Source organism: Carassius carassius, chromosome 43 (assembly GCF_963082965.1).
Source record: "Carassius carassius chromosome 43, fCarCar2.1, whole genome shotgun sequence".
Taxonomy (NCBI): Eukaryota; Metazoa; Chordata; class Actinopteri; order Cypriniformes; family Cyprinidae; genus Carassius; species Carassius carassius.
In genome coordinates, this window is record NC_081797.1 from 2,564,165 (window position 1) to 2,636,253 (window position 72,089).

The following is a 72,089-nucleotide window of genomic DNA, read 5'->3' on the forward strand; positions in this document are numbered from 1 at the left end:
ATTTATTCAAATTTACATAATTGATCATATAGTCATTTTGGTATAATTTTGGTAACTATTTTATCTAAAATAAATGTTTACAAACCTGTATATAATTTTTTTTCTACTCTTTTATACCATATGGGGCCAATGTGACTCTTGTGACAGCTCTAAATTCATAAACATAAAATGATAATATGATCATCAAATCATTATGAACATGAGCAGCAGGCAAGTGACAGTTCTGTCAACAAACTCTTTCACAGGCCATCAGGCTAAACCTACGGTTGAGCCCTGATGTATTTCATTGTTTTCTTCTGGTCTTTTCATGCCCCTGTCATCAGAACAGATGCTTGCTGGGTTTTATGTCTCATTGTGGGTTCGGAGAGCTCTGTGTGTGTGTGTGTGTGTGTGTGTGTGTGTGTGTGTGTGTGTGTGTGTGTGTGTGTGTGTGTGTGTGTGTGTGTGTGTGTGTGTGGCTTGATGTATCTGTCAGATGCTAACACAGCCTCTCGTTCACCACCGTCTGACAGATGTCGCTAATTTACTCATCCTGGATCAGATTAAGAGAAAATCATCACTCCAGGCCTCTATTCAGATGACGTCTCAGAAAACTGACCTGAAATCAGTTCCAAATCAGATACTTTACGATATTCAACCCAAGACATGGCCAATCTGGGCCTCAAATATTTCTTAAGCTAATGGCCCTTCTGGACTTTTAGAAAATAAACTTTGTTAAAACACACATTTCACACAAATAAAAGGCAGTTCTTTGAAAACAGGAATTTCTAAAAATGGATATGAATCATTGACAGAATTAAATAATACAATTGTTTATGTTTTTATGTCAATGTTGTTGTTTTTGTTTTGTTTTGTTTTTTTGCTTAGGCTATATTTTAATTGTAACGCTATTATATTATATCTTATAAAATGTAATGCCATGTATTCTACTTTATAATATCAGTAGTTTAGATTTTCATTTCAGTTTTCGTTTTTTTTTTAAATAATTTTTATGTTGATTTTATATTTCATATTAATCATATTTATATGACACATTTTATATTTCACATCTTCGAACATTGTTTTATTTTATATTTTAATATAGCTTATAACATATTTTGCTTTACATTTTATCAGTATTTTATCTTTTAATTCCAGTTTTAAAATAATAATTCCATGACGATTTTCATATTTAAAAGTCTGTTTTATTATTCACCTTAGTGCTTTATATTAGATCGTGTTGTATTTTATAAAATCAATAAACATTTATTATTTTTTTTTAATAGTATATAATGAATTTATATTTAAAAGTCACATTTCACATGTTTGTAAAAGCGAAATAATAATTTTAGCGCTCATTAATGTTAAAATGTTTGTGATGAACAATCAAATCAAAGAGGGCGGGGCTTTATTGGTCAAACAGAAGACGAACATGAAATTCCTGACCTACTACTTCTGGCGCGATTCTGAATTTTGCATCTGATGGAAACTTAAAGTTACTATTTTTACTATTTTAATGTTTGCAAAGTGATTACTAGAGTGTGTTTCATTCTGGACACTGACATAAAAAAAAAAAGAAAACCTTCTTGAAGAAACAAACTGTTCAGTTGCTTTTATAACATGGGCTGATGAAATGTGAAGATGTGGCGAGCCTCTGTTTCTGGCTAAAAATGTATTTTACAGCTGCTGCGGGGACCCAGTATGTGTCTTCCCCTAATCTATTCATCTATTCATGGATTTTATGACAATGAAACTCCATAAAGCACCGAAATATCGGGCTCTGAGTTTACTTTGGACCACGAAACAGAAATGATCATTATAATTAGACATTTGCTCTGTTTTTGAATCAGCATGTGGGCCAAATGACAGGACACATTAGATTCATGGACAAAGGTCATGATCTATTATTAGGCCTATAGTTTTATGAGCTTGCTTTACCTGCATTAACCAATGATCTTTTACGATAAGGTCTTCTTCTTTGATAAAACAAACCCCAAACACTAAGGCTTAAATGAAAATGTGCTGGAAATGAACTCAACTTCAGGCCATCCAGGATGTAGATGAGTTTGTTTCTTCATTAGATTTGAAGAAATGTAGCATTGCATCATTTGCTCTCCAATGGGTGTGAATGGGTGCCGTCAGAACAAAAGTCAAAACAGCTGATAAAAACATCACAGTAATCCACACCACTCCAGTCCATCAGTTAACATCTTTTTAAGTCAAAAGCTTCATCAAATCTAGGGATGTGACGGTGAGGATATTTTCCCACCGGTTAATCGATGTGTGACAACAACTGTAATACCAGGAGGTTTAGTTTGTTTGAGTTTTTGTCTTGCTTTCCTTTGTTTTTAAATAGCTAGCAAAAGCGCATTTTACTTTCACTTTCAAATTAGTGGCAGATCAGTGACGATTCAATTCAAGCAACAACGAAATACAATGTCAAACGCATAGAACTTTTATAACTAAACTAAACTAAAAATGCACCATGACCATGCTATAAAACTAATATGAATTAACAAATAACTTGCCCACAGTTTCAATAGATACAGGCAAGGCTAGCCTTACAACGTCAGACTTCGTACTTCCGCTCAATTTCATTTCGCTTCTGTACTCAATCTGAGATAGCGAACTATCTCCTAGTTTTCCTCCGGCCTCAAAACAGCCGGCCAATCAACGGACAGAGAGCGGGCTGAGAGCCGTGATGTAGACGCTTAGCGCCGAATTTAGGATTGTAGTTTAGGTTAGGGAAATCGAAAACGACAGCGGAAATGGAGACACGGGATGCTGTTCGCAGAGTGTTTGTTTTACCTTTTGAATGGAGGTGATGTTGTGGCCCTACTCACGACAGGTTTTGGGAAAAGTTTAATTTATCAACTGTTACCGATCGTCAGTGAGAAACTGGGGAGGCCAAAGTCCGGCAAGGTGATAATTGTGATTGTGTCCCCTTTGGTTACTTTCATGCAGGATCAGGTTAAAGAAGCAGTGAAACTCGCTCAATGTTTTTTTTTTCTCGCAGCATTCCTGTCTTTTCAGTGGAAGTTCAAAGCTGCTGAGCGGCGAATAACACACGTCATAACCAAACGTTATGTGATTGGCTTACGGGTAACCAATAATTGTAAACTTCAGACAAGCGCCAAACCTAAATGTAATGTATTTAAAAATCAGCAAACACTGTGGAACCAAATAAATGAGAAACGACTTAGCTGAAAAAAATAAATAAATAAAAACAAAATTTGTAATGGTTTTACTGGTTATAATGGGACTTGTATTGGTTTTAATGGAAACTACAATGGACCCCATTGGGTTTCTACTGATATTTGGTCACCTTCTATTGGTGGCTTGTTAAAACCAATAAAAATTAATGTTATATGTCCCAAAACACACTACAACATTTAAAAAAAGAATTGTTTTAATGGTTAAAAGTTGATGGTTTGTCATGTTTATAACAGTATTTGTAGTGGAAACCATTATAATTTTTTGTGATGGCTCTATTGATTTTTTTGTTTGTTTTTTCATGTTTAAAATAACTTCCAAAATCACCGTAGATGATCTGCAAAAGTCAAGAGGCTTCAAAATTCAAACTATTTTTTTTTTTTGCATTTTTATTTTAGCAAGCCAAAACAAATCCATCTTTAAGACATTTTTTACTTCAAACCTTAGTTTCCAGCTAAAATTAAATTGCTTTCTCCAGTGAAAAGGTCGTCTTGTCTGAATCAGGAGAGAAATCTGCTCTGATCAAGTACTGTTTACAAGCCAAAACACCTCTTAACAAATAAGCCAGTGGATTTTGATGTGAGAGGACATATTACACCGGAGATAGTGTTATTATAGATTATGGACTCGTGTTTTAGCCAGAAGTGGTGATTTGAAGTTAAAACCGCCTTATTATTGATTTTTGCTTACAAACACACAGCTTTTAGCTTCTCAAGATGTTAATTGCTGGACTGGAGTGCTGTGGATTACTTGTGGATTATTGTGATGTTTTTATCAGCTGTTTGGACTCTCATTCTGATGGCACCCACTCACATCCATTGGTGAGCAAGTGATGGAATGCTACATTTTTTCAAATCTGATGAAAAAACAAACTCATACTAATCTTGGATAAACTGCGATTTTAACCTGCTGGATTATAAAACAGGTGAAAAAAATCCCACACTGGAAGAGAAAAACATCCAGCCAACCCACGTGTCTCCATCTGTAACAAATCCACATTTAAATTCCTTACAAAATGACACTCCTTCCCATTTGCCAAAATGTTTCCTTTTTTTTCTCTCTCGCGTGCTGTGTGAGCTAACCAAGATGTTGAAAATGCAAATATTTTCCAAATGTCTGGGGATTTTGTCTATGAAGAATCGGGTTTTGTGGTCTCAGCTGCGCCGCACATTGATGCTTTATCAATGACATTGGGATCGTGGCATTCGGGGCCTGAATGAGTCGGGACGCACAGCCTCTGTGTGTTTCCAGCCTTAATGAGAAGATGTTTGGACATGACTATCTGTGTTTGAAGTCGGCTTATAATGGCGCCCTGTTGTTTGAGCAAACAAAGCGCCTGCAAGTCAAACAACACTCGGGAGTATTGCACTGTAAATTATTGCTTTGTAAACCCATGGTAACTATTTGTGTGCAAACAGCTTCACAAACATTACAAATCAGAAGCCGGTGGTCAGACTTAAAACAGATTTCTCTTCAAAGATGTGTTTGCGTGTGCAGTTAAAGCTGAGAAACATGAATATGAGTTACATGAGCAGATGCTGCACTCTTACAGCAAATTACCGTTATTTGTGAATGTGTCAGTTGTTTATTATACTGCCTACATAGACAACTGTCTTTTCGGTAAGGATGGGATTTGTAATGATCCTTTTAGTACTTGAACAAAACGAAAACCACTTAAAAAATGATTCAATCACAGAATGAGTCATTGGACTGGAAAAAGTTGATTCACAAATGAATTCAATACATTTTGGTGTTAGCATGTTACAATAGTAATACTGTAATACTCATAAGAATAACAACTGAAATTACTTTTATAAAGAATTGAAAGAAATGTATTTATATTTATAAATTACAGTTCACTTGATCTGTTCACTATCTTTCATCCATAAATCTAAACAAAAACACTTGTTTCATACTATTTTTAAAAACAAAATGAATATTTTTATGACAAAAATAATGTTTTTTATTTTATTTGCTGTACAATGTAAACTTTTCTCTGTGACAAACAAAAATAAAAAGTAGCCCTACTTAAATTAATACAAAAAATACATTAATAATAACTTAAATTAAATACATTTAAATGAGTATGTAAATTCAGAGGGAGATGTGTAATAAAAATAAAAACAGAAAGGTAGAAATAAATTTAGAAAATGCTACTTTAAATGCAGAAGAGGAAAAAAAAATACACACATTTTTAAACAGTATATATAACTACATTACATGCAAACACATCTATTCAGATTAATTAATTAATAAATTCAGAAAAATGGGAGATGGTAAAATTTCATTTCATATAATTAATTTTTTTTTAATTATACAAACAGATGTGGAAAAACAACAACAAACCAAAAAAATAAAAATAGATTTATAAATAAGAATATATTTAAATTCAGACGAAAAAGAGATAATGATGAAAATAAAAATAGAGAAAATATTTATATTTTGCAGTAATCAATGTGGAGGAAAAAAGACAATAAACAAAAACTTATATATATATATATATATATATATATATATATATATATATATATATATATATATATATATATATATATATATATATATATATATATATATATATATATATACCTAATAAATTACATTTTAAACTTTAAATAAATTAAATTAAAAACTTATTCTGGTAAATAAGTAAATTCATACAAAAAAGAGATGAAAATTATATGAATAAAAATTCTGGAAAAAAAAGAAAACACTAATCAGTTATTATGTAAGGTAAATGCTTGTGAAACGAACCTCATGATATTTTCTGATGGATCTGATGTGACCTGATGAAAGTGGTCACTGAGCATCATGTTGATCAGAAGCACGTCCAGCCCTCCCAGACGGCTGATGTTGTCGCTCGCGGTGTGAGGTTGGAGGGCGGTGCTGTTCACCCATTAACCCTACTCCAGTTTTACGAGCACCTCGGCCTCGTCCACGCCAACACAAATACACACGCCGGCCAAGCACAGGACAATTATTTAGTGCTCAGCGGCCTCATCTCTCCCCCTCCCAGAGCGCCCATCCACGGCCCTATCTGTTGATCTGACGTTATTTACGGTTTACTGTTATTGTCCAGAACAGAAACTTATTAAAGTGCAGTTATTAAACGTTCTCGCAGGGGCAAGATCTCCCATAAATCTAACGTTTCCCAGAGTCCATCGGACCCTAATGGATGGTTATGGTTATCTAGTTGAGTTGTTTGCACAAAAATGCTGTTCCCCACCAGAAAGAGACGATGTAATCGGATTTTATAAGAATTATTAAGCGTCTTTGACATGCGCTGCAGTAAAGATTATTTGGATTAAGGGGTTTTTATGTGATGAACTGTGTTTTTGCGGCCTCCCTTTCAACCACCTAGTCATCTCGTGTGTCTTAAAAGTGAAGTGACGTGTGGCCAAGTATGGTGTCCCATACTCTGAATTTGTGCTCTACATTTTACCCAATCAAGTGCACACACACACTGTGAACACACACCTAGAGCAGTGGGCAGCGAATGGAGCATTTGGGAGTTTGATGTCTCACCTCAGTCGTGGTTACAAGTCCAACACTCTTGATCTGAGACTCGAACCCACAACCTTTGGGTTACAAGTTCAACACTCTTGATCTGAGACTCGAACCCACAGCCTTCGGGTTACAAGTCAAAAACTCTTGATCTGAGACTCGAACCCACAACCTTCGGGTTACAAGTCCAACACTCTTGATCTGAGACTCGAACCCACATCCTTCAGGTTACAAGTCCAACACTCTTGATCTGAGACTCTTGTGGGATACTCGAACCCACAACCTTCAGGTTACAAGTCCAACACTCTTGATCTGAGACTCGAACCCACAACCTTCAGGTTACAAGTCCAACACTCTTGATCGGAGACTCGAACCCACAAACTTCGGTTTACAAGTCCAACACTCTTGATCTGAGACTCTTGTGGGATACTCGAACCCACAACCTTCAGGTTTCAAGTCCAACACTCTTGATCGGAGACTCGAACCCACAACCTTCAGGTTACAAGTCCAACACTCTTGATCGGAGACTCGAACCCACAAACTTCGGTTTACAAGTCCAACACTCTTGATCGGAGACTCGAACCCACAACCTTCAGGTTACAAGTCCAACACTCTTGATCGGAGACTCGAACCCACAACCTTCAGGTTTCAAGTCCAACACTCTTGATCGGAGACTCGAACCCACAACCTTCAGGTTACAAGTCCAACACTCTTGATCGGAGACTCGAACCCACAACCTTCAGATTACAAGTCCAACACTCTTGATCTGAGACTCGAACCCACAAACTTCGGTTTACAAGTCCAACACTCTTGATCGGAGACTCGAACCCACAACCTTCAGGTTACAAGTCCAACACTCTTGATCGGAGACTCGAACCCACAACCTTCAGGTTACAAGTCCAACACTCTTGATCGGAGACTCGAACCCACAACCTTCAGGTTACAAGTCCAACACTCTTGATCTGAGACTCGAACCCACAAACTTCGGTTTACAAATCCAACACTCTTAACCACTAGACCATGAACTGCCTAATTCTCAAGTTTAAGAGCATGGCAATCTTACTGTGCCCTCACACCGCCGCCATCGAGAGTGTCAAAAATCACTCTGGCCATGCTGCCAACAACGATGTAAAAAGATTCGAGGATGCTTTGAAGCTCTGACATAGATCGGATGCTAATCTTGTAGTTAAAGTAGCCACAAAGCAAACAAAATTGTTGTTCTTGTGTAGACTGACCACAGGGAGGGTAACGTTATAAGTTAACCATACTAAATATTGTTGTGGACGAAGTATTAAGATCCTTTACCTAATAATGTATAAAGCACTGTAAAAATACTCTGATACAACTAAAATTCCTGCATTGAAAATGTTACTTAAGTAAGTATAATCAGGTATAAACATTACTTAATGTAAGTATAATCAGGAAAATTTATTGAAAGGTTTAAAAGTGAACTGGGACTATTAAACTATTATTTATGATAACATTAGATTATTATTCCTATAATATCAATGCACGTCAGCAAGTGAACGCATGGTTAGGAACAGCACACTTAGTACAACTGTAATGCTTGTACTGTTTTAGTAGTTTGCAGTATATACACCATGCAGGTTTATATTAGTTTACTCTGTTACTTTCGAATAAATAAACGCCACAGTTTTTCCATATTCCACTATGTTCTTCCCTCAGTGTACCTCTCCCGTCTCGGTGCGTGCACTCAATCGCTGTAGCATGTGGCGCTACTACTGTATGTTAGCATTTAGCTTAGCACCATTCAGTCCTTAGTGTTTGGTGGCTTCTAAATTCAACCCTGTTTGTATCCTAAGGCGTTTTCCTTTAAACTTTAGTAGTAAAATAACTAATATATATATATATATATATATATATATATATATATATATATATATATATATATAAATATAGACATTTTCAAAAAGTAACAAAAATTACAAAATGTAAATAAAAAACATTAAATAATAAAATAAATGTAAAAAGATTAAAACAAAACCTTTTTCTTTCAGCTACGTACCAAAGCTCATTTTATCTTTTTGATTTATTTTAACTTAACGTTAAAGAAAAACTAAATTAAAATTACATTTTAAATAACCCAAATATTTATAAAAATGACAAAACACAAAAAATATAAAAAATTAATTAACAAAAAATAAAAGATTAAACTGTTTAGCTTTTAGCTTGTTGCCAAGGCCAAAAATTTAATTTTTATATAAAATAGCTAAAACTGATATAAAATTTATGAAAACTATAGACATTTTTTTAAGATAAATAAAAAAAATGACAACAAAAATTTATTAAAAATATTAATAATAATTAAAAACTAGTCTATATAGACATTTAAATAAAATAAAAAAACACAAAATTTGCCTAAAATTTTAAATATAAAGTAAATATAATTTTTTACAAATATTTTCAAAAACAAAGCAAAATTACTAAAACATTAACTACATTTAAAATGAAAAGGAAAATGTAGAAATAAAATGGAATTTAAAATATTAATAAAAAATCTATAATAGTCTCAGTCATACTAAAATAACACTGGTACTATGCACAGAATGTGTTTCAGAAAAAGAAAGGTTTTAGGTTCAGTAATGATGTAAAAACATCATAAATTCACTTGAAAAATTACATTCACAAATTCTGCATGATTTATGCTAACAAACACTTTTCCAAGGGGCTCATAAAAATAAACATAACAACAATTAATATCACATTTGCATCCAAAGTAAATCGATTTGTTTTAAAAGGATGTTTAGACGTGTACTGGAAAACAAGACAAAAATGCTGAGTCAGAAAATATTTTTTGCATTGCATTGCATCCAGCTTTTGTGAATGTAAAAACGCCCTGACTCTTCTTCAAGGGGGTTGGCATTCATCACTGTGCTGTTGTGTCGCTGCAGGACTTATGGCGGGATCCTCCTCCTCGGGACGTCCCGTACCCAGCAGCAGATGAGCTCAGCGGGGTCTGTTCCTTTGAATCCACCACGTGTTCCTCACCACTAATATCAACCAGATGACGGAGAACCTCGCAGTGATTGTCTCTCAATGAGACAAGTAGTCAAAATAACATGAAGGAGATGATGAGCTGCGGTTCTCAACAGACAAAGCGGCACATTTGTCTCCGGAGGCCTCGGAGAGCGAATCCGGCCGCTGACATCTGGAATACGTGGGTGAGCCGCTGCGTTATGTCATGAATTTCATATGAGAGCCTTTTGATCATTCAAATGGACAACATTGTGTTCATAAACAGAAACAGACTTTGCCCATAAACACTAAAATACCTCCTTTAAAAAAATTATATTTTTTAGCAATTTCAAGTGTAGTAAGTATCAGGTGAATAAAATATCAATACATTTTAAAGTAAAATCAATTTTTATTTAAATTTTAGTAATATTGATGTTTTTGTCATTTTTATTCATTTATTCTTGTCTATATATATATATATATATATATATATATATATATATATATATGTTTGGCCATTTATTATTATTAGTTTTTAATTATTATTATTAATTTTGTTTTTAGCTGTAGTTATTTTAGTTATGTTATTTTGGCATTAGCTGAAATAAAATTAGTTTAGTTAATAGAATTCGTTTTTAAATATTATTGCATAAAATAAACAACTTTTAAAAGAAATATAATAAATATAGGGGCATAATCTATAAAAACTCTGTTTTTATTTTGGACATGAATTTATATTTTAGCTTGGCTCTTATTTTGACACCAATTATTATTTATGATTTATTTAGTTATTTATTTTTAGTCACTGTTATTACTATCACTATCTGTTTAATTGTTTCATAAAAATTTGTAAAATTATTATTAAATTAAGTTGAATAATATTAATATTATTAATTATTATATTTTATAATAATAATAATAATAGTATTAAGGCTTGTGAAGTGATTTAATCCATTTCTGAAGAGAAAGGTGATGTAAGGTTAGAAGAGAAAGAGTTTTACTTCCTAAAATAAATTAATTATATTTTAATTGTATATATATAAGTATAAAACTTCTGCGGCTCAGTGACTTGGATCCAGATGCAGGAATATTGAATATCAATTAGTATGATGAAAAGTTTTAAACAGCTCAAATTCTCATTGTTTCGTAACAACTTCGACAAAATATTTCCAATCCGCCCATAATGTTGTGTGACATGAACAGTGAGACAAATATGAATGGCACTTTTCCCGGCATCTCATGCCAATATTAGTGAATAATAACTGCAACAAACATTATTCATCATGACACGATAAATCACTGTGCAGTCTGTAAATCTGTGAGCATGATCCCATCGCCACATAGAGATGCTCGGACGATGGTCTGAGTCAGATTCAGTCCTTGCAAACAGCTCACAGAATACATGTACAACAAAACATCACTTCATGGGAAGTAGGAATCTGTAAATTTACCCATAAAAAATTTTGCAATTAGTTTTATCTATTTGTTTTATAATTCACCAGATAAAACCATTAAAACAGTCAATTAACACAATTATAGGGCTTGAGTACTGAAATTTGATTTGCATTTACTATTTATCTAAATATGTATTTTTATGCATATATGCATGGATGTGATAGATCTGTATAATATATATATATATATATATATATATATATATATATATATATATATATATATATATAATATATAGGGGTGCACATAAGTGGTCCACAGGTCCTCATTCATGGCCAAAAAATTTTTTTATTTTGACATAGACACACAAAGAAAATGTGTAACTAAAAATATTTTATATTTATAAATTACTATTTTTATATTTATGTTTTATGAAACTTGTCAGTGTGATATTACTCTTCTCTGCTGGGAGTGGGCTCTTCTCAGGGTGGGGCGGTCCGCTATCTTTCACTCCCCTAGTATGAAAACAAGACTAACAGACATAAAACATTTCCGTGTTTTCACACTGAAGTCATGTTACGAGCTGCCAAAACGTTGATCAGATTCGGGATCATCGCTAACAGTAGTACATCAGTGTTTGACTTAATCGCCCGTCCACTGCACAACAACAAACACATTATCATTGCATTTGCATCCTTCTGCATTGCTGGGACGTCCTGCAAAACGTCGATGTGTGCAGCACAGCCGTTCTCTTCTATCTCCAACCGTTCGTTCTGGAAGATCTCAAACGTCAGCTGAAAGCATCTCGTTACTCTTTTTTTTCTTCACCCTCCACCCTTCCCCTCGTTTTCTGAAAGATAATTTATTCTTTACGACCGTCGTGTCTCTCCCACTCACAGCTGCACGCTATCCATAAGATCATCCCGCGCTAACAGATTGCTAGTCTGAGATTTGTGTCTCTACCCGGTTGGTCCCGTGAAATCACCCACAGTATTCAAAAACAGAAAACACTGTCGAGATTAAACAGCGGTGTACATTTATATGCATGTTCTCTGTCTGATGCTTTATGGGCAATGCTAGGATATAGTTCTCAATCTTTCTAGAGAGGTCACAACCCGCTAAAATAATTTCACAAGAGTCTCTTTAAATGGTGATCTATTTGAGCGAATTAACGCTGCCTCAACCAATGACATGATTTGGGGGCGTGGTTATTCAATGAGGCGAACAGTCATTGGGTTTCACTAACCATTTGTGTATAAAAATCTGCGTACACTGAGTAGGATTTACTTGGAAAACTTTTCGAACTTTTCTTAATTTCACAAAGAACTACTGAGGAATGGCAAAGAAACATTTAACATGAACATTTGAAGTATAAAGAATGAAATAGTTTTTCTTGTAAAACGTACACTAATAATTAATAAACACATTTTTCACGAACATATCCACTTCTAAAATCTATTCTCTATTCTCTATTTCACATGTATACTAAATTTGATGCATCTATATACCATCTTAAATGCATTTCACTAATGATTTACAATAAGGTCCATTACTTCACATTAAGTAACATTAATTAATAACAAGCAGTATTTTTATTACAGTATTTCTTTTTATCTTAGTTAATAATAGCTAAAAAAAAATACAACTGCTCGTTGTTAGTTCAGGTTTGTTCAGGTCATCTATATGATATTAACAGACTTTTGATTTATACAATTTATTAATAAACATTGAAATTAACTAAGATTAATAAAATCTCATTGTTAACATATTTAATTGTTTGTTCAATGTTATGCAAATGGTAACATCTTGTAAATTGTTACTATATTTCTTTAGCCTATAACAAATAACACCGTAAATATGTATATATATATATATATATATATATTTCAAATTTGAATAAAACATTATTGGAGTACATTTTCCAAAAGAATTGTGTAGATATATGTGTATTTAAGTAAGTTTTTTGTGCATTATAAAAAAAAATAGATTACAGTACATTTTGCAAGAAAATACTATTTCAGTCATTCTACTTCAAAATTTTACAAATAATTCAATGTTTTACTTGCTGTTTCTTTGCGATTATTGTGAAATTTACTAGCAATTTCTGAGTGAAAAATCAAAAATTGATTAGAAATCTGATTAGTATGCAATCGTATCACTAATATACGTTAAAGCTAAACTGTAATTTTTGCTATGCTTGATGTGCAGAGCAGGCGGTTTGGGAAACCTGTTTGGAAACAGTCATTATCCCATTCCAAATTTAGACACAAAAATCACATACTTAACCTTGAATACGACTTTAGAAAATGGGATTGATTCACACTGTTATCTGATATTAAAAGTCAGAAATTGCAATATGAACTCATCATTTCTCATCAAATGATCTGAACTGCTCTTTACTCAATTGACCATTTTTAATTCTCCTTCAGGAGAAACATTTCACACAGTTAAGACTTATTCCTAAGTGGGAACTCTATATAAAAGAGCAACATTTGCACAATGAAATTGCAGAACATTCTGTGTTTTATTAGTCGCTAAGCGTTTCTAAGCAGTTCTAAACGAACAGTGATCTATTAAAGCAGTCGCTCTCTCTCACCCGTGTGAGTTACTGATGCATTGCTGTGGGATCGAGCCGTTTCTGTGTGAATAAAACTGCCGGAGGGGAACTCGCGTTGAACAAACCATCTTGACACCAGAACAAAAGGTGCTTTAGAGGAGAGCACACACACCATGGACTCTGTTTTTCTCTCTCATATTTTTTAATGACAAAATGTTTGCCAGAAACAGGTGGATTTATTTTGGGCAATCCGGGGTATAGTGATGGAGCTTAGATGGTTCCGGGCCCCAGGGCTTCAGACAACTAACAAAACACATCTTACTTCTGCTTTGCTGCCTGTCTGTAATGCCTTTCAGCCGAGAGCATGATGCTTTCCCTCGACTGACACCCTTAAAATCCATGAATGGACTCCAAAATAATGCTGTACTCACAGCAGAAAGAGTTTCAGCTTGTGCATGTTATATAAATTAAAGTAATATTTCAGTTTAAGGCTAAATATACATTTGGATTTAAATGCACCATTATTTAGACACATCCAATACAACTTTCATTGGAAACTAGTTTGAATAGTGTGTAGATTTACCTAAAAAGTTACATGTTTTTTATTGTTTGATAATGAATTATGAGATATAATTAGATATAGTAATATATAGTAATAATGCCTGAAGTATCATTTGAGATCATTTGAGAAACATCTTAGCATTTTTTGTACATTCAGTTAAAGTCATTGGTGACTAAAACAGTCTTTTATTTTATTGTATTTTAAATATATAGAATTTCTGTTTAAACTGACTTAGTTTTCACGGCAAAAATATTCCAAATGTCAGTCAACTTAGATCCCAAAGTCTGCAATCAAAAATCAGAGATCTCAATCATTTCTCATCAAATCCATATTCATTTTACAGCTCTAAGCTCTATACTTGTTCATTATTTCTAAGGAACTTTAGGAGAAACATCTGAGACAAAGTCCCATGCACTGAAGCACTATGAAAAAGCATAATATCTACCACAGTACAAGAGCAAATCAACCTAAACCCTCTTGTTTTTTTCTCCTTAATTCCAAAGATAACTCCGCACATGCCACAATCAAGCGAACGGACCACAAGATATCATAAACATGTGTTTTCCTCACAAACGTAAAGAAAGGCTGGATGGGCGAGCTGCTTGCTTGATTTAACTATGATATCTAATGATGTATGTTTCCTCCTCATGCCCTATTAAGATTAAGAGTGACTGGAACTGCGCAATATGGGCACAATATCCGGCCTCAAATATGAGTCAGATCGAAATATCACTGCCTCATTTTAGGCAACTTTCCCAAATGGGCTTCGAAGACATGGAAGTGGAAATCTGTCCCTGACACGGCCAGGAAACAAGCATAAAAAGCCACCGGCGCAATTCATCTTGTCATTTATAATGGGGAAATGGCGACGAGTCTATTCTTTTCGGGTTTAACGATCATTATGTTGAGAGGTGATGTGTGTTTAATGGGTTTTCAGGCTTCTGAAATACAGGAAACTGGTGTTGGGATTCATATTGATGTCATGTGTGCTTGAAAACACCAATGTTTGGGATAAAACGTAGTTGAAACCTTTTGCATTAAAAACATCGATTAATTTAGAAAGCAATCAACCAGCAGGAACAAAACAATGCAATAGTAAATGCAAAAAAATAAAAAGCAATTAATCATATAACTGTGCATAATATTGACAGAAAAGTCAATAGATTTGTCAGCTTTTAAAATTGAGAAGAGAAACTACTTCCCAGATCTTTTCTATTTGAAATCCAAACTCTGTTATAGTAATGCAAATTGTTTGTTCACTTGTTGATACTAATATAAAATATTATACAATATTATGTATTTAATGTAATATTTATTATTTATAAAAGGTTACATATTATGAAATACTAATAACATATTATATACTGTATATATAAATATATCAATTAAAACAATATTGTATATAATATATAACATGTAATATACAGTCATATTTTTTTGCATATTAAATATTAATGTAAAACATCAAATATATTAAATGATATAGATAAAAATATATATTACATAATAAATACTGATATAAAATATTCTATCATATAAATCTAAAATATTACATATTGTCTAACATGTTATGTAAAATATTTTATATAGTATACAATATATTATATAACATGCGTTTCAGGACCCAGTTTCCCAAAGAGATATTTTCCCCTGCAAAAACATCCCAGATGTCAGTCAACTTGATATGTATTTTACTTTTAATTGCATCGTATCTGAATAGAAAAAATATCAGTGCGGCACTTTGTAACATATCCAGAAATATACTCGTTCCACATTTCATGAACTGAGGAAGGATCTTTGAATCGCAGAGACTGGTTTAGCAAAGTCGGAAAAAGAAAAGTGGCCCGAACGTCTATGGCATACCTTACTGAGAACTACGGCTAGATTACAGCAAAGATAAACCCATGCTAACATGCGTCAGCTGACCAAATAAATTTAAAAATGACAGTGGTTTCGTAAGTCAACACATCATTAGCCATCAAACGATCCTGTTGGAAAAAACAGGGCCTACCCTCTACAAGACGTTTTCAGTCACAAACTTCTACAAAGTCTTTCTCTCGGTTTACACTTAGTACAAAAGAACACATTTCTACCCGTTAGCGCTTCGGTTCCTTAGGAGACTATAACATATAATATAGAATAATTTATTTTCAGTGTTCAAACAGATAGATCCAGTGTGACTGGATAACTAACATACTCTACCAGGTTCCAGTTGGCATTTATACATCCTCGATTTGCACTGAGCTCCTTAAACACAACGCAATGAGTTCCTCCGTGGCGTTTTGAGACGATGCCGAGTCCCACACTATGAATCCCAGCATGCACGGCTGGCATCCTGCAGTCCTTTAGCGCGAGTCAGTGCACGTACCTCCGGACTCGTACCTACCGATAGAGTTTAGTATTTTAACTCTGTGTTAAAGCAAATATACATTCTGCTGTGCAAAACGAGCCGAGCGATTCATTTGCAGGTGAACACCTCCGTCCTCTCGCTACAGGTGTTGCATTTCACAAAACAGCACCACTGGAATTTACAGTTGCATTGCCACACTTTGGTGTACTGATGCGTGTTGTAGCCCCGCCCACAGCACATGAGGTCACAACTGTCCGTGTGAGGCGATGTCCGGTTGCACAGCCGCCCCTGCGTCCCCACGCTGCCTGTTTTGGCGTCCTCTTCGCAGTAGTTGGGCGAGCGCTCGATGTAGACCAAGTCTGTTTCTAAGGGCTTCTGGTAACCGTCCGCCTTCTTCACTTTGAGGAAGGTGGGCTGCCGCAGGCGCGAGGCGCGGACCACCTCGACATGCACCGCTTTGTTGTACTTGTCCTTCAGGACGTAGCCGATCTCGCGGAACTTGGGTAGTGTGGTCCAGCAGGTTTTGGTGGTGCAGGAGCCCGACACGCCGTGACACTTGCACTCCAGCTTCATCCGCTCCTCCAGAACCTGCAGGAAACAGGACGAGTCTCGGTTAGTGTGTCTTTTATCAATAGGGGTGTCCCCGACTAAGGATTTTCATAGACAAATCGGAATTTTCGAATCTTGCCGATAATCGAATCATATGTTTTGGGGGCAAAAAAAATTTACCAAGAGTCAAGTCAGACATTCGAGAGTCATGATTACGGATGTTAACACATAGAAAATTTACAAGATACAAAAGTGGTAAATAATGTTTTACGTTTTGATTACAAAATGTTTTACATTAAACGTCAGCGAAACGCTAAGAATTCACAAACTTTTTTTTACAATAGTGCTCTCTTTATAACGTTATGTACATTATGTATTTATGTTCTGCATTTTGCATTATGTTCTGCATTTTTGTTTTGAGCTGCGTGCTGAAGATGACCAGTAGAATGAAGTAGCGGGTTTTTAAACAATGGGATTTAACTCGTCATTTATCTCATATAAAATACTATTCGTTATTTATACAACATAACGTTAATGTTACGATTTATAGTCTATCTGCACAAAATGCCCGGAATGCATGAACATGTCAGAACGTGTCAGAAAAACGGCAACTAAACTCTGACAATTCACAGCAGCTAAAACGAAATAAACAATATAAACACAATATATATATATAAACTGGATGAAATGTTTTTAAATCATTTGTAGGCTACCTTACTTGATCGAAAAAATCCAGTGTTTCACCCGTGTCCATTTGTGTCTTGTTAAATTTATAAATCCCTGCCGCCAAGATGTTTCTATCGGTCGCAGACTATAGAAAGTGAAACTTACATCTATAGGGGTGGTTGGATTTAAAATATTTATTTGAAGCTTCTTTCTTTTCAGATTTTTATTTACAGTATTATCTTAATAGGCTGTATACTTACTGGGAAAAAAACCAGTAGTTCTATGTGAAATCAGACATTTGAGCACCCCCATATAGCCAAAATGGCATGATCATAACACCCTGCGCGAATATTTAACTGTGAGATTGGTATCGAATCAGGCTCCTCCGAATCGAAGCATCGAATCGCCAACCAACCAACGTCAAATTAACCAACGCTGTGTCAGAGAAACTATTTGTGACCCTAATTGAACTATGGGATAATCCTGGCTTAGTCTAAGCCTTGTCTGTGAAATCAGGCCAATATGTATTATTATATGATCACTGTTTTTAAGTTTTCTACAATTACAGTACTATCAATTATACAACTGGTGTGCTGTGTTGGTCACCATTTGATATCCAATATAAAATACTAGCTTACAGTTTATTGTATTCTTCCTAATGTTTTAAAAGTAGTACTGTAAATGAAACAGAATGCATAATGCAATGGTAAATGCAGTAGTTCACTGTTGTCATATCTCTATGCTGGTCACAGGACCTCATCACAGTGCAAGACGGGCACATATTTAAAAAAAAAATGTCTCTACAGTTAACAGACAAATAATGCAACGTCAAAAAGCACTGGTTAAATGATTATTAGTTACACATCACAATGGAAAAGGTCGATGATGGCCACATTGCTCTGTCAAGAGTGATGCACATTCAACATACTTCAGAAATAGTATGAGAGTAAGCTATTCTGAACACTTAAACACAACACACGGAAATCAGCCTTTTTATGGTTTGCACTGGGCTGTTTGGAAGACAAGCAATGTACATGCAGTGGAAAAACCATATGCTGGTGTAGCGACGATCTAATGTGCTACATTAATACTGCTGAGACTTCAGACGCTCGCTACTGATCCGCACCAGCAGCTCTCTGCCAGTTACCCATCAAACCTACTCTTTAATTCTCTCTACCTTCCTGCACACCACATCTATGAGCAGGAAAAATAAATATCAATCTCCTATAACCAAACACCATGATACTCCCGGTTAGAAGTGGATTATTGAGCTATTTAATGCTTTGCAGATCTTTCACAGCAGTGAAGCTACCGAACGTCACCAAATGGAAAGAAAGCGGAAGAAACCTGCATTACAGATGGAGAAAGGGTTCAAATCATCAAGCACACATGTACAGTGCACTGCAAAGAAATGGAGATGTTTTATTTTTAGATTAACATTAGATATCAATACTGTATGAAAAGCTGAAAGACTTTTTCCAGACCCTTTTCTCTGTCTGGCACGATTCCTCACCAAAAGCAATTATTATGTCCCTGGAAAACACATGTAAACTAATTGATCAATCCCACAAAACTGTCTTGACCCAAGCGAGGCCATTGACAGTTAAAGTTGGTTGGGAGATCTTGATTTAAACAGGGTCTGTTCAATAACAAAAGAGGTCAGAAGGATTGTTCTGGCAAGACATTTATACTACAGTGTCTACCGTGATGTTTTGTACTTCCTGGCCTTTTCCTATGACTCATATCAAGCCTGCCAGTTTTCCATTTTAATAATAAAAAAATGGTTCCTAATTGGTCTCTAATTGAATTATGCTAAAAATGAACAGAATAAATATATTATTGCATTATAATTTTACATTTAAAAATGTAATTGTTCTAAAACCTATTGAGCTGGCCAAATAAACCACACTGTATGATTGTAAGGCATCTCTCTCACACACACACACACACACACACACACACACACACACACACACAGACTGCATGCATTATAGGGCATAATATTTTTTTAAAGACAGCATTGAAAAGCATAAAGTCTATGAAAGTTTATGAAAAGTCTATGAAAACCATGCTTTTTTAAGTTGCATACATATAACTGATATTGTGTTTGTGTGCACGTGTGTGCGTGTGTGTGTGTGTGATATATATATATATATATATATATATATATATATGTTTTGTTATTATACAGTCGGTTTTATATTTTACAATATTACTTTAAAAAAGTAGCAATATAAAAGTAATAATATATAATATATATATATATATATATATATATATATATATATATATATATATATATATATATATATATATATATATATATATATACTGCTTTTTAATATTCCTTTATATATTTGATTTTTTATTATACTTTTAAAATTTATTTAAAACATGCATTGTCAAAATTACAAAATTAAAATTAACATTACATAGTATCTAAAGAAAAGCAGCTCACTAGGTTTTGAAACCATTAATTAAAAATAGACCTCTAACACTAGCTTTCTCTATTCTTTTTCTTTTTCGTCCATCTGTTTTTTTTAAATCTATTATATAATTAACAAAATTAAAAACCTTGCTACGTGTACTGCGTTAAGCTAACTGACTTGTCGTAGCTTTTGCTTATTATTGCTCTTTTGTTGATTCTGATTGACTCGGTTGGGCTAAAAGCGTCTGCTAAATGACTAAATGTTAATGTAATGTAAATGTAATAACAAGTAGAATGTCTTAATTCTGCCATGCAGTAATTATATTTCATAAAATGTAAACTGGATTTTTATCCATTACTTAACCAATTAACAAATTTTCCCTTGTAAAACACTGATTATTTGAACACCCGTACAATGTTGAAATCAGTTCCACATGGCTTCAATGCATCAATGTTGATTCTGCAGAGAAATATGTTCATGACTACCGTGGATTCAAGATACAACGAGCCAGCGTATGCCCTCAGGCAACAGCTTTTCGAAATGAACGATGTGTTACTTCACAAGCCGTCCGAAGGCCCGCGGCGCTGTTTACATTTGCCTGGATACACTTACATCCACAGCGCTAATATGGACCAGTTTTGGCCCTGGCTCGCTCCAACCACATACACGTATGATAGCAATTGAAATTCCAGAGAGGCAACTTCCATCTTCCCCCATCCAGAGTCATATGGTACGTCCCGTCCCCCATAACCTATGATGCTATGGCTCCACGATTGCCATTGTGGGTCCTCTATAAAAGATGAGAAAAAAGCCTGACTCAATGGAGCGAGGGCTGTGTTTTCAGTGCTGCAGAAAGACTCGCAATAATATCCTGTTACAGGCTTTAGACTCGATGATTCCATGCAGCGGCCCGCGATGGGATTGGCCAGGCTCCAGCTGGCAACCGCAATCCTGGGGCTCAGTCCCGGCTCGGCTCAGGCTCGCTCACACCATAAAGCCCTGTGTTATTAATTAGATCCATTTGTCACCAGAGTGCATGCGGTTCTGCTGTTTCAGTTCATGTTGTTTTGTGTTCTTGGATGACTAACAGCTATCAAACAAACAAACATGGCCAGAGCGGCGAGCGGCCAAACCGAGCTTGAACCGGGATCAAGGCGGGAACCAAGAAAACACGCAGTAATTGGCTGAAATGAAACAAGTTGCTGAAAATGGCTGACTGTTGGGGAGCGATCAAGCTTGCTTTGGGTTGCTCAGTGGGGGAATCATTTTAGATGCCACCTGAAACACCTGTTTTACATGGGAAGAATGAACTGCGCCACCCACAATACGGCGAACGGTTTTGGAGGACCGTCAAGACTAGCCACACCACACGTCTTTGCAGAGCCAAACTCTAAAACGCTCTTTAAGCTGAAAAAACTGACATCGAAGTCTAAATGCATTTGTCTTTTCAGCATGAATTAATGGATACATTTCTAAAGAATTCGTTATTTGTTTCTTCAACTAAACGGCGGCCAAAAGGCGCTTCCAAGCTTCAACGTTTTAAAGCTTCTGACATCTAAAACAGATTAAGTAGCACTGTCTGGAAGATTTTCCCAACCGTGCAGTCAAACAAAATGGATAACTGTTTGTGAAAGGCAACCATGACCAATGTTGGTAAACTGTCAAATTAAAATGCTCTAGAGAGATAACAAATGAATGCATAAGAACTTGTCCCTGAAGATTTTATTTGTTTCTTCAAGGCAAAAACTTCCAGGCTTTAAAGTTCTTCAAACAGCTTCTGAAGCCTAAACAGATTAAGAAGAATTGTCTGGATGCTTCTCCCAATCGTGCAGTCAAACAAAGCTTTTGGATGAATGGTCTGGCAGTCTTGCAGAAACAACGTTGCTAAATGTCAAATCGAAATCTTTAAGCTTGTGCAGAAAAAAGCCTCACCTTCCGGCCAGCTTCGTTGTTATGAAGGTTCATCAGCCGTCTGGCATTTTTTTTTATCTCCCGTGCATCCACGAACTTCCTGGAGAACTCAATGCCGTATTTGATGTCCGCGGAGCATCCACCCCATTTCCAGCCCTCCTCCTGATTGTAGTAGCCCTGTTTCTCCCTGTCGCAGCCGCAGTGGCTCATGTTACCCTGGCTGCATGCGGCTGTCACGGCGTGGGCGACCCCAGCGGCGGTGATGGCGTAGGTGAATGCCGCCTCCCTGCTGCCTGGGGGGAAGAGGGAACAGGCTGTGACATCTGCTCAACAGGACTCAATCACCAACAAATTTGCATGCACAAACTAGCAAAACCAACATTTTGTGGATGTGCTGGGTAGTAACTGATTACATGTAATCTGGATTACGTAATAAGAATTAAAGGGTTAATTCACCCAAAAATGAAAATTAGCTCATGTCTTACTTACCCTCAAAGCATCCTAGGTGTTATGTTATAAATTGTCCTGGCTCTTCTAAGAGTTACAATGGCAGTAGGCGAGTGTTTTTGTTCAACAGTCCAAAAGTAGTCTAATAAAGCATGTGCATCCGTTATGAAAAGTGCCTCACAAGGCATTAGGGGGTGAATAAAGGCCTCCTGTTGTCCGATGCATTTTTGTAAGAAAAATATCCATATTTAAAACATTAAAATCACTTTTTTCTCACCTCTGCTGAGTGTGATATGTGCAAGCCATTCTAGCGGATGATGTAGTCAGTATACAATACGTTGCGCATGCTCCAGTGAGAAGCACATTATTTAGAATTAGAAGCACAAAACGAGGATTTGTAAAGAAAAACATAGGAGGATTTCAATTTAAGTCAAGAATAGACTGGTTTGTCTTTGCTCAAGGAAGGAAACGTTGCTTCCTTTGCTCCTGTAAACAAACTTGCAAGACTAGCATATCTCACAGGCATGCACATGTTTATAATGTTTTAAATATAGATATTTTTCTTACAGAAATGCATTGATTATCTACAGGAGGCCTTTATTCATTCCCCGGAGCCATGTGAGGCACATTTTATTATGGATGCACTTTATTTGACTACTTTTGGACTGTTGAACAAAAACACAAAAAAGAAAGTCATATACATGTAGGATGCTTTGAGGGTAAGTAAAACATTGGCTAATTTTCATTTTTGGGTGAACTAATCCTTTAAGTACTTGTAATTAGATTATATTATGTTTTAAATGCTCATAATCAGATTACAGTTACTTGGATGGATTACACATTTACAGATTATTCCCACAATAGCAGTACATTATTAATTATTTATTGATTCTCCCTAATTCTTTTTCCCTTTTTAAATTTTTTGTTGATGCAGAGATTGCCAAACCTTTTTTTCTGTCAAACCACTTTAGTGGTATGGAATAATAATAGTAATAGTTTAGAGAAGCAATTTCAAGTGAGAATGTATGATTAGTACAAATTTCTGTGTAGCTTCCAAAGATGAAAATGTGTGATAATTTTGTATGATAATGTGTGGGTTTCATCCCAGCTGCCGAATAGTGTTTCTGTACACCTTTGGGGAAAAGGCTGCAGCTGTTAACCAGCGGCCGCAGATGTTACTCAGAGTGTGAGAAAGAAAAACCAAGGTGCTGTCCAAAGTGCTGAATTCTCCTGCCAAAGCACCTTACAAACCCACCACAAGAAACACAGTGAGGTACATTTGGCCCTCCGTTGCTGCTGCTGGGACAGCCGGCAGGTTCCACTCACACACATACATCTGGATCTTTATTTAACGTGAAACATCGAGCAAACATAACAGGACATTCACAGTAGGTCAGCTCAACAATCATGGGAACAGCAATCTCTGGTCATCTCAGCAGAGCCAAACTCTCTTATCAAAAGCTGTCTTTCTAAAGAGAGGTGTGCTGTTACTTTAAGTGATCACATGTATGATTTTTACATCCTGGATAGAAAAAAAATGGAAAGCAACAAAACAGACTGCATTTAAACAGACTGTTTGATAAAGTTGAGGTGCAAAATTTTGAGCGCATAAAGAATTTTAAAAGATTCATATTTTAAATATGTTTAAACATACAAATAAAAAATGTTGAAATGATGATGATATGAAACCAAACCAGTAGGTAGCAGTTTGAATGAGTGAGTCATTTAGTCCTTCATTCAACAGATTTGTTCAAACGACTGATTCATTCAGAAACGACGCAAGTGACTACTGTCTTTATGAATGAGTAACTGAATCATTGACTCACTCGATTCGTTAAAAAATTTGTATTCATTCCGTAACGATACACTGCCATGTGTTGCTGGGAGACACACAATGGTTCTGCTGTGGCTTTGATTGGAACTATTTTCATCAGCAAAAATAAGCAAAAACAGGCAATTTTGTGTCTAACTAACATAATTTTAACTTCTTGTTTATTGAACTACTATTGTATAAAATCACATTGCAATCGTGTTGAAACATTTTAGTCGTGCATTGTTGCATACCTAAATTATATAGTATTATTATTTAAAATGTTGTTACTCTGCAGAGTGCATCTATAACCTTCTGTGTGTGCTGTTGCACTCATTTGTTTTGATTTCTGCATTCTGTTGTTGTTCAGATGTTGTTAGTTTTGAAGTCTCTCTCCCAAACTCACTCAGGCTGCGCAGGCCTCATCTCGCACAACATAAATATATTATCAGTCTCTGTAAGTGTGACCGGTCCATGCCAGTCATGCAGAAAATCAACTAATTCCGGTGTCTGGCTGGTCGATCGGTGCATCACTAGGCAAAACCAATCTTAACACCATATCAACTCCCAAGAAACCAGCTACAATACCCTTGCAAGCACATTAATCATTACAGTTTTTATTTCTAATACATTTGCAAAGTTGTTACAAACCCGCTTTGTGCTTTGTCATTGTGTTGTATGGACTGTAGATTAATGTGTGGAATAAAAGTAATTTACATCAGTTTAAAATAAGGCTCCAACATAAAACGTGAAAAAAAACCCAAAGCGTTATGAATACTTTAATACATTTATTAAAGACTATGGCCCTAAGGTACTCTGCACAGCAACTTTTCAGCTTAAATCGGTTTTCTTATGGATTACCTAAAGACTCCTACGATTTTTGTCAAGATGCTGGTTTGCTGTATCCTGAACGATACATATATCGGAGCTCGAGGCAAAGCCTTATTGTCTCATTTTCTCCCAATATTGTTTATTTTGTCACTACATGCTGGAGTAAAATTAACTGTTTGCCTTCCACTGGCGTCGATCATAGAAATGTAATATCTGTCTCCTGCATGGAGAATTAATCACTGTTGTCTTATTCGCATAGACCAGTGCATGCTGCATTGTTTAATGCCTGCTCTATGAATATAAAGGCGCTGCTTTTAGCCAATCTCATCTCTGAAAAAACTTGGACTTCCTGTTTTTAACTGAATCGTGGCATAAAGGAGATGATTGACTACTGTTTAATCAGATTAGTCCTCCTGGATTTGGAACTATAAATATTCCGAGGTCATCTGGCAGAGGTGGTGGTATTATTGCTGTCTATAATCAGCAGTACTGTTACCATTCCTCAGTTTTCTACATTTGAGTGCTTGGTCTTAAGTGGCTTTGCCTCTACTTCTAAAATAATGGCTACTGTCTACAAACTACCTAAAATTAAGTCACATGCAGATTGTATGTCAGATTTTGCTGACTTTTTGACAATGCTGACTCTGAAGTTCCATAGAATCCTTATTGTGGGGGACTTCAATATTCATGTGGACCAAAGTGACTGTTATGGCAAAGGAATTACTATCATTAATGGACTGTTTTAATTTTCTGAAATTTCCAACGCATTGCAAAGGTCATATACTAGATCTTTTGCTTACAAATGTCACATTTGAATCTCAGCTATCATCTGTTGATATTGGTCTGTCGGACCACTCGGCTGTCCTCTTTGATTTGGAATAACATCGACCAAGTGTGCGTACCACTCGATCGGTAACATTCCGGAAGTGGAAATCTATTGATCAAACAGCTTTTTCAAATTATGCTGTTTCCATTTTAGGTGATTTGCATTTAACATCGTTGGACGAGAAAGTTTCACAGTTGAATAATAGTCTTATTGCTAACGTAGACACCTTTGCTCCTCTGAGGACACGTAAGGTTACGTTTGCTCATTTGCCCCATGGTGTAATGACAATCTGCACAGTAAGAAGACTGCCTGTAAAATGAAGCGTAAATGGCGTCTCATTGGCTTGAATGTATACTATCTAGCTTGGAAGGATCATCTGGGTGATTACAGAGCACTAATTAAGACTACAAGATCTGCTTATTTCTCTCAGACTATTGAAAACAACCAAGGAAACCCAAGACACTTGTTTCAAACTATTAATTGTCTGCTTCAAGTTAAAGCTGTTTCCACAATGCCTGTTTCTTTTTTTAAATTCTAAAGTTGATAATGTTGGTAAACAAATTTCCATTTTTACCTTTTTCTACTACCATGTCACTGTTCACCAGGGTTCACTGGTGTTCTTTTTACTAACTTTCCTCAACTGAGACTCTCAAACGGGAGGAATCTAGCATGAAATCTACCACTTCCTTGCTTGACCCTATTCCCACTAGCTAATTCAAATCTTGCTTTGATGCTTTGTGTCCTGCTGTTCTCAGAATTATAAATGACTCCTTACAGACTGGGCTTGTTCCAGCAGCATTAAAGATTGCTGCTGTAACCCCTATACCAAAAAAATTAACTGTTGCACTGGATGACTTCAATAACTTTCGTCCTATTTCAAATCTCCTGTTCTTGGCAAAATTACTTGCTTCTTATTTGTGTAACCATTTCACAGTTAATAATCTTTTTGAACCTTACAGTTGGGTTTTTGTAAATTTCACAGTACTGAGACGGTCTTGGTCAAAGTCACCAATGATTTGTTGATGCCTTCTGACTCTGATGCAACATCTATTCTTATTCTTCTTGATCTAAGAGCCGCGTTTGATACCGTGGATCACAGTCTATTACTTATTCGTCTTGAAAGAGTGTTTGGTGTGTCTGGGACTGCCTTAAGGTGGTTAAGGTCTTATTTTACTGACTTCTCCCAGTTTGTTTCTATGGATGGTTATAGGGCTGAGATTAGCTCTGTCTCAACTGGCGTCCCTCAGGGGTCTGTTTTAGGTCCTTTACTTTTTAACATTTATTTGTCACCTCTAGGCCACCTTTTGAGATTGCTCGGCCTTCATTACCATTTGTATGCATACGACACACAGATTTATATATATGCAAATCCTCATGAGTGCCTTGACATTGCTCATTTGTCTGACTGCATAACTGAGATTTAAATATGGGAGGATAATAAATTATTATGTATTAACAGTGGTAAAACTGAAGTTATGCTCATTGATTCCTGTTATCAAATTTCTAAAGCTGGTTGTCTGTTCCTGACTCTTGACTGCTCTGTATTGGAAATTCAGAGTCGAGTGAGGAACCTTGGAGTTATCTTTGATGCAACTATCTCTTTTGATTCTTGTGTCCAGAGCACTTATAAAACATATTTTTCCACCTCAGAAATATTGCAAGATTACGTCCTATGTTAAATTTTACAGTCGCGGAAATGCTGATAAATTCCTTTGTTGTCTCACGGTTAGACTATTGTAATGCTCTTTTAGCCGGAGCTTATAAATCTACACAATGCAATATGTACAAAGTTCAGATGCCAGGATCTTAACTGGGACTAGGATTGGCAGTCAAATTACTCCGGTGTAGAGGTCTTCACAGTGAACCCGAGACCCGTCGACCCGGGACCCATACGGGTTCGGGTCTATATTTTAAATGATCTGGTCCGGGTCGGGTTCGAGTCTATAACCTCGGGTCCCGGGTCTGTTTAACATTGTGTGTAATACCTGTGCGATCGGAGTCATCGGACTCGGAGAACACCCGGCCGTGATCAAACACTGCTTGTGTTTTTTGTAACTTGCAACTTGTAAAATTAGGAAAAGAAAAGAGAGAGCCAAAAAAAAAGCACTCTCTCTCTCTCTCTCTGCCCTTAGAATCAGAGTGCGCAGACTCAGAGTTAATGCAAGTGCACGCATGGTGATAATGCTTGCAGACTTGACACACTAATATTTAATATATTTCAAATCAGCAACACAATCTGAGGTGAAATGTCACATGAATGTTTTCTATGATGCTAAAATTGCGTTAAAGCATATTTTAGGTTGATACAGCTAGCTGCGTGTGTAGTCTCGATCGCGTTTCATGTTTCTATGGCAACCAGTGAGGGACACTTTGACCGCCAAACCACGCTTTACATTTTCTTCCATTTTTATAATAATATAAATGAACCGTTTAAACTTAAAGTTTTATTGGTCAGATTAAGACTCGACGCAGAGCAGAGAGCACAGAGATGTTAGCAAATAAATAACATCAGCGGCCATGGCATTGCACGAGCTACAGTATCGTTATTATAGTTCAAAAGGGCAAACAGTTGAGGTTATTATGCGAGTTAACTCGAGTCAGAATGTACGTGTGCACAGTTGCATCTGTCATCCATCACCGTGACATCAAGAGGACTTTTGAAGCTGAAATAATGAGTGGATTAAGCTTGGACTTGGAATAACGAGAGGAATAACATGGATAACTTTCTTGTCGGAGGATTGTAATGCATCACAGACAGTCAGGTAGAGAGACTACGGCTCCTTAAATTAGGTAAGACAAAAAGCTGTATTTTTCGCAACAGGTTTATTGACTTGTTATAGTAATTTAAGGTGGAATATATGACAATCGGGTCCAGTCGGGTCTGTGTCTTCCCGACGGGTTCGGGTCCAGCTTTCAAATAATAGACGGGTCTGGGTCGGGTCCGGGTAGGCATTTCTCGGATCTACACGGGTCCGGGTCCAGCTTTTGAAATATTAGACGGGTCCGGGTCGGTTCGGTGTAGTACATTACGAGTCTCTTTCGGGTTCGGGCATTAATTTTTGGACCCGAGAAGACCTCTACTCCAGTGTTAGAATATCTGCACCGGCTCCTGGTCAGGTTTATAGTGGATTTCAAAATTATGATGCTTACTTTTAAAGCATTACTAGATGGTCTGGCACCACATTACCCTACAGAATTGTTACAGCCATGCACTCCTAGTCGTAGATTGCGTTCATCTCAGTCAAACTTGTTGGTTGTTTCTCAAACATTTCTAAGATCTATGGGCTTTCTCTTTCTATGCTCCTGTCCTTCTTTGCCGCTTGAACTTAGGGAAGTTTAGTATTATGATGTTTTTAAAGTTCAACTTAAGAATTTTTTTTTTTTACTTGCATTTGCTTGTTGATTTTGTATTGTTTTTTTATTATATTGGTTATATTGTGTTCAGCACTTTAAGCACTTTTAAAGGCGCTTTATAAAATAACATTTATTATTATCACTTTCGCAAGACACTGTAATTGCTTATTTGTATCTATTAATGAAAATGTATGGCTTCATGAAATTTACATTTCAAAAATATTACAAGTAGAAATACTGAGACCATAATAATCAACCAGTCAGCTTGTGACAGCAGAGAAAACTTTCAATCCTCACACACTGGCATGTACAAGTCTTCGACTCAAACACACATACACACAGTGTAATGTAATCGCAAAAACAGGAAAAGAAGATTAGTGCAAATGTAATGGCAAAAGCACAGACTAGCGTTTGGCTCCCACATGCACACACACGAAGACTTTAGAAAAATGAAGGGGTGTTGATGGACTGTCACCCCTGTTGTGTCTGGATCTACGACGGCTGCTAATGAGACCAAATTATGTAGAGAAACTGAAAGAGCAGATGCAGAATCTCTATTTGAGGCCAGTAAGTTCTATGTTCAGAATATACTATTTATGAAGCATACAGTCTATATGCAGTATATGTGCAGTAAACAACAGGGCACAGTGGATTAAATAATCTACTTTCCTTTTCAGTGTAATTACAGACACAGAGTTTTCATCTCTTTTTTTTTTTTTTTGGATTGGCAAAAAGTTGAGACATTTTTACTCAAAATCTAATTGGCTATGCAAAATATTTTTCAAAATGTTCTTTCTTTCTTTTTTTATGATTTTAGTTTTTTGCCTTTATTGCGATATAGGACAGTTAGTTGGCAGGAAGTCAAGTGGGAAGCCCAACCATATCCCAAAATTAGCATTTTAACACAGTTAACGCAGGCAAATTAATGACATGAAAAATATTTAACACAGTTAATGCAGGGGCGGAGCTAGGGTTGCACAGTTACAGCTGGGGCGGAGCTAGGGTTGCACGGTTAAAGCTGGGGCGGAGCTAGGGTTGCACGGTTAACGCTGGGGCGGAGCTAGGGTGGCACGGTTAACGCAGGGGCGTAGCAACGGTTGCGCGTTAATGCAGGGGCGGAGCTAGGGTTGCGCAGTTAATGCAGGGGCAGAGCTAAGGTTTCGCACTTAACGCAGGGGCAGAACTAGGGTTGCGCAGTTAACACAGGGGCGGAACTAGGGTTGCGCTATTAACGCAGGGGCGGGGCTAGGTTTGCGGAGTTAGCACAGTGGTGGAACTAGGGTTGAGAAGCTAACGCAGGAGCGGGACTAGTGTTGCGCAGTTAATGCAAGGTTCGAGCTAGGGTTACACAGTTAATGCAAGGGTGGATCTAGGGTAACACAGTTAATGAAGGGGTGAAACTAGGGTTGCACGGTAAATGCAGCTGTGGAGCTAGGGTTGCACAGTTAACGCAGGGGCAGAGCTAGGTTTGCACAGTTAATGCAGGGGTGGAACTAGGTTTGCGCAGTTAACACAGTGGTGGAACTAGGGTTGAGCAGCTAACGCAGGGGGGGACTAGGGTTGAGCAGCTAACGCAGGGGTGGAACTAGGGTTGCGCAGTTAATGCAAGGGTCGAGCTAGGGTTACAAGGTTAATACAGGGGTGGAACTAGGGGGATGCGGTTAACGCAGAGGTGAAAATAGGGTTGCATGGTTAATGCGAGGGCAGAGCTAGGGTTGCACAGTTAACGCACTGGCAGAGCTAGGTTTTCGTAGTAAATGCAGTGGTGGAACTAGGGTTGTGCAGTTAACGCAGAGGCAGAGCTAGGGTTGCGCAGTTAATGCAGGGGCGGAGCTAGGGTTGCACGGTTAACGCTGGGGCGGAGCTATGATTGCATGTTAAAGCTGGGGCGGAGCTAGGGTTGCACGGTTAACGCTGGGGCGGAGCTAGGGTTGCACGGTTAACGCAGGGGCGTAGCAACGGTTGTGCGTTAATACAGGGGCGGAGCTAGGGTTGTGCAGTTAATGCACAGGGCGGAACAAGGGTTGCGCAGTTATTGTAGAGGTGGAGCTAGGGTTGTGCAGTTAACGCAGGGGCGGAACTAGGGTTGCGCAGTTAATGCAGGGGCAGAGCTAAGGTTTCGCACTTAACGCAGGGGCAGAACTAGGGTTGCGCAGTTAACACAGGGGCGGAACTAGGGTTGCGCTATTAACGCAGGGATGGGACTAGGTTTGCGGAGTTAGCACAGTGGTGGAACTAGGGTTGAGAAGCTAACGCAGGAGCGGGACTAGTGTTGCGCAGTTAATGCAAGGGTTGAGCTATGGTTACACTGTTAACGCAAGGTTCGAGCTAGGGTTACACAGTTAATGCAGGGGTGGATCTAGGGTAACACAGTTAATGAAGGGGTGAAACTAGGGTTGCACGGTAAATGCAGCTGTGGAGCTAGGGTTGCACAGTAAATGCAGCTGTGGAGCTAGGGTTGTGCAGTTAATGCAAGGGTGGAACTAGGTTTGCGCAGTTAACACAGTGGTGGAACTAGGGTTGAGCAGCTAACGCAGGGGTGGAACTAGTGTTGCGCAGTTAACGCAAGGGTCGAGCTAGGGTTACACTGTTAATGCAAGGGTCGAGCTAGGGTTACAAGGTTAATACAGGGGTGGAACTAGGGGGACGCGGTTAACGCAGAGGTGAAAATAGGGTTGCATGGTTAATCCGAGGGCAGAGCTAGGGTTGCACAGTTAACGCACTGGCGAAGCTAGGTTTTCGTAGTAAATGCAGTGGTGGAACTAGGGTTGTGCAGTTAACGCAGAGGCAGAGCTAGGGTTGCGCAGTTAATGCAGGGGCGGAACTAGGTTTGCGCAGTTAACACAGTAGTGGAACTAGGGTTGAGGAGCTAACGCAGGGGTGGAACTAGGGTTTCACAGTTAACGCAAGGGTCGAGCTAGGGTTACACTGTTAACGCAAAGTTCGAGCTAGGGTAACGCGGTTAACGCAGGGGTGAAACTAGGGTTGCACAGTTAATGCAAGGGCAGAGTTAGGGTTGCACAGTAAACGCAGGGGCAGAGCTAGGGTTTCGCAGTAAGTGCACGAGCGGAGCTAGGGTTCTGCAGTTTATGCAGGGGCAGAGTTAGGGTTTCGCAGTAAGTGCACGAGCGGAGCTAGGGTTCTGCAGTTTATGCAGGGGCAGAGTTAGGGTTGGCCACCCCACTCACAATTGCTGCTTCTCTCTCTTTTTTTCTTGACATGGATTGCATTCATTTAGACGCAAAATGACCACATTACACGGGAGACTTTTCAGATGCATACTCCACTTCGTGCCAGGCGCAAGTTAAACAAGCGCAGAAATGGCAGCGGTGATGAGGAGCTTCAGTATAATTACAGTGAACTGCAGTCGGATTAGATGTTGTCAGGCAGTTTGTCAGTAAAATTAATTATTCTGTCCTGTCAGCCATTACACTGTACTCATAGCACTAGCTCTTCAATTGCACACACAAATACAGCCTGTGTTAATTTCGTATTAATGCACGTTCAGCACCGGCAGCTCTTAAAGCAATAGCAGCCAAATAAGCTAATAACCAGCTGCTCTGATGCCTGTTATTTAGAGAAACAAAATAAAAATAGAGGAAATAATCTATAATCAACTTTGAATATAGTGTTGATGATTTTTTTTTTTCATTTCTGTTTATTTCCTACTTACTGAAAGGCACAGGTAAATATGCAATTTATTATAATGAATTTATGTGAAGATTGTTTAATGTTCACTTAAAATAGAAGTTGTTTTTTTAAGTCTAATAAATGTTAAATTCAACAGCTCTCAATTACGTTGTAATGTTGAATGGCTATAGTCAATGGTTAAATATTAGGAAAGAAAGAAAAAAGACATCAGTAGGATTGGTATCAGTAAAACTCACCTTCATTCATAAAAAAAAAGATGCCACTAAACAAATATAAAAATATATTGTTTCTACACTAATTTGAAGATTGAATGTGAAATTATTGCAATATAAAAGTATATTAAAAAACTTTAATATTAGGTGGGATTAATCATGATTAAAGTAAAAAAACAAATCAACTGATAGCATTGATGAATTTGTTTTATTTTACTGTAATTTACATATATAAGCATAAGTTTAAGTTAGCATATATATTTTGTATTTCCAATGTAAAGTGAAAAACACAACTTTGCTGCTTTCAAAAGCAAAAAATAAAAAACAAAAATGAATACAAGCTCACAAACAAAACGTCCCAATACCAGTCTCCAAGATTTTCTAAAAATACAGTCTTCCCCAGCCTCACAATCTTTCCTATCCATCGCGCAGGCGGTGCCCAATCAGGCTGCTGTCCACATTGGGTTAACGGTACGAGAGGGCCATACTCACAAATGCCAAAGTGAATAAAGCACATCAGAGGAGGCCAGACCCAAAGCCCTGACTCGACTCCAGCTAGAAGCACCCTGGGATAGCCTCGAACCCTGCCAGTGGAAAACTGGACTGACCAGAAAACCCTCAAAGAACTTGGAAGGGAAGAAGAGAGGAATATTAAAACAGATGTCTAATAGAGTTTAGTGGCAAGTGTCTGCGACAGAATCCAAGATCTCCGCTTTGTCTCTGTTTACCCTCGCTTTACGTATATATATATATATATATATATATATATATATATATATATACACATCCTCATGACCTTATGTAGAGAGGGTGGGTGGACGACTGCGTCTGTCAATGCCGGCTGACCGCTTTGGCTCGGACGGACGAGAGCGAACCACTAAACAAATCACGTTTGACACGGCTGAGGAGATTTACAACCTCAGAGAGAACAAACAATCCCGTTGAACCCTACGATGGCCTGGGCAGCTCCAAATGCTCCATTCATGCCGCAGAACAGACGTAGCGCACTTGAGGGACGCTACGCCCACCTGGAGGGCACTTTGAGGCCGGAGAACACAGCCAAGTTCTGGTAAATCTGCTTTTCCTGCTACATCTGAGGTCAGCGAGAGCATCGAGAAGAGTTATGATGAAGCTACAGTCATCAAATGAGAGGAGAGACAGTCACTGGTGCTGCACTGCAAACTCATTAGTGAAGTCGAGCATCACTCAAAAAGTACAACTCTGTCAAGAGTCACAAATGACAGGAAGAGATTGTGTGTTCTGTAAGCTTTACAACAACTGGAATGAGCAGATCCTGTTCAATTTAACATGAGTGTCTCTGTGTGCTGTGATGCATGCTAGATTCTAGATAATAGATGCAATGTCAATTATTAAAAAAATGGATTAAAAAAAATATATATAAAAACACAAACAATACATGTTTTGTGTGTATATATATATCAGGTTATAAATAGTTATAACAATACAATTAAATACAGTTATTTTATTTTTTTTATTTTGAATCTACTTGCCAGTAGTGACTGGGTGAAATTATTATAATTTTTGTAACTTTTTCCGAGCAAATACATCAGACAAGAAACATGTTTTTATGTTCAGAAATGAGCTGCAGCATAAATGCAAACACAAACGCAAGATGCGGCATCTGTAAAACTGTGCACACATGAGGGAAGAGTTTCCTTTACATGAAATCAAAAACAAGTCGACAAACGCAGTGTAATCCAGCACTGGGGGAGTTTTGTGTCTCTCTGCATTTCTAGATCATTCTTGTTCAATGTTTAGCAGCTCTTTAATCACGACTCCATCCAGATAAGCTTTGATGAAGCGCATTACTGCTCTATTGTTCATAAGCGCTTACATTTGAATGCTCTTTAAGATCTGCGATCAAAGAACCACAATAGATCACTTATCACATATGCTTACCATTCATGAAAATGCACGGCTATTTATATTTAAAGTGTCTATGATAAGGGTTAAAGTCCATCCACCTGTCTAGTTCAGGACAGAGAAATGATCTGATTGTGACAGACGCAGCTTTTATCCTCCTCACATCCTGTTTCTTCTCATCCATTCATCCATCCACACAGGAGGAGGGCTTGCTGAATCAGCACAGTCTCCTATTCACAAACACGCACTACAGCTCTGCACCATTTCAATACACACTCACTTGCACAAAAATAACAACAGCAACAGTAATAGCAATAATAATACACTCTATTAAATTATTTAAAAAACAAGCAAAATTATAATGCAAATAAATGAAAATAAAAAATAATTATATATATAATAAAACTAATTAAAAATAACATTAAAAAGTAAAAAAAAAAAAATAATAATAAAAGTAAAAAAAATCATACAAATTACATTATTTTTATGTATACCATTTATTCTTTTTTTGTATAAAAAAAATCATACAATACACTTAAATTAACATTTAAATTAGTATAAATGTAAAAGTAAATGTTATAATATATAATAATTAATAATGTATTATAATTAATTAATAATTATATAATTATAATTACTAATAATTATTATTATATTTAATTTTTTATAAATATAAAAAATAAATAAAATAAATATTTAACATTTAAATTAATAAAATAAAAATAGATTTTATTATAATTAAATAAAAGTATAAACCACTGTAGATAAAAATTTATATACACACACACACACACACACACACACACACACACACACACAGTATTATCTTTAATTAAATGCAATTATTTTATTTTGCTTCTTTTAAATTTTGAATCTAGTGAAATGATCATTGCTCTAATTAAAAACTAATTAAAAACTAAAATTAAAAATAATATAAAAATCTCTCCTAAAACATAGTATCTGCTTCACTTTCCAGTCAAAATAAAGGAAATTCTGAAGATAAAAGAATGTTAATTTCAACTTAAAATGTCCATTTGTCAGCTACTCGTATTAATAAAAAAAAAATGTTAAGTTACAGCACAACAGAAGTGGCCTCTTATCTCAAGCTCATTTTCCTACTTTTTTTCCTCTCCGTTTCATTGCTGTTCTGTTTCAGTTCTTAATCCCTGATGAGAACATCTAATCCCTGACCTGCACTTAGCGAACATTTCCATACGGATCCACTCGACTCACGGTCAGTGATTGATTGAACAGGAATACCTCCAGAGGAGATTCAGATCTGCTTCCTGTGGCTGCAGGGTGATTTGACTAATCTGGACTTTATCAGTGACAGACGACCGATGTCAAAGTGTCAGTACCTGCCGAGACAGCGCTCTGACCCTCGCTGCATGCAGGAAAATGCAAATGCTTGGCTGCAACTCAGACATGTTCGATGATTTAATCCAAGCTTCTAATTCCAAGTAACTCCTGACATTAAATTCCATGTAAGTAGTTGGATTTCACACTTCAGTGCATGCGCTTGAGATTTCCTCCTGATAACTGCAACGTCACTTTGAGGAAAATTTCCTTCTCATTCTGTTACTTGCAGACTTGTCTTGAGGTGCTGATGCACAAAAACGAGGCATTTTTTTCTGTAAATTATGGGATGTGACAGGATGAAGCTTGTTTCTACTGTGACTCTCACAACTCAGTCTTTGAAAGTTTTCCTCGCAATAGTTTTTTTCTCTTAATTCTTAGTTTACATCTCGCAATAGTTTTTTTGCCACAATAATTAAATTTAACTAAGTAAATTTTATTTAGCCATTCACAATTTTCTCCCCAAAATTTTCTTCCAGTTTATATCTTGTGATTGTAAACACAACTGTAAGTTTTCATCTCACAATTCTGTTAATATCTCGCAGTTCTCAGTTTATCTCTCACAATCCTGAGTTTATATCTCGCAATCCTGAGTTTATATCTTGCAATCCTGAGTTTATCGCAATCTTGGGTTTATATATATCGCAATCCAGAGTTTATATTTTGCAATTTTGTTTATATCTTCCAATCCTGAGTTTATATCTCACAATCCTGGGTTTATATCTCGAAATCTCGAGTTTATATCTCGCAATCCTAAATTTATATCTCGCAATCCTGAGTTTATATCTTGCAATTCGGAGATTATCGCAATCCTGGGTTTATAAATCGCAATCCTGAGTTTATATCTAGCAATCCTGCGTTTATATCTCGCAATCCTGCGTTTACTGTATATCTCGCAATTCTGAGATAATTGCAATCTTGGGTTTATATATCGGAATCCTGAGTTTATATCGCACAATCCTAAATTTATATATTGCAAACCTGAGTTTATATATCGCAGTTCTGAGTTTATATTTCTCAATTCTGTTTGTATCTTGCAAATTCAGAGTTTGAATTTCAGAATTCAGAGTTTGTATTTTGCCATTTCTATCGCACAATTCTGAGTTTACATTAATTCTGAGTTTCTCACAATTCTTTGTTTATGTCTCGCAATTCTGAGTTTATCTCATCTGCATTTGTAGCTTGACATTCTGAGTTTATATCTCGCAATCTTGAGTTTATATCTCACAATTTTGAGTTTATATCTCACAATCCTGAGTTTATATCTCAAAATCTTGAGTTTATATCTCAAAATCTTGAGATTATATCTCGCAATCCTGAGTTTATATCTCACAATCCTGAGTTTATATCTCACAATCCTGAGTTTATATCTCGCAATCCTGAGATTATATGGTATCTCTCAATCCTGAATTTATACCTCGCAATCTTGAGTTTATATATCGCAATCCTGAGTTTATATTTCGCAATTCTGTTTGTATCTTGCAATTCAGAGTTTGTATTTCAGAATTCAGAGTTTGTATTTTGCCATTTCTATCGCACAGTTCTGAGTTTACATTAATTCTGATTTTCTCACAATTCTTTGTTTATGTCTCGCAATTCTGAGTTTATCGCATCTGCATTTGTATCTTGACATTCTGAATTTGTATTTTGCAATTCTGCTTATATCTCACAATTCTGCATTTGTATCTGCCAATTTAGTTTATCGCAATTCTGCATTTGTATCTCGCAATTCTGAGTGTATATCATTGAAATACATCATTTTTATTTAAATTGTGAGAAACAAAGTCTGAACTGTGTTATAAAATTAGAATTACTGGAAAAATGTCTGTACTGTGAAATAAAAAAAGTCACAATTACCTTTTTTTCTGTGGCGGAAACAAGCTTCCATACAACAGGGTCTCATCAATGTCAATGTCAATCATTTTGTGCGCTGTTACGTGAAATCAAATTGCATTCTGCAGAATATTGCACTTGATTAACTTAGTTTGGTCAAAAATTAGACCTCAAGGTTTGCTTTTCTGTATATAAGACCTTCTCGGTATATTGTTAGGCTTCGCTGGAGAGTAATTTGCAATTAGGTTCAGATTTTGCACAATTCAGCCTTGTGCGTTCCATGAGGGTTTGATTTCACCACAAATGAAGAGAGAGAAAGACGTCCGTTTATCTGAAACCAAAACTGGTCGTATGCAAAGAACAACAAGCAACCCGAGAAACATCTAATATAGAGCTTTATATTCTAAACACCATGAGTATAGTGATTCATGAGGGATCTCCGTAATGTGTCTACATTACTTCATTATGAGTTTACTTTGGAAACACAAACACAGACCATCCAAAACAACTTTGAATTCTTTTTCTGTGGTCTGATATTTGATACCTAAATTCAGGCAAATTAAAAAAAGAATGCTGTTGCCTGAAATTTTTTAGATGAACCTTAACAAGCATATAAAATAGAGTAGAATAATTGCACAATTCTACTTCATGAGACAGAGATGGATGACCATATAATCCAATTTAGCCTCAACTCCTGGATTTTGTGTTTTTTGCACACATTTACTCCAGAATCATGTGACGTTGTTTAGTAAAACATCTAAACCTCTTTAAAACAAGATACATTTTCTCAAACTGTGCTCAAGATACCATAGTTGAGTCAAAAGTCAAAGATCCCAATATGAACAAAGATCTCAATTTACACATTCATTTTATAGCTATATGATCTTGATTTAACTTGGTTTATTGATTATTTGTTTTAGTTATTATTATTATTATTATTATTATTATTATAATTTAACTTGAATTATAAAATATTTAGAAATATAATTTATAATAGAACATTTATTTTAAGTTTTATATTAATTAAAATTATATATAGCATTATATAAAGTGAATTTAGAGAAAAAGAATAGTACATTATATAAAGTGAATTTAGAGAAAAAGAATAGTACATATTAAAATTTAAATAAAAAATAAATTTGATTAAATAATAAATATATACGTAATTGAATAATAAAAAATTAAGATTCGAATAATTAAAATAGCATAATCATAAAATGTACATTGATTAAATAAATATTTATTAAACATTAAATAGAATAATAGAATAATGATAGAATCATTTGAAATATAGTATAAATGTACATATGAATATATTAAATTTACATAGAAATTCTAAATTATTTAAAAAGCATAAACAGTACCAACATTAAAATATATTCAATCTAATACATCAATTTCAACCTAAAAAGTCCACTTGATGACAATGATTGACTCATTTGAGTCTGTTTATAAAGAAACATCTGAATACTTCAATGAAACGCAAATGAGAACTCCTTAAAGAGTGACTTCTGAGTCATAAAAGTTTCCTGGTTCAGTCTTTGACCTGCAGCGGCTCGAATGCAGAAGAAGAAAGCGAGTGTAAATCATCTGCTACCATTGGCACGTACTCCAGCAGTACTCCAGGGCTTTTAGTGCGGTTTGGGGAATGATTGGGAATCCTTCATGCTGTTAAGTGGCTCACCTGCCCCACAGTAAAGCGTCTTGTGAAACGAGGGAGGGCAGGAGAGGTTAAACCATGCTAATATTTCTCTGAAACTGGTGACAAACTCCTTTCACATGAGTGCCATGAATCACCTGGATAATGACACAAGGTGTGTGAGCGACAAGCACTTCAATCTGTCAGCACCTTCACACACACACACACACTCAACAGACACTTAATCTCACTCAAAACTAACAGATAGTATCAGTTTTTCCATTTAAATCAACTGTCGTGATCTTAGATTAGATCAATTCAGACAATTAAAGAAACAGTCACAAGCCAGTGTGACTTTCTGAACAAAATCATCTCTAAATAAGAGGTTTCATTTAATGGCTCTCCTAAAACCTAGTGAGCTGCCTTGCTGTTTGTTGTCTACATAGGCAACAAGCAAATAGTGCTCCACATGTGAAGTACACTGGAAATACAGTCAAAGCAAAAAAATTCAGACATCAGATATAAATTATTTTAGTAAAAACCACTTAGTAATTGGTTGACCTAAATTGGTATTTTTTACATAAAGGGTTGGTTACCCAGCACCTCTGGGATATGCTAGTCTCACAAGTTTGTTTACATGAGCAAAGTTGTCTTACTTTAGCAAAGGAAAACCAGTCTCCTCTTGGTTTATATCAAAATCCTCCACATTTTTTCTTTACAAATCCTCATTTTGTGCTTCAAATTGATGACCGTTTTGTTTTGCCATCCACTAGAAGGGCTTCTGTTTGGCAGACCAACTCCAAAAAACCCTGGTTTGAGACTCTAGGAAGCGGTCCCTCTGCTCCAAGCATAGCAGGGCAACATTACGACTGTCCATGGTGACAGAGAAATGAGAAAAATAGGACAAAAAACGCCACAAACAACTGTATGTGTCCGTTCTTATGTCACACGTTGGGGATACAAACTGCACAAGCATGAAGTAGATCATTGAAAAGTATTTTAATAAGATAAATCCAGGAGAACAGGCAGGGTAACCAACTTAACATAGATGAGAATGGACGAAGATTAACCAAACAAAGGGAACTAATGGGATAATTAACAAAACACCAGGTGAACAGAATGTCTAATTAAACAGACTGGGAAAAACTAGGTCACAGTGGAAACACAGAGACAGAAAACTACAGATATGTAACATTATTGAGACTGAATGAAATATATTTATGCATGTTGCAATGCATTCTTGGATTGTCATCTCTATTATTACTGCATTAGAATTGGGCTAAAACTCAATGTCTTCTACTTTTGGTACTCTTTTCACTTTGGGCGGTGATGCATTATAATGTTGCCTATGTAGTCAGCTCGCTATGTTTTGGACAAGAGCTCATTTCTGTCGTTCTCAGTATCCTGCACACTGGAAGATTTAAGACCAGCCCTTTCTGTGCATATTTATTTACAGACCTTTCTGAAATTGAGGATCCACTTTGGCCCTTTTCTTCAGACTGAAACCGAACGCTTCCTCGAATCAATTCTTCAGGGGCTCAGAAATACTCAATAACCCAGCTATTAATGTGCGCCGCAGAGAACAGCCGAATGCATCCAAACTGAAAGAGAATTAACTCTGTGGTCTGTTGATCATCATCTCTTTGAAAACAACGGAGTCTAGCGGCCGCCCCGATCGCTCCTTATGAACAGGAACAATTTAGTGGTCACTATCTGGAGGATTTACAATTAGAAAAAATTCCTGGAGTCTCGGTGCATAAGGCGTTTCATGCAGTCCATTATGAATGGATTGAGATATTCCTGGAATAGACTTCATCCTCAGACACAGCTTCTAAAGAGCGACTCAGACAACAGTTTTAACGTCAAGACCACACAAAATCAACTTGAAAAATCGCCAAATGCTCCGTATCAATATCGAAACACCATCCAAGAGCACGGTCAACGTCAAGATAGCCACTGAAGCTGTTTTCGTCTTCATTTCTGGCTGAACTGTTCCTTTGATGGCAACACAAAAGGACATTTCGCAGGCTTCTCATACAGAACAACATGTTTTGTAAGGAATGAGTCAGTGAATCTATGCATATCTGCGTTTATGATGTTTTTTGGGCGCCTTCTGCAGTTACTTCCACCATCGTCAAAGTGACACGTTCACTTACCATCAACCATATACTGAAACGGAGCCAGATATGAATAACGCTACTAGCAACACTAGAACATTTCAAAAACTTCTGTGAGTTCAAAGATGCTCTACACTCAACACTACAAAAAATAAAATAATAAAAATAAATCAAGTTTTTTGCAGCTCTTGAACTTACTGAACAGGGTTTTGCTGTATGGTTTTTTGAGGATTAAAAAGTTATAAATACTCATTATAAGTATATCAGATCAGGATATTGGTTTCCCGGTTCATTAAAACACTAGAACAAAGAAGGGTTTCTTGAGAAGAGGTTTTCAAACCCGGGTCCATGGAGAATGTTTGAGAAAAAATGCAAAAATACATGAATGATAAAAATAAGACTAAACTCAATAAATTGACTAAAATAAAAGATAGAAACATTAAAAGAAAAAAAATATATAAAATACATTAAAAAAAATAATTGACTACCATAAACACATATGATAAAATAAACACAAAAAAAATATATTGAGTAAATTAATTAGTACACTACTACTATACTAATTCTATATACTGTACTACTACTAATAAAATAATAGTATTGAAATTTATTTTTTAATAAATTGATTAACATAAAAGTAAATAAAATACCATCGATAAAAATAACCATAAAGCAAATAAATTTACATAATAATAAGAAGAAGAAGAAGAAGAAGAAGAAGAAGATCATTACATATTTTTAAACAAATTGATTACCATAACTATAAAAAAACATTAAAATAAAGTATATGACAATGTAGTACTCTCTTAACAGTAAATGAGAGGCAAACTCATTACACCACATTAAAGTATTTAAAATGAAACTTATACATAACACTATTGAAAAATAGAAATATACATACATAGATACAAAACAAAATATATGCAAATAATTTAATATTTTCGTGGCCCAAACTCTACGCAACAGGGTGGTCACAATACTACTGCTAATAATAATAAAAATAATTTAAAAAAAGGGTACAGAACTACCGTGTGTAGAAAAAAAGTAATAATGTAGCATAATAGAAACTAAATATTTGCCAAATAATGTTTTAAACATATTTAGAATAAGAAAAATGTCACAACATAAATTGGTGTCCAAGTCGTCTAAATTTTTAATAATAATAAAAAAAATGATTTAATTAAAGTTTAGGAAAATGAAAACATAATTTATTGTTTTCCTTCATTCACAAGTGCTTTAGACAGCAGGACACAGAGCAAAATCCAATAAAAGTAGTTTATAAATGAGAATTCCATCAGTGCGTATTTTAGATGACAGTAAATAAAGTTCAGAGATTCACCGAAGGAGTGTAGAATTTCAAAGGAGCTGCGATGCGTTTTGTGAAGCTGAAGCGATGGGAGTTTACAGAGCATTTGACCGCAGTTTAACAGCAACAAATCACTTCTAAATGAGGGGAAATGTATAAATGGCAGCGTGACAGAGAAAAGCACCCTACAACCCGCTCAGGAATGCCTCTTCACACAATAGCCATGAAAATGTAAATGTTTGCCCGCTTGTAGCTCATTTCGACAATATAAACAGCAGGAGAGAGAGAATGAAAAGACAGAGCAGAGTGATCGTGGTGTTTCCCAAGGAAAGCATCAAACTGATTATTGCTCACTAAGTATTAAACTCATTCTGCAGTGTCTGAATCCTCAAATCATGTGTGTGCCGTTTCGGTAGAAGGTGATCAGATGCACCAATTGCACCTGCTGGACCGGAAAACATTAAGGAGGGAGACTTTACATGACAGACAGGAAAAAAATCACCCCTGAAATATACCCCTTAAAATATACTTATACTTTCAAGTCATTTTCTAGAAAAAAATCTAAATTAATTCTGTTTTTGATGTAAACATGGGAAATATCTGCCAGTAAACTTGTTTTCTCTTTTGAGTTAAGTTTTTCCTTTTCTTAAAACATTGGCATATCTCAAATTGGCAGATTTCAGCTTTAACCATAAACTCACTTTATTCTGGTATCCCCCCCCCCCCCTCCAAAAAAAAAAAAAAAAAAAACCCAAATTCACTTGATTAAGCAAAATTATGTTTGTTTAAAAAACAAAAATCCAATAAAATCTGCTAAAGGGTAAAGAATAAACTTGTTTTCCCCTTCTAATAAATGTTATTTTTCTGAGCCCCAACAGTAGATATTTTTTCTTTTTTTTCAGAAAACAAAATGTGACGTCTGTTCTGTCTTGCAAATTGAAATAAGATATTAAGTCTTGTTTTCTGAAAGAATGAATGAATAAATAAAGCCAGATTTTGTTTTAAAACATCTGCTTGTTTTCCCTTTGAATTACGTTTATTTATACAATATAACTAGCCTGATTTCGTCCTACTCATATTCTAGGCAGAATGAACTTCCCATCCAAAAAATGTTGTAGGCGGGGTTTGGGCTGGCACCCAGGCTACAACATAACATTGTTTTCAGCAAAAAGACTCAATTTGATTAATTTGAGTCTTGTTTTCTGCCAATATAATCAAAATTAAGTGAATTTTAAAATGTATACCTGCCAATGGGGTTAGAAAAATATACTTATTTTCACTTTTATTTCACTATATTTTAATAATTTTTTTTTTGTCATCTCAAGTAAATATATATTGATGTAAGGCTGTTTAAATATTTTTGCCAAAAAAAAAAGACAAAAATTAAATTAAAAATTTAATTAAATTTATGCATTTAGCAGACGCTTTTATCCAAAGCGACTTACATTGCATTCAGTCTAACAATTTTCCTAACATAAATAAAGCTAAAATACTGAGTAAAATGTATAAATCCTATCATTTTTTAATTAGTAAGTGAAACAATAGGAATTATGCAATGATAGCCATAATATTAGAAATAAATATGCCTATTCTATATATTTAGTTAAATTTAGTTTGAAAATATGCATAATAGTTAACTAATCATTAGTCATCCAGAAGAGGCTTGGTCGAACAAAACTTTATTAGTTGCTTAGGCACAAAAAAAGCATTCATCCACCTCAAATATGGCTTTTCATCTCTAGTATGTAAGTATTAGCAAGTTTACATGAATTCTTGTATACATCTTGTAAATCTGTAAAGACCATATAAAGACTTAAAAAAAAAAAATGTGCTTTTGTAAAATAATGAAAGCAAACAGGATGTGCTGCTGCCGTCTCAGTCTCCGTGAATTTGAGCGCGAAACCCTGTGTATATCTTTGCCTTACCGACATTACAAATTTGTCTATAGAGAGTCTAGAAATGTCTACTTACAAACGAACCAATTCAAATGGAAAACAAATATTCAGAGATTATGTAATCCATTTGAAACATGGTGCATCACTACTGCGGAGATGACGAGTGCGCTGTGTCAAGCTTTATGCATGTACTTGGGCGCTTTTTAGGCAATTAAAGACTCATTATAATGATTTAAACAGTTTATTGATAAACATGCGATTAGTCGACTAATGCTTCAAATGAATGACTTCTAGTCGACCAGAAAAATCCTTAGACACGGGCAGCCAAAAATATTTAACTTTTAACCTTTTGATTATCTAATCAGTCAAATTAGAGGTTGGTTAAACTCATGGGTGATTTTACCTCCGCTTCATTCATCACACAGGGAACAGAAGGTCAAACCGAGCGCATTGCATTGTTAGATAAAGCACTCTTTGCTAGCCTGTGCATGCACAGAATTCAGTAAAAACTGCACATTATACATACTATAAATACTATACATACTCCATACTGCAGAAATAGGTTGTATGCTGTTCCAAACATAATTGTAGAACAGTAAGCCGCAGCTGATAGCATCTTTGTAGCCTGGTGTACACGCAAATGAACAGAGGTGAATCCAGTTCCACTTAATCAGCACTGTATTAATCACACCAACACAAACATGCTTTCGCAAGCCTTTGAGGGTCAAGTGTGTGCACGCACAGCCTGGCGTGTGTAACCAGGGTTTGCCCACAGCACAAAGACTGCCTTCTTTCATAACACCACATTTGCCCGTTTCTGAAAAGACTTCAGAGCTTTTGTCACAGTAAAGGACTGGATTCTGTCTAATCAAAGCAGCATTTATACGCTTATCTTCACAGGATTGTTTCTACTTGTGTTCGTGCAGAACTGAAGTCACAAATCGAGCTTGCATCATTGCTACAGGCTTCCTAAAGACCTGAACAACAACCACGTGGACATCAATTAGATTAAAACCTTTCAATATTCAAAGGAAAGACAGTCTTGCATAAAGAAAATAAATATATATACATATATATAATTTTAATAATACAATGTATTTTAAAAAGAACAATAGAATTAATAAAACAGAAAAACTAATTATATATAAAAAAAACTATAAACAATTGGTAAGGTCCCGGTGGTAATTATTCTGTTTACTAATATTAGCTAATAGTGAGCAATTTGTTTGTTACAGTATTTATTCATCTTTGTTGGTTAATAAAAATACTCTGTTAGTTATAAACTAATAAAATGTACTGTTAGTTCATGTCAGCTGAAGTCCATTAAATAATGTCAACAGATGCAAATTTCAGTAATGTATTAGTAAATGTTGAAATTAACCAATTAACAAAAATACTGTTATATTATTTAAAAACAATTTGCATATTAATAGCAGTGCTGTCAAATGATGTGTGTACTGTGTGTGTGTGTGTGTATATACACACAAACACATGCATGCATATATTTAAGGAAAACTTAAGAGTTATTTGCAAGTGCTTCGATCAACACCCTGGTGGTATCTTATTTCACACAATCCAGAAAACAAACCAAGTGTGCTTAAGATCCATGACAAGCACTGACCTACTCGCAGCTCCTGTCCGAAGACGGTGCGTTCCCCCAGCGCCGAGCAGTTCCAGCGGCCGTATCTGAACTGGTACTGGCATTCGTTGATGCCCAGCTGTGCCCCCTCTCCGATCACGATGATAGCGTCTGGCCGGCTCTGGCAGATGGCGCGCTGGCGGGGTGCGAGACCGGGGATCTTATTGCAGATAATGTTCGCACCAAGAGCCACCACAGAGGAAAGAGCCCTGTGGGACAGAAGAGACAAACACAACTAGTAAAAATGAACATTTTGAAGTGCTTCTTGTCCCATCATTGCTTTTAACAATAACACCTGGACCAAAGAACTATCACAAATGAGATCTCTATAGTATCTCATAAGCATTACTTGAAATGGGTGAACGTTTACACCTCTCAAATCAAAACTCGCACATTTACCAATGCATTTTTATTGCTTGACAAATAAGATTCACCCACAGTAGTGCAAGTGAAAAGAGATAGTAAAGATCTGACCAATGCAGAAGATAGAATATACTAAAAAAGAACACCAGAGAATAATAGAATGGGAATAAATAAAATAGACTTGAAAAACATAATTGAAGAGTAATGCATAAAATGAATGGAACAGCTGAACATGACAGAATAAACAAAACAGAACAGAATTAAATACAAGTTAAAATGCCAATACACAACTGTAAGAACAGAATCAATAGAGTAGAATAGAAATCAATAATCCAAGACATAATGTAGAGCAGGATAGAACCGATACAAATAGTAGAAAAGAATAATTACTTAATGTAAATGTATGAAATAGAACAGAAATGAATAAACTAGAACAGCATAACTCGACATGATATATTGAAAGGGTGAGTAGAATATAAATGAACAAAACAAAATCGATTTGAACAGAAGTGAATAGGCAGTAATGAAGAATAGAATCAGAGGATAGAATAGAGCAAGACATGAATGTAGAGCAGAATAAGTATAAAACAAACAAACAAACAAATAGAACAGAAAAGAAAAACTTAAAAAATAAAATAAAATAGAACTAATTAGACCAGAACAAAATTCCTAAACATGTCACAGAATATAAAGTTGGCAGAATAAAATTGAGCAGAAGCGAATAAGCCAACACATAACTGTAATATGGGATATAATCAAATAATATAATATACCAGGAAATTACTATAGAGTAGAAAAAGAAAACACAACTGAACAAAAAAAATGAATAAAATAAAATTGAATATACCAGAACATCATAACTGAACATGACATAACGGAAGAAAACTGAACAGAATATAACTAAACAGAAGTGAATAGGCCAACTCATAACTGTAATATGGAATATAATCAATAAAAACATAATTTATTAGAATAGAGTTGAATAGATCAAGATATAACTAGAGCAGAATAGAATAAAAACAAAAAGAACAGAAAAGAAAAACAATTGTAGAATAGACCAAGACATATATTTACAGCAGAACAAAACAAAAACAAATAGAAAAGAAAAAGAAAAACATAACTGAACTTAAATTATGAAAAGAGTAAAACTGAATAGACCAGAACAGCATAACTGAAGTAAACGTAGAATAAAAGTGACCAAAATATTGATTGAATAAAATAGAATAGAATTTATCAGTGAATAGGCCAACACATAACTATAATATAGAATAGAATAGAATAATCCAAGATATAATGGTAGAGCAGAATAGGATGAAAAAACAAAAACAATGAATGAGTAAAAACAGAATAGAACTGAAAGAACCAGAACAACATAAACAAACATGAAATAAACGCCAAAATTTAACAGAATAGAACTGAACAAGTCAATGCATGACTGTAAAATAGAACTGAATACAACCAATATAAAATAAAAATGCCACCCATGAACATGATCTAACAGAGTAAAGATTAATAGAATTGAATACCACCGTTGAACATGACTGAAGAGATTAAAACAACTAAATACTAAATGAGAACAATATACACGACAGAACAGAACAATGTGTGACTGGTTCTAAAGATCATATTTTTCATGCCCCTTTTTTGATTCAACTCATATTTTCATGCAACTGTGACCACACAAAGCGGGTCATGTTCCAAACGCACACATCTCTGTCATCAAACGGCTTCTCGTGTTGATACAGCCCCTCAACAGCGCTCTTAATATGCACGCTGAGAATTTCTGGCGCTCTCTGTTTGCACAAACCTGCGTGGCTAAACAAGCGGGCTTCTATGTTTACGGGCATTGAACCCGTTCAGATATGTGCCTTTCAAACATGTCAGAGACGAGGGCTGTAAAATTCTGGCAAGACGCATGCCGACTTTGAAGAGTGACGTCACTGGCTGTAGAGGACTGCACCGCAAGCGCGGCGAGTTGCAACAAGAAATGCATGTGTCAGCAGAAACGGCATGCAGGGGTGGACGGGCCACTCTCACTGCTGGGAGAATAGCTGCGACCTATGGATTCCCCGTCAAAACAGATCAAACGCCGTGAAACAAAGACACGGAATGTTCATTGGAAATCGGATACGGCTGGTTTGCTTCTTTTCTGGTCGTGTTTCCTGTCCACAAAGGCTTTAGAATTACTCTTAAATAAAAAACCACATGTGGGATGCAGCCGAGGGACCCCTCTCTCACTCTGTGTTTAAGAAAATCTCCTGTTTCTGCATATAATGGAGACGCGAGGGGCGAGCGGCTAAAAGTGTATGTTTATTTAAACCCTTCAGCGAACACAAACTAACACTCCACCACACGTTAATATAGTGGCGCGATGCAGCGCCTCCAAAGCCATCCAAACCAGTGTGTTTGGGCATTAGGTGGGCCGCTGTGACGACTATGAAGTTTTCCTGCCAAATCTGTAGATCTGTTCCTTGTGTGCTGCCTACCTATAGAGCATCATAAGCACCTTTAAAAAACAATGTGGGCAGATTCTAAAGGCAGCATCCCGTGTCGCCTATCTTTGGGAAACCATAGAATACAATGCAAGGTGAGAGAAATATTGTTTGTGAATAATGCTTACTTACAGAAATCTTTATTCAGCATCAGCAAAGATGCATTAAACGGATCACAAGCGAGAGTTTATCATGTTAGAAAAACATTTCTGTTTCAAGTGAATGCAGTTCTTTTGAACTTTGTTCATCAACGAATCCTAAAATAATTGTATCAAGGTTTCCACAAAAATATGAAGCAGCACAACTGTTTCAAACATTGCTGATAATCAGAAATGTTCTTGTTCCAGCAAATCAGAATGATTTCTGAAGGATGACGCTGAAGACTGGAGTAAACACAGCTTTGCATCAGAAATAAATTACATTTGAACTTGTATTCAAAGAGAAAACTGTAATTTTGAATTGTAAAAATATTTTGCTATTTTTACTGTATTTTTTATTAAATATATTATAAGTATTAATGTGGCAGAAGAGACTTCTTTAAAACAATAAAACTTCTGATCTCAAAATGTATCATTAATAATGGTTCAAACTCATAACGACCAACAAAACGTCTTATCAACTACATAGCAAGACCCTGGCAACCACATAACAAGCTTCATAATCATAAAAAAAATATATATTAACCACATAGCAACAACCTGCACAAAATGACCAACAACACCCTGGCAACCAGAGAGAAAGAGAAAGAGAGATTTATAAATAATGTGTGTGCACAAGACTACAGGATTTGCGAAACTAATCATATGATATAGTCATCACATAGTTTCATCTGCAAATGTTTTTTCCCATAGCTACATAAATCAGATTGTGGGCCACAGCACATGCTGCTCTAGAAACAAATGAAACACTCCACCCTCTTTTCTTTAATTTATTTGGCTTTCATTTAAAGCCTCTTATTATGGCTGTCCTGCTCATCCACGGTCATAAAGCACCGACTGACGTTGTTTCTGGTTAAACAAGTGATGTCTTCAGTTAAACAAGTTGAATATAGACTGGATCCTTCAGTGCAGGTTATTGTGATGTAAAACGCAAAGCAGTGAGCTTCAGGAATATGTGTGTCATACACTGAGATTTAATTTCGCACTTTTATAGAAAAGATCAGTGAGAAAGATCTCAAGATTAACTCATCCAACTCTTCTTAAAAACCAAATTTTTTACACATTTTCGCATGCATTTCAAGTAAATTTTGACACGAGATTAAGATAGCTAAAGAAAATCAGTATTAAGATCCACCTCAACTTCTAAAAACACATACTGTAACCTGCTAGCTGCACATTTAAAGGCTACTTAACTAGTCCTTGAGTTTACAGGTAATGCTGGAGGATATTTTTAACTCCCAAACACACATGCTATTTTCCCATCTGAAAATATCTGTGTTTTTACCAACTGACTCTACATTTAAATAGCCCCGAGTGTAAGTTTAATTGTGGCCCATATAAAATATAACAAAATAAATCAGGTCTGTCTCACGAGGAAGATTTCAAACATGAGTAGGATTTCCTGGTAAATGAGGAATAAATAATCCACAGGATGAGTAAATGCACTCTACTTTTAAACACAAGAAAATAAATGTTCCCTGTGCGCTTGGCTCCAGCTATCACCCAGTCCATTCTACTTAAAACAAATCCTGCTAAAACAAACTCTAAGCTACCAACATGGACAAAGTGGCACCGGAAAACTTTCAAACCCCAAACTGTACATCTTTAAGCTTTGAGAAAAAGAGCAAATGTGACTTTTATGGGCCTATTTATATGTCTAAAACTGCAATTTATTAAAACTGTGTCTCTTAGAGAATAGCAGAGCATGCTTCAAACTAATTGGGCATATAGTGAAATTACATTTATCCCAAAAATAAGTTGTTTTATCATCTGGGATTAAATAGTTATGCTGCTATGATGGCGAAAGTTTTCAATGTTTAGGCTTTATGTGAAAACAAAATGTGATAACATCAGCCAATGTTTCATTTTATATTTTATTTTTAAGTATGTAACAATAAATTGGAGGGGACCAAGTTTTTATTGGAAATCAACCACTATACTAAGTATCAACGTGCATGGTGTTAGAAACCTTACAAAACTCGTTTGAAATAGACAAGTATATTAAAAATAGTTTCAGATGAAGTAGATTCACCCTGTGAGAGATTCCTAAAAAACTCAAACATTCCCATAAATATTAGCGAGAAAGAAGCACCGACCACAAACTTCCCTTTAACCTTCTTTTAAAAGCCATTAATTCCACAAAATGTATCAAATTTGCTATGTGCCGAATTAAGATGGTTTAAAATGTAAAAGCAATTTGTGATGTGCAAACCAATGCTATACATAGACTTACTCACTTTAATGCCAGCAGAAACCCACATCTATTTTAAAAACTGAGTTTGGGGTCTCCAGCTGCTAAATTAGGACCATAGTCTGGAGGTCATTTGACAAAGAGACACAACAAAGAAATTATAGGAGAAATAATTTACAGACCGTCTTGGAGACCAAATGCATCGCTGCCAGTCAAACGTTCTGTTCAGAAGTTCACTTGGACAAGATGCAAATACAATGCACTTGAACTTGTAAACGTAAATAATATGAATGTAAATCTGGGGGAGACTGGGGCTAGTTGTCACACAGAGTAACTGCCATAAGGGCTTAAACAGAACAACTATAAAGCTCGAAGTCAAAAGTCAAATCTCTCTAGCAAAGCTTTTTACTAGTCGTCTCTCACATTTTCATAAAAATACTTAAAAGTCAGGTCGAAGACAGTTGTCGCATGCAGTTTTTTCAGTTTCTTTTCATTTCAATTTAGGACAGATGCACGTATGTTAAACTTATTTATTAAAAGAGTCTTAAAATGGCCTGTGATATAAAGAGATTACGCCATATATCGTGACAACTTGCCCCATTATAAGGATTAATTTCTTGAGCAATAATAGTGGTAAAGTTCAACTGCTTTATGCTTTGTGTCTGTGCAGAAATAAACATTAAATGAGAAATATTCTGTGTGACAACTAGCCCCACTGTCTTCTATTTCATTAGTATTATTGCAAACAAATGCATGCAAAATGTGTTTAGAGCAGGTGAAGGTTGAACCAAGGAACCGTCTGACTGTAAAACCAAACTGACTCATAATTGAACACACACACACAGACAAACATGCACACACACTTTATATATGAATCTTACTGAACTTCTCTGCCACTCAGTGGCCAAATGAAATTCTCTTCTATTCAGCTTCAACACTGAACACATGCATTTACTGACCCGAACCAGATTTGCACTTTAATTCCCTCTTTTTCACTGTAACAAGTAGAAATCTTCATTTGTTGTTTCATTAATGAGCTATTTCTATCTATCCTAACCCTAAAGATGATTCAGTCATATTAAATAATCAGAATAAAACCACCACATGACACATTTTTCATGTTCACCTGACAAAACATTCCTTACATTGTAAATTAATGGACTTCTCTTCAAAGTTTCAGATTACATGAGAATAAAAAAAAAATCTTGTGAAATAAGACTGAATCTTGCATTTTAAGTTCCTAAGAGTCTCATCAACAGCATCCTTCATGAATCTTATCTTCACTAAATATTAACTACTGTATTTACTCAACGCATCACAGGTTCATTCAGAAAAACCAGTCCAGATGCAGGAATCTCCCTGGATCAATGCGAAACGTTAATGTTTTATTAATCCATCCTCGAACATGATATAGACACATCTACTCGCTCTTTATTCTGACTTTTCAACATTGTAGAGTGATTGTAAAGTGATGAAAACTCAACATGTGTGAACATGTCACGCTAATGAAATCTATCCTACGTTTGAGCATCTTTTTTGTCTAGATCCCAGCTCTACTCACATTCGACATTCATTCATTAACCAGATTTGTAAAAAAAAAAAAGGAAAAAAAAGGATTCCATATTGGAATCTGTCATAGTAAGCCATTCTAAAAGATCCCAGCATGCATTTTCACGAATGTTCCTTTGGGATAATTGTAAAGGATGTGTGGGATGTTTCTCAAACAGTATCAAAGGAGATCCCATGCATGCTAGACACTTGTTAGGTGGGTTTCCATCACCTGTCCAACTAATGCATTTCAAAACATGCATTTAAATGTTCGTTTTGTAAAGCTATATATTATATAGAGCCTAGTGCAAACACTGTACACATTCCCTAAAACATTTAAGCCATCGTAAGAAATTCAAGTCATGTGCGTCCAAACTTTTGACTTGCACCGTACGAACGCGAAATCAAGAGATTTAGACGTTTGTAAACTTACAGGTAGCTCCCGCTGGTGAGGATGAGGAAGATCTGCGGGTAATAGACAGACAGCAGCACACTGCGCGAGGAGAAGAGGATCATGGTGACATGCGGACGCTTTTCTGACGGACTGAGAGAAAGAAGCGCGTTTAGTTCCAGTTGCGAGTCTGTGATGTTCGCGAGCGGAGCTCCTTTGAGGCTGCGCGTGACTCCCAGACGCGTGCGTGTGCGCAGGAGACGCGCTGTATCATCGCGCGGTTCGGTCAGTCGGAGCGATCTGATGGGTTTCTGGGAGATTCGGGGATGGAAACAGAAGTGGCTCTCTCCTCTCCAGAGACTCCGGGCTGCCATTGGGCAGAGGACGGCACCATCACACCACCACCATCCGCCCACTTTTGGATAAAGGGGCCACTAGGGGCCACACTGACAGCGCGCCCGTGCCCACTGGAGAGGTCCCTAGAGCTTCACTTATTGACCCAGAAGTCCCACTGATATGTATTCCACTTTAAATATTCACGTCGTTTGTATATAATCAACGTGCGAGTTACACAGTCACTTCATGGGCTCCATTTTTTTCACGGAAGTTCCTGTGGCTCAGTGGTAGAACATTGCGTCAGCGGCGCAAGGTTGTGGGTTCGATTCCCAGGGATCACTTTAGTTAAAAACCGTTAGCCTGAATGCACTGTAACTCCCTTTAGATAAAAGTGTCTGCTAAATGCATAAATTAAAATTAAGGGTCCAACTCAACTGTGTTTTAGCGCTGAAACTTAATTTAAAACACTTTCGAAACAAACCATTACGTTGTTGGGTTATAAAAATCTACAGTAGTCTGATAAAAAGTGACATTATTAAAATTTCATCCAATAATAATCCTCCTGACTGAGATCGTACGAACGATTGATGGTTACCTATTCAGTGGCTAGCCTTAGTATTTAGTTTTTATCTATTGCCACGTGAAAATACGCGTCCTGGTAAAATTATTTGCGGTCACTCAGCCATTATCAAAATGTTAAAAGGCAAAATATCTATTTTCACTTTGCAGTAGATAAATGCTAACGAAACTGCTGAAGTCACCATAACAGCAGTAGACTTTAGCGCTTTCTAATTTTTAGATATTTACCTACACTAGGCGACCTGGGTTCGTTAGCATTTATTTACCGCCAAAAGTGAAAAAACACTCCCCGGCTAACTTTCTTGGAGTCAATCAACCTTCTTAAAACTGGAAAATATGTAATTTCATGTTGCAGTAAAGAGTCGCTTGCGAATAGAAATTGTGTTCGTTTTTGGAAGTTACAGCGATTTCTATTAGAATCTTTGGATTGGCATAGCATAAATACTGTCATGACTTTTAACTTTATTTCACTGTATATAAAGGTTTGTAGCAACAGCAGAGCCCTTTTTTGGCACTTACTAAACAGTCATAATGTGTTTTTTCAGCTACAAATACAATTTAGATTCTAAATTTTAGAAGATAAAACATGAGGACGCTGGTCCAAAAGATTACCCATAAATCTATAGGCCAGCTTTATTCATGTGCTGAGCGAAATGCAGTGCTTGTACCTGCATGTGCTGTATGTCATCATACTGAAAGATGGTAAAGGGGGTATAGTGACAGACATCAAGCCTCAGGGATGACAAAACAGGTTTGACCTGATGAGACCCCACATTATCTAGAGATCTCAAAGCATGCTTTCAGTCATATGAGGTCTTGTGAGCCGTTTTATGCCTTCTCAAGATTGCATGATTAATCTCAGAGCTTTGACATAATGACAAATGTGCTTCCAAAAGTGAGAAGAGGAAAAAAGTGACTCATGAGGTGCTTTTCTATTTTATAAGTTGCTCTAAGCTGTATAATCACCTGTTTCGGATAAGAAACAGCGGCATGAATGGATTTCCACTTCAAAAGGTGGATAAACTATGATCTGTTTGTGCATGCAAAGGCATACGCAGATCTAGATATGATATCCTAATTCCATTTTGCATTGCTGAGAGTATAATTTCTCAAATGGGCGCAGAATGAAAGCAAATAAACGAGAGCAAATAGTTAAATATATCAAGTAAATCATGAATAGTCTAGATGACAGGCGACCCTCTCTTGGAATACAAACAAATCCCTCAAGAATTCAGGTGAAGTCTTGCAAAACTGGAGGGTGAAGGAATGTGGAAATACAACTCGGCATGCTGTTATTACTGAGGGTATAGAGAGGTGAAAGCAAGAGAAAACCACAGCATGGATCTTCCTTTAAACTTGTTAACTGAGAAAAACATGGACCAAATGCAGTGAGAAAAATAGATGTAAAGATCCAGTTTACACATGTGAAGACCAGTCAATGAGCAGGTGTAAAGATCTTTTTAGTACACACTTAGTGCATACTGAACAACTGCATGTTATTTATAATCACAATTAATGCAATGCAAACTTTTAGATTAGAAAGCGGCCATTGTATTCAATAAATGTGCCATTTTGAACTCCAAAATGAATTCAAATACTTTTTTTCCTTTAGTAAACGGGTAGTTGACATGAAATACTAGTGGAAAGTTAACAAGTTCTGTGGTGTAGAAGAAGGCCATAATGCATCAAAAACAGTTTTAAACAGTATTTTTATTCATCTTTTATGATCTCATACTAATCGGAAACTATATGGGATATAAAAAGACTGCAGGACCATTTAATAAGAACTAGTGAAGGCAAAATGTAAAAAAATGGTGCAATCACCTAATATATAAATATATATATATATATATATATATATATATACATTTGAACTTAAAATGTTGATGAAAAAGCAGCTAAACCACAGCATTATTTCAGTATCATTGAGTTTTTATTACTATTTAGAATATTAGAATATTTGATTATTTAAATATTTTATTTTAATTTTAAATTAAACGTTTTAGTAATTGTTCTTTTTTTTTAAATTAGTTTTTAGTTGTTGTTTTTTTTAACTAAACGAAAATAAGAAATGTTGCATTGGCAACTAGCTTCAGTTTAATATATATATATATATATACATTTTTTTTTTATTATTTTATTCATGTTTATTTCAAGTAAAGAATGTTTTTATGGTTTTAGTTTGTTAACTATAATAACCCTGCACTGACATGAGCTTATGTGTCACCTACTCAAACGTAAACATCAAATGCATTGTGTTTAAAGCACATAACGAGTATAGCATAAAGTAGATCCTCCGCTTACCCGAGTCGAGAATAAATGATGCCGAAACAAAGGAGCACATTAAAGATCCACAAGCGTAGGGGTCTGACCATGGTGTCCAATCAGTGCAGAAATCCAGCTCACATCGGCCACTCTGTTCCACCTGCGCAGGTAAACACGCTCTTTCTGTCTCTCCGACGTGTCTTTCTGATTCCCTGGAAAGTTAGAAACCTGAGAGCCATAGTCAGGGTTCAGCTCACACTCTGGGATGCTTTGTCGTCTCGTTCTCAGGTCTGAAGGCGAGATGTTACAAATGCTTACAAATGCTGTGTTTTCAAGGAGGAGCGAGTCGAATGTTTTCAGGTGAACCTGCCGTGCGCGTCAAGTTCCTCCTCCTCCTCCTTCTCTCTCTTGGGTGGAATGCTGACACTTTTATGTTCCAGGCTCATCGACTTGCTGCTGCTGCTGCTGGTGGTTTGTTAAATTCTTTCCATTTCTCTGCAGGTGAAAGTCTAGGGCAGGTAACACAAGCCTTTTTCCACGCCCCTTCAGCTTTACGCTCACAGATGAGAGCATTTTACTGGCATGAAGCACGTGCTTTGGCTGCACGGACCGCAAATGAAAGGCATCGAGGTTCAGCCCATCCCCTTTTCATAATGAAATTGGCTGCAAGTCCATTGCACAATCATGCAACAAAGTGATCGTTCCATGCAGACATGTCTCATGGCTGATATTTCATGAATCGGGCTACATGGGGAGGGATGAGAGAGTGTTGTCCTGACTGCGTGATTCTGTGGCTTTACACATTCAAAATTGTTTTTTGGGGTCCCAATAATACATTAAGCAATGCATTTGAATCAGTGGTTTGATTATGTATAGATTTGCATGTAATGTACCACCATAAAAAATAAAAAAAATGGGTGGGTGGGGGGGGGGGGTCTAAAACTATATATTAGGCAATGCATTTTAATCGGTTGGCTTTTTCTAACAGATTTGGATGCAATGCACCACCATAATAAATGTGTGCAAATATTATATTTGGCAATGCATTACATTATTTAAAAATGCTTTTGAGTCAAAACAATGTATTAAGCAATGCATTTGATTCAGTGGTTGGTTTACTAACAGATTTGGATGGAATGCACCTCCATAAAAACATGTTTTATGGATCCAAACATCATATTTATCAATGCACTACACATTTAGAAATTTTGGGGTGGGTTCAAACTATATATTTAGCAATAAAATTGAATCATTGGTTGGTTTTCTAAAAGATTAGTGGGTTTAAACGTTTTATTTAGCAATGCATTACTTATTCAAAATTAGTTTTTGGTCCAAGCAATATATTAAGCAATGCATTTCACTCAGTGATTGGTTTACTAACAGATCAGGATGCAATACACCAGCATACAAAATTGTTTTGATGTGTAGCTTGTATATTTAGCAAAGCATTACATATTCAGAATTAGTTGTGTGTGAGTGTGTGTGTGTGTGTGTGTGTGTGTGTGTGTGTGTGTGTGTGTGTGTGTAAAACAAGATCAGTGCTTGGTTCACTAACAGATTTGCATGCAATGTATCACAAGAAAAATATGTTTTGTGGATGCAAACATTATATTTCGCAATGCATTTGAATCAGTGGTTGTGTTTTTTAGGATGCATTTCCGTAAGATGTTTAATATCTCAATTGTTTCTATTTCAGAATAAATGGTGAGCGAAGAGACTTGGATGATCTCATATGTTTCTCCTCTAGAGCTTCAAAAGAAATCTCATCAGTGTTCTCAGATTTCTCAAAAAGTCTTCAAAACTCAAAATGAAACTAAACATTTCTCATCAAATTTGTCAGAAGCACAATATTTTTTAACTATTTTATCAGCATAGAGCTCTGTGTGTCAACAACAGACTTGATTCAACTGATTTGTGTCTATTTTTACTCTATATTTTCTCAGAAAGTTCAGGAGAAAAATCACAAAATCTGCCTATAAGATGCTGGTAAGAGGTTTAAAAACTATCTAAAACTGCATTTTAAAATAAGCGAACTGCAAAACAGCTAAATAATTGTAAAATAAAGTTCATTTATGTGCATGCAATTTCTGTATAGGTTCAGAAACAGAACATATGTATCTATGTAATGAGAAAACAACACTCCCCCTTGTGGTGAAAAGCTAACACCTCACTGCAACCGCCCAGGATTACACATATGATTTCGCTGGATTATATAGAGTACATTTAATAAGCATTTTCTAAGAAGCTAATACTTTAAAGCTTAAAATGAATACTCAGCATTTTTAGAAGAAAAACGTTGTCGTGGCAACACAAGAAATATACTATTGTAGATGCGTGCAAACTGGTTCTGGGTGGTACTTAGTGTGTGTTTGTGGTATGGCAGTGTCTGTCAGTGGTTAATAGAAACTGGCATGCCTGCAACTCCTGATAACCAACAATTCAAACAGTTAACAGGAGTTTTTAGATTTATGACTTAGTTTAATTTCAGGGACTAGAGGTAATGAAGAAATGCAAGCAACGCAGAGAATTTCTAGTCATGCAGTTTTCTTTGAGGTTGCCATCTTAAAACGACTTTAAAATGTCAGCCTAAAATACCTTAAATAATGCATCAACAATGTGCAAAAAATGTAAATCAAATTTTTAAATGTAATCAAATTTATTGCAATTGTCTATATACAATTGCTCAAACAAAGGCAATTCAGAGACCTTACAGCATTGAATTAGACAAAAAAGTTGCTTGAATTTAATAAAAAAAAAATTATAAAAAATGTAAATAAATACATAAAAAAATATATCAAATGAATTGAAATTGTCAATATAAAAGCCTACAAATTAAGGAAATTAAAAGACATTACAGTTGTGTAAAGCACTGAATTAGAAAAAAGAAAAGTAAGTTTCATTAAAAATGAAAACCAAAACAAATTGAAAATACAATCAAATGAATTGCAATTGTCTAAATAAAAGCCCTCAAATTAAATGTTTCAAACACATTGCAAATAAGACATTGCTTTTAAATTAAATCAAAATTACAATAAACAAAAAAGAATTTAAAAAAATGCTCCAATATAAAATATATATAAAATCTAATTAACTGCAATTTGTCTAAATGCTGTATTAAATGTGTACCATCCAGCTTCAAAAAATCTGATTTCAAAGGAAATTAATCTGACTTGAGCAAACGTCTCCATTTGCACCCCAACAACTGAGATGTTAAGAGATCATCTGTGGGGGGTTTTTTCATAACGGGACAAAAAGTGAGGCCTTGAGTAGGGATTTTTTAACAAATGTAAACGTGGCGGCCCACAGATGGACGCACACACACTTATGAAGTAATGATTCTTCAGTACTTCCTGTTAATGGCACTAGTATGTCACTCATCTGTTCAGATGGTTCATTTTTGTTGACAGAGAAACCCAACAAACCACAGAAATGCTTTGTTCCTTGACATCCCTTCTTTTACAGTTTTAAGAGCGCACTTCAAAACAAGCTCACTGTTACACCAGATGGGCGCTTGATGGATTGAGCCTCAATATAAAGTTGCTCAGGGGGTGATTGTTGCGGCGTGGTGGTGTTTGAAGCGTCCGCATAAAACGATGGTCTTGTTTGTCACCATGGCCGTAATTTTTTGATTTAGCTTCATTAAAATCTTTAAAGGACTACCAATCTGTTGCTTTTATGGAGTCCCAATTGTCAAGACGGCATATGTCACTGCGTTTTCACGCCACATGAAAAACGCGTCACACATGTTGGTGTGCGTGCAGACGGCTTTGCTCTTTATTCGAGGCAAATGTGTTTCCAAGAGCACTTGAAAAAGACAAAAAAGGATGATGTCATGACAAACAGGTTGAATGCACACAGATTGCTTCTCCATGAGGTAAAAAACACACTCTCTCTCTCTCTCTCTCTCTATATATATATATATATATATATATATATATATATAATTACAGAACATATTCATCAAATTCATCAAAATATTACAGATTTTGTATCTTAAAAAAAACAGAGTATGTTCAAAACTCTTGCTGCGAGATCAAATTCACTTAAGCAACATAAACATCTATTAAAATCACAATCACATGGTTAACTAGAGGTTAGTGTAAATGCACTCATACATTGGCTGTGTTCCAAAACCTAGTGCCTCAGTTTTCCCAGTGTTGCATTTTTGTACTTATGCATCATATGCATCATAATGCTTGCAGTATACCAATACCAAACGCGTAGGGTGTTATCAGACCTGAAATTGGAAATAGGTCACCCAAAACTCACCCTCAGGCCATCCAAGATGTAGATGAGTTGTTTCTTCATCAGATTTGGAGAAATGTAGCATTCCATCACTTGCTCACCAATGGATGTAAATGGGTGCCGTCAGGATTAGAGTCCAAACAGCTGATAAAAACATCACAATAATCCACACCACTCCAGTCCATCAGTTAAGATCTTGTGAAAAACAAATACATAATTAATATTTTAACTTATATTTATAATATTGCTTCCAACTAAAATATGAATCCATAATCTATGACATTTCGTCTGGTCTGAATCAGGAGAGAAATATGCACTGATTAAACACAGTTTACAAGCCAAAAACAGTTCAAAATAAATCAAATATGCGGGTGGATTTTAATGTGAGAGCACAACAGGAGATGGACTTTTTCACTGCAAGGAGCATTATTATAGATTATGGACTCGCATTTTAGCCAGAAGCTGCAGTCTAAAGTTAAAACCATGAACAAAACCACGTCTCGTCAGGAACAAACTAACAAACATGAAAATTGCAGTGCTTCAATGCATTTAAAAAATAACAGCACGCACAATTTGAGGAACCATTCATAACACAAACAGTGCAGGACCAATTATGCACTAAAGTTACTTAATGTTAGAGTAATAAACGACAAGGTGAATAAAAACTGCCCTGAATACCAAACCGTGCGAGTCAGTGAAATGATCAACCTCTATTTACTGTAAACGCTAATAGCTGAGTTTACACAAATGTCCTGTGGAAAACCACACTTTGACTCACTTCATTTGTCTGAGTTAATTTATGTGCTTCACAGGCAGATGACACAAGCGAATTGAGCAAACCAGAGGAGTAAAGATGGTGATTTACCCCGGACTGTGATTTGGTCAGGGTTTGGCTGGTTAACATGTTCCAGTTAGCCTCAGCATGTATATGCGGTTGTTTTGCAATTACACAGATGCTTCAACAACTGCCATTAGGATGAATGGGAATGCCAATGGATACTTTCTCCAGAAGTACTCCAGTTAAATGTACTGAATATCCTATAATGGGGTTTGTCATCATAATCCAACGCAGGCCTGAAAATACTATAAAGTGCCGTTCAAAAGTTTGGGATAAGTAAGAAGCGTCTATGCTCATCCAGGCTGTATCTATTTGATCAAAAATACAGAATGTATTTTTTTTGTTTTTTTGTGTGTGTGTAATATTATTGCAATTTAAAAGAACAGTTTTCTAATATATTTTAAACTGTAATTTATTTCTGTGATGCGCAGATGTATTTTCAGCATCATTACTCCAGTCTTCAGTGTCACATGATTTTCAGAAATCATGAAAATATTCGGACTTATTATAATCAATGTTGGAAACAACTGTGCTGTTGATAAATAAAAAGTTAAAATCAAAATAGATATTACACTAAACACTAGTATTCATAAGTTTGTGGTCAGTATTTTTATTTTTTTAAAGAAATTAATACTTTTATTTAGCAAGTTAAATGGTTAAAAAGTGATTGTAAAGACTAGCTTTGTTAGAAAAGATTTCTATTTTGAATAAATGCTGTTCATTTTAAGTTTTTATTCAAAAAAAAAAAATATCACAGGTTCCAAAAAAAATAAATCAGCATATTATTTCTGAAGGATCATGTGACTCTGAAAACTAGAGTATTGGCTGATGAAAATTCAATGTTGTGTCACAGAAATAAATTATATTTTAAGGTATATTAAAATAGGAATCCAATATTAGAAATAGTAATAATATTTCACAATATTCTTGTTTTTTTCTGTATTTTTTCTCAGCCTTGATGAGCATAAGAGGCTTAATATTTTAATTTTTTTTTTAACTTAAAAATCTTCCTGATCCCAAACTCATGAAGAACAGTGTAACTAGACTCTCCAGTTTTTGACCACTAGATGGCCATCTAGTAGTAACTCTCGTCCTCCTTACGAGCTTGTCGTGCACACCTGAAAGATCCCAACAGAATCTGTTTCCTTGCATTTCACTCATTCTCTACTGGAGGACGGAGAAGCAAATTGAGCTTTTTCTGTTTTGGCAAAGGAACATCCTTCTGTCTCTTTAAATACTATTAAGTACTTTTGACCAATGGCTAAATAAAATCAGCCAGTGGGCAAGGTTGTGTTTGTATAGGAGCTGGTTCAGCTGGAAGCCCCTTTCCCGGCCAGGGAAATAGATTTATCCGGCTTGCCAAACCCAAGAGAGGCGTCTAGGTTTGCCACATCTGCATTCACACACAGCCTCTGGTTGTCCACGGCTCGAGGCCTCCGACAGCAGGACACACGCAGTTACTGACGGAGGTACTGCGAACAACTGCACCAAAAACTGATTCATTTGGTTAAATCGTCACATATTAATACTGGCATTGGCTTAGACAAGCATCGCTATTGATCATTTTCATATTGAGGACTCGAGATCTAGTCCACTGACTATTAGTCATAATCTATAGGTCACTAATAACTTGGTCCTGGAGGGCGAGTGTCCTGCAGAGTTTAGCTCCTACTTGCCACAACACACCTGCCTGGACATTTCTAGTATACCCAGTAAGACCTTGATTAGTTGGTTCAGGTGTGTTTGATTAGGGTTGGAGCTAAACTTTGCAGGACACCGGCCCTCCAGGACCGAGTTTGGTGAACCCAATCATATTAACCTATGGCTCGCAAGCTAGATCTCTCAACCTTTGCCTACAAATTATCTATTTTAAAAATGGACATCTCCAGAGATCAGCAATTTCTTTGTTGCAGAGCATACATAAGCTAATACAAGGTAAAAAAAAATTAAAAATTAAAAAGTTCAGTTCAGTTCAAAGCAAGTGTCAAAATGCCTGCACTGGTGTGACTATCCACATAAATACGGTCAACATATGCACCTTGTTTCACCATTATTCCACACTCACTCAAAACTCTGAAGAGAATTCATCCTTCATCCATTTTCAGATGGTAAATCAACCTCACAGTGAAAGCCCAGCACAATTTATGATTGTTTATTGCATATTTGTGTATTTTAGTTAACATGGACCTAATAAAGTTACTATTATAAAAATAGTAACTAGGGTTACTAGTAAAAATGATACTGACAATTTATATATATATATATTTTTTTTTTTTTTTTTTTTTTTTTGGAAAATGCATTAACCAAAAATAAAAAAAATGTCTCTTTGGTCAAAAAATATTCCTATTAACCACTTATAATGCCCTTGCAACCGTCTAGGAAGACCCTAGTAACCACATAGGATGCCCTAGCAATATAACTACCTAGAACACCTTAGCAACAATCCTGCAATTCCCTATAAGCTACGAATAACACCCTCACAACATTCAGTGTTTACCTAGCATCTGCCTAGAACAGCCCAACAACCATGTGCCAATTCCCCAGTAGTCACAAAGAATGCCCTAGCAATGATCAAGTAATCATTGTTTTTTTTTTCAGAAATATGGAAACCTGGTTGAGACCTTCGCTAGATGTACAAACAACAGAGCTTGTGTTGGCCTGTTTTACTGTAGAGCCGCCTTTGACAATGAAGACTACTGTAATGGAAACGTTCGACCTCAAATTGGACCATCCAGACAACCTTTACCAGAGCCGCCACTTTACATGACATAAAAACAGCAACCTGGGCCGACATAAATCTCCATCACTCCGTCATTCAGGCACAGATTGGAATGGATAATGTATGCCGAGTCATGAGCATTTTCAATCCCGGACTCGTGGGGCAGGAGCGTATGCGGATAGACTGGGCCGAAGCCTCCGTCTGGCTTCTGTTCTCAGCGTGATTACTGAGAGTCTGAATGCTGGGACATGTCTGGAGTGGAAAGCAGGGCTTTTTTGAGGTTGTGCTGCTGGATGCCAAAATCTGAATGCCACATTTTGAGAGCTTGGATAAGAATCCGAGAGAAGTCAATAAGAAGTTATGTTCCCCTCATGCAGAAACCTTCAGAAGCTAATTTTCTGTGTGCAGATGAGGTTCACTTTGCAATAAGAACTGACTCCAAAAACCTGAACTGCCTCGTTTCTTCTTTTTTTCTTTAAGTTATATTTATGGGCTTTTTAAATGCCTTTAATATGACAGGACAGTACAGAGGTGACAGGAAAGCATTGGGGAACTATATCGCCACAATAACCACAGACTGAAGTGCCTCATTTCTGATCAGGGACTACAATAGCTGTTTCCATCCACTGATTGTTATGTGCTTTTTGGGACATCACATAAAAAATTAAAACACTGAATGGAACACTTATGCATTTATTCATTTCTTAACATTACTAATGTATTGTATAAAATCACATAAACACCCTTTATATATTAAAGTGTTATTTCTGCCTTTTGAAATAACACAGTAACCAATAATACAACACAAAACAATAATAATAAAGACAAACAAAAGTCCATCTCTGCCAGTGTAATTAAAAAGGTGCCCTCTGCTCTGTAAACATCCATAAAAAGATCACAAAAGTATTTAGTGTTTTCAGTTTGTACATTCTTTACATTTCTTTTGAACCTGAGGTAGAGAACTTGGAAACATGGTAAAAAACACACACAAATCCCTACCCACAACTGAGAAAACATGCACATAAATATTGAATTAAACATTTAAACCGCAGACCGATCTCTCCTAGCAACTATCTAACAACGCCATTACGGGATATCGCATAAAAAAATGCTGAATGGAAATGCCAAGATGTGCATAAATTCTAAAAATGCACATAGTAAAAACAAAAAAGTTTGCCCTCAACTGAGGCAACATGCACATTCCACAATGCACTTTAAAAAATTCATGCAATTGGATGGCATAACTGGACTAACAATCGACTTATGTTGTTGCACAGCATCTGAAATGTTTTGGTCATTTTGAAATGTCTGAGCCAAAGTCTGGTGTCAAAGTGGTTCAGTGTAATTAATTACCAGTAACCCCTAACAAACATCTAAATGCCATTTTTGGGATATAGCATAACATTTTTTAAATGAAACGAGATGATGTGCATAAATTCAAAAAACCTGCTTTAAAAAACATATGTGTTCAACAGAGTCGGATAATTTTTTTATCCAATAAAACATGCACTTAAACTATGATGGAAATACATTTACTGATTAAATTCCTCAGCGTGCATCAAAAAAGTTGTGATATGGCATGATGATACGGCATAACTGGGCTAATCCGTAGGCTTCTCCTATTGAAACGAATTACCTTTTTTTTCTTGGTGATATCTGGCATCAGTTTATCACTAAGTGATGATATGGTTGTATTCATCTCTCTGGTAGGAAACTGCTTTATTCGCAAATGTTTTGTGCGATATTCCAATTTTTCGTATAAGTTACAACTTGAAATGGAAACATTAATTTGAAGTTGATCAATTCATCAGTTTATGGCTCTCAAGCAGGATGGATAGGCTCTAACCAAACCTCATTTACATAAATTGATAAAAAACAATTCTGTGGTCAAAACTAGGCAAATTTAGCTTAAAGCTTAGCGAACAAAAAGACCCATGCATGTAAAAATATTTGGCGTAAACAACATATGCAAAGTCGTTACTTTTGTTTTCTTTGTGCACAAAAAGTATTCTCAAAGATTCGTAAAATTATGGTTGAACATTAATTTTTTTAACAATATCCTTGCTGCGTTTCTGAGCCTTGATCGTGTTAGGATCCTTGCTGTCTATGGAGGGTCAGAGAGCTCTCGGAATTCATCAAAAATATCTTAATTTGAATGGACGTCTTACAGGTTTGGAACGACATGAGGCATGAGTCATTAATGACATAATTGTAATTTTTGGGTGAACTATCCCTTTAAGTGTATGCAGGTCTATGCATTTCTCTTTATAATGAGTGAGTTTACTTCAAAAACTGGAAAATATAATGCAGCTATTCAGTGTTTAAACTATGTTATTAATAAAAGTCATAGGGCAGCGTTGACAAGTTTCTTTGCTTCTGGATGTGACCTGCGCGACCTCCGCGGTGTGTGTGTGTGTGTGTGTGAGTGTGTGTGTGTGTGTGTGTGTGTGTGTGTGTGTGTGTGTGTGTGTGCCAGTAAGCAGTGCATTAATATAGAACAGTAAGGCTCTAATGCACACCATAGGTGTGTGTATTGTAGGAGCTAGACGACGTATGATGACATGTAATGGTAAAGCAATGGTGTCCCATTTCTTATGGGAATATTTTCACCCCACACACTCTCTGTTACAAGGGACAAGGGGAAGGGCTAGGGGGTAAGTGAAGAAATACAGAAATACCAAGGAAGAAATACATTTCTTGCAGTGTGGCAAGGAAGCAAGAGATAAGATCCGTTGAGTTTCAGCCTCTGACGTTGGTGAAATCACATCGACGAAAGCATCCGCATCTGAAGAATGATTCCTGTGAAGGAAAAGCAAACTCTTGATTACACATAGCATGCACCCAACATAGCAGCTGCCAAACGGGCCATAACAGGAATGCGGTCTGAACTCCTGCTTGAAATACGATGTGGAGTGTAGAGTAGTTTTACATACTGCTGCTGTCGGTGTAAGTGAATATTGATTTATCACCTCTCCCGTAATTCCCCATTATCTAGTGTATAATTACAGTGTGGTGTCACACACCTGTTTATGAAGTCATTTGTCTTGGTACACTTCTGGAAAACTCTAGTTAAAGCTGTCGGATCAAATCAATGCAATTTATATCAGTTGGGGATTTGCTGCACACTGCAAAAAAATGCTTTTCTTACTTAGTACAGTATTTTGGTATTGTTTTGCAGTGGAATTATCTACACGTTCATAAACCAATATGTATTTACTGGAGTACAAACATTACTTAAGATATTAAGTTTTATTTTCTTGTTTACAAATGTATTAAAATTAACTAATTTATGAAGAAAATATATTCGAATGTGGTAAGAAAAACGTAAAAATTCAAAGGGAAATTTTTTAGCATTTTGACTCCATTGGCTTATATTTTGTTTTCAGCACAAGCTTAGAAAACAAGACTTAATATCTTGAAATTTTGCATCTCAGGTAAATTCATCTTGATTTAAGACTGTTTAGATATTTGTACTAAAAAATAAAACAAAAATGCAAAGAAGATCTTTTTTTCAGTGCAGGATTGTACAAAAAAAATAATAATTCTTGGAATTCCGAATTAATTTGGAATTCCGAATTAAAAAGTTACATAAATTATGCATTGATTAAATAAAATAAACATTAACTGAAATTATATATATATATATATTCATATTCAGCTAGTTGTCAAAGTTTATCATTTTCATTTAATTTAACTTGATATACTCAAAAAAAAAACTGAAATAAAAAATATATATAAAAACTATATAGACAATATTTACAAAAAACACAAAAACTTCAAAAAATCTAATTTAAAATACAAATGAAAAACTGATTTAAATTTGACTTAAAAACTATAATCCCAATTTAATGGTTAACGGTTAAGATTGTATTTTACTAAAAATGGCTAAAATTAAAACAAAATAAAGGTTTCAATGTGCATGTTCATGTTTTAATTTATTTTTATTGTGCATTACTTTGCAACCAAATGCATGTTAAACTATATTTCTCTTTCAAACGTGATAAAAAAAATCAAGCATGTTCCCACTCTTGACCTGTATTGAAGAGATCCTGCGTGTATGGTAACCCTACATGCCCAATATTTGACGCGTTAGCAGTGAGAATGTGTTTAAAAATCAATAAGCGTATGCGTGCGATCATAAAATAAGAAAAGTACTAAACAGAGCTGAAGTTATGAGGGCCAGTAAAATCTGGTTGAATATGTAATGCATAGCTGAATTACATCAGGCGAAAATGAAATTCAATAAATCTTCTAAATGTTTTATGCATGCTGTCTACTGTCAGCAGATGTTTAATAAGACAGTGGATTTAATAAATGTGGGGTGTGGTGTGCATTTACAAAGGCAAAACATACACACACACACATTACACGCTCCTCTTTTTCTAAAGCTCAAACAGACAAAAGTTTTACACTTCACCAAAAGATTGTGTATTAATGTGTGTTAAAGCTAAAGTTGGCACGCAATGAAAACTCTTGGCATGCAAATGAAAATAGCACCCCTGGTGGCAATAATAAGAATGAAATATGCATTAATAATCAGAGAGTTTGCAAAATGTACATTTTAACGTAATTACAACATCTACAGGAACTAGTCTGTAGATTTATATTGACTCTCAAATTAAGAACGTGGTGTTTTTTCCCCATCACTTGCATTAAAAAAAATCCCTATTTATTTGACAAACACCACGGTTGTATGGTAATTTAATTGCAATCTGTACCATTAATTATTGCCATTTTTTAAAATCTTTTTTGATCACTCCCAAGCACCGCACAGCAACACCAGTCATGCTTTGTGTTAATGTTAATGCATTTTAAATATGGACAACTGTATTTCTGAAATGCTAGAAATGGATTTACAAAATTAATTTTAAATCACTGCTTCACTACAGTGAGTTAAAATTTAAAATTCATTAAAATATTTGCAAAAACTTTTGTATTCATTAATGGTTTACCTTATATAAATATAAGTTAGAGTTAACTTATTTCTGCTTATTTTAACAGTCTTAAATTGACATCTATCATTTAAAAAGATAAAATGCAAGTCAGAAAACCATTTAAACTTGAACTTAACTTGTTTCTCCAACCGTGAATAAATGGCCAGGTGAATGCATGAGTTTTATCACTAAAGTCCCATGCTAATGTATTTGTTTCAGACATCCCAATGAGAAACAATTACCATCCGAATAGGGCTTAAAAGTGACTGTGAACTTCTAAATGGCATATGAGAAAGTATTTTAACACAAAAATGATGACTTACTTCACCAGAACTGCTCTCACGAATGCCATTGTTTTCTCAGATGTCCATCCACGTTACTGAAATCAGTCTTACAACACACGCACACTTCATTACTCATTATTGTTTATACAATATTAGATTTTCGCTTTACATTCAGCAGAAATCTGCTGTAAACGTAGACGTGTGTATTAAATTGTGGCTTGGAGTTCTTGGCGATCACACGGATTTCTTTCACACAGAATCAAAACACGGTACAACCGTTGGTCAGCCTTTGGCCTGGCAGCTAATGCGATACGTGTGGATGCTTTTGAAGATTGATACGCCGCCAACAACGTGAAACTTCATCGTTCACCTTAGGTCGTTCATCATTAAGAGTAAAAAAAAAAAGCGGCGATGCAATGTTTTCAGTGGCCTTGTGGGAGTATATTCGCACCCCTGCGTTTGGGTTAGTTTGGCATCAGGCTTTAAATTGAAGCTAGCGCTCTGTCAAAGAAAATATAATCCCTTGTGACTTTCCATTATCACATGAAGGACTCGAGCAATCAATCAAGTTGTTCGTATTAAACTGGCTACTGTGTGACATCTTAATAACATGATCGCTCTTCAGTAATGACAGCTTAGCTAGCCAATCCCTGCTTCAGTTAGCCTAGCCATGTAGCGTTAGCCTCATTTTCTGTGTGTGCTAATATCTCGCTTTTTTCCCCAAATAAAAATCCTGTTTATTTATACCCCAGAGTTGGTGAAATTGCATTTAACATGCTAAATAAACTTTTTAAAGTGAGTTTGGTTTCCTAGATGTTCAAATCAGGCTAGGCTAGTCTGTTTTGATGGGTTTAGAGTGGGTTTGTGGATTTTGTCACACAGTCAGGCTCGAAGGCCAGCCAGCTAACTAGCTAAACGCCAGCTTGGCCATTAAGGAGACCAGTTTAAGCCAGCAAACCACCTTAGTCTGATTTAAGATGGATTTTAACGCTGATTTCTGATTGACTGATTTCATAAACATATTAGCGTTGTTTAAAAACATGCTGCCTACTCCCGAGCTAGGCAGCCAATATCTAATAACGCGTGACGGATTGATGGTATTTACAAGTTGAACGCACATGAATGCCACCACAAAGTCGTTATTACGATGCAAAACTCAAAATTTTCTTTAAGCCCAGAGTTTCTGACATGTCAGTGGAAAAACATGTAGGATGCAATGGACACAGACAAAGACTATAAATATTGATGTAAAAAAAAAAGCAAAAACACAACGATCAAATCATCTTTATTTATCCACAAAAGTTGGTGAAATTGAAGTTAGCATGCTAAAATAAAGGTAGTTTCTTGGTTTCCTAGCCTAGTCTGTTTTAATGGTTTTAGAGAAGTTTAGTGGTTCTTGTTGCATGGCTAACACCAGCTTTGCCACAAAACAAGACAAATTTAAACCAATTAAGACCTCAAAAACCACTTTAGTGTGGTTTAAGATTGACTTCGATGCAGGACACATTTCCACAAATGCATTAGCGCCATTTCAAAACATGCTACTTTGCTGTTTACTCACTTCCTACTAACCAGGGAAGCTAACTTTTAAGACAGCATCTTAAATGTCATGAAACCTCAGAAGTGACTCATTTGGAGTCCACTAGGTATATGGAACAACTACCCTAGAGTAGTTAAACTGTTTTTTAGCAGTTCAAATAAGGCTAGGCTAGTCTGTTTTGATGGTCTTGGAGAGGTTTTGTGGTTCTTGTCACATGGCTAACTAGCCATGCACCAGCTTTACCACAAATGGAGACCAATTTAAACCAATTATGACCTGAAAACCACTTCTGTCTGGTTTAAGATCGTCTTTAAA

The 72,089-nt window shown here is 36.0% G+C and overlaps 1 protein-coding gene across 2 annotated transcripts; it reads right to left on the reverse strand.

The window, feature by feature from the left end:
• Positions 1 to 15,660: 15,660 nt before the first annotated feature.
• wnt7bb (wingless-type MMTV integration site family, member 7Bb) lies at positions 15,661 to 57,604 on the reverse strand. Of its 2 annotated transcripts, none has more exons than XM_059536035.1 (4): positions 54,077 to 54,429; positions 46,874 to 47,100; positions 22,113 to 22,384; positions 15,661 to 17,124 (listed from the first exon to the last, which is right to left on the reverse strand). In XM_059536035.1, the coding sequence occupies exons 1-4, from the start codon at positions 54,406 to 54,408 to the stop codon at positions 16,645 to 16,647; spliced, it is 1,311 nt and encodes a 436-aa protein (XP_059392018.1). In that variant the 5' UTR covers positions 54,409 to 54,429; the 3' UTR covers positions 15,661 to 16,644. The 2 variants fall into 2 exon arrangements, with proteins under 2 accessions (XP_059392018.1, XP_059392019.1); XM_059536036.1 differs by lacking the exon at positions 54,077 to 54,429 and adding an exon at positions 57,254 to 57,604 and having other exon boundaries at positions 15,663 to 17,124.
• Positions 57,605 to 72,089: the final 14,485 nt, after the last annotated feature.

Coding starts and splice junctions, on each gene's coding strand:
- wnt7bb (XM_059536035.1), bottom strand. CDS start 54,408: ATGGCAGCCCGGAGTCTCTGGAGAGGAGAGAGCCACTTCTGTTTCCAT. Junction 22,385..46,873: donor CGGACAGGAGCTGCGAGTAG/GTCAGTGCTTGT, acceptor TCTTCCCCCCAG/GCAGCAGGGAGGCGGCATTC. Junction 17,125..22,112: donor ACAACGAAGCTGGCCGGAAG/GTGAGGCTTTTT, acceptor TGTTTCCTGCAG/GTTCTGGAGGAGCGGATGAA.